This window comes from Myripristis murdjan, chromosome 13 (assembly GCF_902150065.1).
Source record: "Myripristis murdjan chromosome 13, fMyrMur1.1, whole genome shotgun sequence".
NCBI lineage: Eukaryota > Metazoa > Chordata > Actinopteri > Holocentriformes > Holocentridae > Myripristis > Myripristis murdjan.
Genome location: NC_043992.1, coordinates 14,712,903 through 14,778,859, shown reverse-complemented (window position 1 = coordinate 14,778,859; position 65,957 = coordinate 14,712,903). Strand labels below are relative to the sequence as shown.

At 42.2% G+C, this 65,957-nt stretch overlaps 5 protein-coding genes across 6 annotated transcripts; 2 read left to right on the top strand and 3 right to left on the bottom strand.

Moving 5' to 3' along the window:
* Positions 1–6,295: 6,295 nt before the first annotated feature.
* Positions 6,296–11,827, bottom strand: itm2ca (integral membrane protein 2Ca). The gene is made up of 6 exons (XM_030066840.1): positions 10,998–11,827; positions 9,091–9,234; positions 8,722–8,910; positions 8,055–8,165; positions 7,735–7,885; positions 6,296–7,493 (listed from the first exon to the last, which is right to left on the bottom strand). Exons 1-6 carry the CDS (start codon positions 11,088–11,090, stop codon positions 7,402–7,404), a joined length of 780 nt encoding a protein of 259 aa, XP_029922700.1. The 5' UTR covers positions 11,091–11,827; the 3' UTR covers positions 6,296–7,401.
* A 464-nt stretch (positions 11,828–12,291) lies between these two features.
* Positions 12,292–22,677, bottom strand: cab39 (calcium binding protein 39). The gene is made up of 9 exons (XM_030066839.1): positions 22,476–22,677; positions 19,214–19,369; positions 18,753–18,917; positions 17,754–17,872; positions 17,159–17,327; positions 16,160–16,219; positions 15,181–15,246; positions 14,682–14,825; positions 12,292–14,588 (listed from the first exon to the last, which is right to left on the bottom strand). The coding sequence occupies exons 2-9, from the start codon at positions 19,325–19,327 to the stop codon at positions 14,400–14,402; spliced, it is 1,026 nt and encodes a 341-aa protein (XP_029922699.1). The 5' UTR covers positions 19,328–19,369; positions 22,476–22,677; the 3' UTR covers positions 12,292–14,399.
* Positions 22,678–27,167: 4,490 nt separating this feature from the next.
* Positions 27,168–28,741, top strand: her8.2 (hairy-related 8.2). The gene is made up of 4 exons (XM_030066843.1): positions 27,168–27,313; positions 27,433–27,528; positions 27,643–27,721; positions 28,368–28,741. Exons 1-4 carry the CDS (start codon positions 27,251–27,253, stop codon positions 28,739–28,741), a joined length of 612 nt encoding a protein of 203 aa, XP_029922703.1. The 5' UTR covers positions 27,168–27,250.
* A 3,168-nt stretch (positions 28,742–31,909) lies between these two features.
* Positions 31,910–34,869, top strand: her13 (hairy-related 13). Its single transcript, XM_030066841.1, has 4 exons — positions 31,910–32,183; positions 32,624–32,710; positions 32,797–32,878; positions 33,809–34,869. Exons 1-4 carry the CDS (start codon positions 32,097–32,099, stop codon positions 34,273–34,275), a joined length of 723 nt encoding a protein of 240 aa, XP_029922701.1. The 5' UTR covers positions 31,910–32,096; the 3' UTR covers positions 34,276–34,869.
* A 4,887-nt stretch (positions 34,870–39,756) lies between these two features.
* On the bottom strand, positions 39,757–65,131 carry LOC115370044 (period circadian protein homolog 2-like). 2 transcript variants are annotated; one of them, XM_030066837.1, is made up of 22 exons: positions 64,966–65,131; positions 60,458–61,026; positions 58,248–58,340; positions 56,608–56,762; positions 56,061–56,182; positions 55,389–55,590; positions 53,982–54,033; positions 52,739–52,881; positions 51,900–51,978; positions 51,390–51,496; positions 50,893–51,046; positions 50,604–50,712; positions 50,179–50,476; positions 49,293–49,449; positions 48,190–48,326; positions 47,350–47,556; positions 46,640–46,885; positions 45,242–46,392; positions 44,459–44,648; positions 43,889–44,126; positions 43,357–43,507; positions 39,757–43,070 (listed from the first exon to the last, which is right to left on the bottom strand). In XM_030066837.1, the coding sequence occupies exons 2-22, from the start codon at positions 60,955–60,957 to the stop codon at positions 42,912–42,914; spliced, it is 4,650 nt and encodes a 1,549-aa protein (XP_029922697.1). In that variant the 5' UTR covers positions 60,958–61,026; positions 64,966–65,131; the 3' UTR covers positions 39,757–42,911. The 2 variants fall into 2 exon arrangements, with proteins under 2 accessions (XP_029922697.1, XP_029922698.1); XM_030066838.1 differs by having other exon boundaries at positions 49,293–49,446.
* Between the last annotated feature and the right edge of the window lie 826 nt (positions 65,132–65,957).

Below are 65,957 nucleotides of genomic sequence, written 5' to 3'. Positions count from 1 at the left end.
AATTCCACTAATTAACCCTGATAAGGCACACCTGTGAAGTGAAAACCATTTCAGGTGACTACCTCTTGAAGCTCATCGAGAGAATGCCAAGAGTGTGCAAAGCAGTAATCAGAGCAAAGGGTGGCTATTTTGAAGAAACTAGAATATAAAACATGTTTTCAGTTATTTCACCTTTTTTTGTTAAGTACATAACTCCACATGTGTTCATTCATAGTTTTGATTCCTTCAGTGAGAATCTACAATGTAAATAGTTATGAAAATAAAGAAAACGCATTGAATGAGAAGGTGTGTCCAAACTTTTGGCCTGTACTGTATATATATCTATATATCTATATATAGATATATATATATATATAGATATATAGATATATATACATATATATGTATGTATATAAATGCTGTTTTTGTGTGGAATATGAACGTACTGTATGTCTGGGGAAAATTACATGGAGGGAAGCAAATATGGGTGGCACAACCCCTCCAGTCGTTTCACCTGCACCTGCAACAGCAAGAAAAAAATTACAACAACCGCACCGGCACCGTACGAGTCCAAAAGGCAAAGAAACTTTCCAGTAGTGATGGGTCGTTCGCGAACGAGTCAATTCTTTTGAATGGCTCTTTGAAGTGAACGAGTGAACCGGCTCTTTGAAATGAACGAGCTAGTTCCCAATTTCTTTGTTTTTTGCTTTCATTCACTCTGTAAAAAAGTAAATTAAAAAAAGTGGTATGCTTTTGGAGATAAAACTTTATACTCAAGGCCAGCTCAAGGCTATGTCACATAAGGAAATGAGACTAACAAGATCTCTTGAGTCCACAGTAAAGGTGTGTTTGTGCTGTGCGAGCCGAGCACAAAGGCAGATTTATAAATTATATCTCTATGTGGCTTCAAAATGCAATATTAGGCTACTGTATGTACTTCATTGAACGACCGCAGACCATTACAGAAGAGTGACTGACCATCCAGGGGGTGAAGATAGTAAATCCCGTCTTGCCCTGAACTGCAGTGCAGTGAATGTGCGATGCGATCCAGTTACACGCACAGTCATTTCAAGAAGAGAATAAAAAAAAAAAAAAAAAAAAGACACAAAATGAGCCAGTCTTTTGAACGGCTCTTTGAAAGGAACGGATCCTCAAGATCCGGCTCCCTTCAAAGAGCCATAAATCCCATCTCTACTTTCCAGGCTACAGCAGCGCACTGACATACACTACTCACAAAAAGTTAGGGATATTTGGCTTTTGGATGAAATTTATGGAAAATGTAAAATGTTCATGCTACAGTGATATTATATCATGAAAGTAGGGCATTTAAGTAGAAGCATGCACTGGTGATTTCCTCATCTCAAACAATTTCTTGAAACAAAAGCCAACAACAGTGGTGGATATACCACAACAAAAAATGTCAGTGTCAATAACTTGTCATGTGCCCTTGACAGAGGCGGTCCTGGCTAGTTTTGCGCCCTGGGCGAACCAATGTGAACTTGCACTTGTTGTGTTGCAAACACAAACTAGCCTATGGGTGAAATTAATTCCATGACACGATGCCTAAAATTCTAATAGTTGCTAGTTCAGCAAAACTAAAAACCAAAAAAAAAAAAAAAAAAAAAAAAACTTCTGTGGCTAAGTGGCAACATATTAGCAAGAGGCTAATAAATAGGGTATAGGCTACTGTTTCATTACATGCACAATTAACGTCACGCATAGAGACTTGCATACCTTTATCTTTTGAACGTTTCTCCTCTTCTTCTCTCCTTCTCTTTCTGAACTGGGCACCTGATGTTTTTTTTGGCCTTTTGTCCATGATACTCCATTGACTTTTTGTTGTTGTTGTTGTTTTTGTTGTTTGGCATTTTCACATAACCCAATAAATTACATGTAGCTATAAGGGGTCTATATTAATTTTATGAATGAAATACAATTTATTTGGAAGCAGCAGTTTGTGTTGTTTGGCCTGGGATCTTTCATATCAGAGGTTAGTCTATCCCCCGCCCCCCTCCCCTTTGCTTTTCCTGAGACTCACAACCTGCGCACAGCCTCTGCAGTCGCAAGTTGATCCCCCCCCCCCCTGCCTTTTCTTCTGACACACACGACCTGTATACATGACTCTCAGCAGCAAGTTGACGTGATAGTAGGGGCGCCTTAGCGTCTACTGCACCAACATGACATGGAAATGAGCGATATTAGTCTAGAAACGATTTTTTTTTTTTTTTTTTTTTTTGGACGGCGCTTGTGCGCCCCCAAGTAGATTGCGCCCTGGGCGGTTGCCCACATTGCCCATAGCAAAAACCGTCCCTGGCCCTTGAGCATCAATTACAGCTTGACAACGACGTCTCATGCTGTTCACAAGTCGACTTATTGTCTGCTGAGGCATGGCATCCCACTCTTCTTGAAGGCCGGTCCTCAGGACATTGAGGTTCTGGGGTACAGAGCTCCGAGCCTCTACACGGCGACTCAGCTGATTCCATAGGTTTTGTATGGGATTCAGGTCTGGAGAAAGTGCAGGCCACTCCATTTGAGGTACCCCAGTCTCCAGCAGCCGTTCCCTAATGATACGACCTCGATGAGCTGGAACATCAAACACCTGATGTGAATATTGCCGTTAAACTCCTTGTTAGAGAACAGCAACATGTGCAAAAAGTACTGAAACATTGAACAGTTGGACATGTGCATTCAAAAGTTTACAGAAGGTCACATTAAGTTCACCTGTAAAGGTTATAATGCATTTTAGGTTCATCCTGAAATTTCACCCGAAAGCCCAATATCCCTAACTTTTTGTGAGTAGTGTAGATTGTGTAACAAAGCGAAGAGCTGCCACTCCGCTCTATTTTCACTTGCTAACAGCAGCTCACTGGCTTAGCTTGTCTATTCAGAGAAGCGGTATCACTTTTTTTTTTTTTTTTACTTATCTATGTTATCACATGCATACTACTGCTTATTCATTGGTAGTTGAATAGTTAGGTCTGTTTGATAAGTAATTTACATTTTTAAAACAAATAATAATTGAACATATTGTTAAATTATTTGAGTCATGCTTACTGGTAAACATCTACTCCTTCAAGATAATTTATTATGTTCTACAACTCATAAGCATACACTAGCACAACATAACAAGTGTTTGAGCAACATATCTCCTCTGGGCTACAAAAGGTGGTCCTAGCCATTTTTACCAGTCTTACAGCCATTTTAATTATCAATACCTATATTAATTTGTTGTCAAATGACACAATATAATACAAGTGTTAATGTGTTGCATAACTAGACAGGCATGTAATTCAGTAACAGCTCAAAATGCTTTTTAATAAAACTAACCAAATCAATATCGGATCGAATCGTGATAATCGATTCTGAATCTTGTGAATCGGAATCGAATCGATTCTTGAAATTTGAATCGATACCCAGCACTAATACATACATATATATATATATATACCTGCTGACCTTCCAGAGTCCATGGAAAAAAGAGTGCAAACAGGACCTGATGATGTGATGTGATCAATTTAAGTTAAAATTAAAAGACCCCCTTTTCACAACAGTAAAACTTGGATTTTATATATTATATATTATATGAAACTGAGATGAAGTTATTGTTGCCACGGGGCAGTACCAGGCATTAAAGTATTTCTTTTAAATTTAAACTAATTATGGGATGTGCTCAGCTTGATTTTTATGTCACCATTAATGATACTTTTCATGCCTCATTCAACTTGGTAGAAAATTCTTAGGAAAATTAGATAACTAAGCAAATAAAATTAGAATCTCCTTACATGGCTTGATGAATGATGTCTATTTTTTCCTTCTGTAATTTATTTTTCTTTTTTTGTAATTTATTCTGTAATTTATTTATTTATCTAATCTGTTCATTCAAATTTAAAAGCAAAACAACAACAAAAAATTCATAATAAAAATAAATGCAATTTGAGTATAATGAGTGCCTGCTTATTTTTAGAGCATAGCAACTAAATAAATAAATACATAAATAAAAAAAGAAAATCAAAGCGGGGGGAAATTAAAATATAGCAAGTTAATTTCACCTTGCTGCTTTAGAGAGAAAAGAAATTACTTATCTTAACCTTATCTCAACCTTATCTTAATCTAAAAGTTTTTAACTGGGCGACAGCCCTACATCATACGTATGTAAGTTACAAACTGATTTGAGGTAAACAATGTGCAATTTGGCAGAGATATATATATTTTTTATGTTATGCTCTCCTTGGGGTTATATAAAAATCTATTTAAATCAGATGGGTTGATGATTCAGACGTCTGGCTGCAAAAGCAACGTTCTTCCCAATCTGTCTCCTATCAACTGCTGATAGAGGATCTGTGTGCCGAGTTTGTGTTATCTTTAAGGTTTAAACTGTGCAGCAAAGGCTTATAAAACTTGCACAACAAAGTTTTATAAAATGGTAATGTATTTTTCTATTTATCTTTTTTTTCTTTTTTTTTTTTGTCTTTATTGCAATCAGCATTATGTTTATTACACAGCCGGCGAGTTGAAGTCTTGCTATAACTCTTCTGCTTTTTCAGTGTGTGCTGTTTTCAAGCAAAACGGGAAGTGTGATTTCTTGGTAGTTAAGAATCATGGTAGATAAAGTTTTGGGTGACAGCAGGCACGCTGTTCCCATCATCAATGCTTGCTCATCTTTAGCTCATCTCAGCTGCAAATGTCTCTTTGATGTCATACCTTTTGTTGGAATAAATCCTGTGAGATGACCAAGGTCGAAGAGACTCATTACATTCTGTCCTATTTCTGTAATGAAGCAGCCTTTGTTTGACTTTTTGCTGTTTTTTTAAAGTCAGTCTTTGGACTTTAAATATGCTTTTGCAAAAGTATTGTTAAATGTATTGTATTGTCATATGTGGAACAAATTAGTGCCTACTCCAACCCAACTGCAACCAAATGGATTTTGTGCACACAGTATCACATATGGCATAAAACCTCTGCTGCACTGCCCTCCAAAGACTGCAATTAAAGAGCAACTAACCCACAAACCCAAATGTGTGTGAAACCTGACCTCTAATGGTGAAAAGAAATGAGCCTGGTTTTTAGTGGCTGGTAATGCCACCATAAATGAAGTATAGCAGGTGATGCACTCTTTAAAAGGTGACATCATTGACCACCAAAGATGTACAACTGTGGCAAAATTGCATTTAGACTCACCTGATAAGAATGTGGAAAAAGCATGAAATTCAATGAGTCTACATGGTTGTCATCATTGGTTGGAGTGACTGATACATTATTTTATTTTATTTATTTATTTTTTTTTTCATGATTTTTTGGTCAGTTGAGTCTTAACAGTCCCTAGAATAAACCTTCATTTTTGGTGCACTTTTAAGTATATTTTTACACCAATACTTTTACATCCATTCGAGTAAGATAACAGCAAAGTAACAGCACTTATACTTGAGTAGCACATTGTAATATTCCCTCAGCCACTGGATATGACTAAGGCTATTATGCTATTTGTGAGTGTCTCGATTCTTGAGCGAGCAGCCAGCGAGTCCTAAGCCTTGCCAGATGGAAGAGCGTCTATAAGCCCATGACAGACTGTTAGGATCTAGATTACTTCAGCCTCAGATCTGAAACAATCCCAAAGCAATTTTTATAGGCAATGGGAATTTGCAATTTAGTATACTGTACACCATCTCTTCCTGACCTCATTAACCAAAGGTCATACAGTACCTCCACCCTTTAGTGTCAAATGAGGCCACTGGTGGAACATGAGAAACCATGTCAACCTCTGTATTTGATAAGAAGCTGTGAATATCAAGAATAAGACTCTGAAGTTACACTCTTATTCTCTGCACTATGGAAAATGGTGTGATGCAAGAGCTAGATAAAGATGATGACACATGGAAACAGGTCGAAAATTGATGGCCACACAGCATGAAAATTAGCTGACTGGAAACTATTACAGAATGCATCTACGGGTCATAGTCACACCAGTGAAGATAAACTGGATAACATATGTATTTCTAATCACAAATGGAAAAAAAAGATACTGCATTTCCTATGATGCTGAAATGAATGTTTCCTTAGTACTAAAAGAGCTTTCAGGAGCTTTATGAAAATTCACAGCTGTAAAGATTCATAGTTCATGCTCATATTTGCATTGAAAAGTCCTACTTTCTTTAATGAACTGTAATAACAACAGACATCTGTAGGAAATGATGTTCCCCTGCAGTAAACTGCAGTGAAGCTTCCCTCTTGATATCTGTTGCTGTGGTGATAGCATTGATGAAATATGAAAGCACAAGCCACTGTGCTGTTAAACATTAATGAGCCATCTCAGCAAATACCCAGTTATTTTAACTACTTTAATCACAGACAGATTTCATCAGCAGACAAAATATACAGATAAAAGTTTGTTTTCATTTAACTAACATATCATATAATATGCTCCCTTATAGTAGTGATGACTTTAGTCCAGTTGCGGGCTCTGGACTAAGGCTTTAAACGTTGTTTTACAAAACATTCTAACAGTGCTGTTCTTATAGATAAACACATGCAAGGGTAAACAAAGACAATAGTTTAAAATGATTCACAAATGCATTGATAAACAGTGTGCAAACAAAATGACAATATGCACCCCCTGAAAGGAGGAACTCAAATGAAAAATGTGAAGTAACAAAACTAAATTGGGGTCTCCGCCTGTTACAAGATGATGTGGTATTATACAAATAGAGTGAATGATATCTAATGCCCAGTAATTTCAGATTCATTATTGAGACACTGGCACAGAAGTAACCAATGCAATGTTCTCTTCCACCAACCCTGTGACAAAGCTATTTAGGAGGAAAAAGCAAAGCAGAGTCAAGGACATGGGGAAAACATGGAGGCAAGCAAGGGGGAGTGCATAAGGTGCAGCAGTGATAGACTAATAGAGGAGACAAAAAGAAAGGGAACAGAGGATATCTATGGAGATTCTTGCACAGAAAAGCAGGGTTTCATGCCTTGCACAGCTGGCTGTGCCACTAGGACTAAGAGACACAAAGTAATCTCCAGGGCAAGGAGGGGAAACATAAGTACAATCACTTGACAACACGTGGAGACAGTTGTCCCCCTTAACGACAGTAACCATCAAAGCAATCCCCAAAGAGAAGAAGTCTGTAAAACATAATTCATTATTGGCTGAAGGACTTTGCTACATTGAAAATCCAGTGATAGAACCAGTAGAATAGTATTGCAACACACTTGAGGATGAAAATTACTTCTGAAAAAATAAAAAAAAAATCAAGCAAGTATTCAAATAAAAAAGACATCTTTTACAAAGGACACCAAAATCACCAGTAAAGTGCAACTGAGATGTGACTAAAAGTAAATCCACAGGAGGGTGCTACAGTGGCTGGAGAAGTGACTGGAGATGTGCCTTTGGGTGGGTGGGATGTTATGGATAACTGTCGTTTATGCTTCATCGCAGATAATTGTCTCAACCACGAATGTATTCTCCAAGTGACAGATGTAGTGGCAGTTCTTTGCCTCGCGCTTGTTGATGCCTGTGAGATAAAGAGAGGGGAGATAAGCCCTGTAACTCTGTTTTGATCTGTTGTGACCTTCAAATCTGACCAGAGCAGTGTGCAACTCTAATGCTCCCCATATCCGAGACTTGAAGAGGCCAACCATGTAGCCGTGTTCAGATCAGAAGAGCCATCTTTGTTTTTTCTGATCTTGTCCGGGCTCTAACCCCACCCCGACCAAATCCCCTCATCTCCAAACCCTCAAGCCCACCCAACTCACGTCTGCGGGTGGCACGGCGCTTCAAACGGTAAGTGTCCTTGCCGTTGCACAGGCGGTAGATGAAGGGTCCCAGCTGACGCATGTTGTGCACTTTGCCAGTCACCACCATCTCCTCGTGGATGATGTAGGTCTGAGGCAGGTATGTTCCCTTCTGCAAGAGAATAGGCAAATGTAAATTTCATCGACAGTTTGCAAAGCTTGGCAGTTAACTTAAGTTTTTTGTAATATTTTCTTCAGAAGAATTTAAATCTGACGTAATGATAAGACAGAGTCAAAGATCAGATTCTCAGACAGACAACGAGGCACTAGAGTTGCTTTACCTTGACGTTGATGAGCAGCTCCCACAGGTTGCGTGGAGGCATGACGATGGTGGTGTTGAGCTCAATGACGTAGCACTTGTCAAGAGCAATGTCATGGTAGGCGGTGAGTCCCTGGAAAACAAGAGCAGCTGAGGCCCAATTCAGACTGGGTTTGGACAGTCTCAGGTGATCCAGTCACAAGTGGAGAGCCGAGCGGACAGCCATGAGATTGCCGTGATTACCTGATTAGTGATCAACCTCAAATCTGTCAGAATTCTTTCTTTCTTTTAATTTGACTCCAATTCTGCTGTTTGTTCTTCCTCCTCACTTCTATTATCCATGCTGTCCACATCTTCCCAGTATTCCCCGTCCTTTCTATTCCCCATCTCAGGCCCATTCACAAAGCAGCTGTACCCAACCTGTGATTGGCCTCTGTATTTTAACAGTCTTGTGGGTAACACAAAAGTACTCTTATTAATACAGAGTAACTTTGTAACAAAAATTAAATACTTTGAATAGGACTTTCCCCTTTCCCCAGACATCTTATCTAACTGGCATAGTCTGCTTGCACCTGCTTATCTCTTAGAGTTAGCCTGGTTCTCCAGGGAGTAGGTCAGTGTATGCTGATGCGTGCATCTGTGTGCCCTGTATATATTACATATTTGTGTGCATGTATTTGTCCTTTTACCCTGTGGAAGTCGTGGATTATGTCAGCAGGGTCACTGCCTCCAAAGTGAGGCACAGGCACAGTGATTTGCTCGTAGTTGTCGTCCAGGTAGATGCCGACATTTTCCTCCAGCTCCTGGCGCCCGCGCAGGGGGGCGTACACAGGGTCTTCGTACAGGACCCTGCAGTGGAACAGGTTCTCCTCTGGGATCTGGGTATTACACAGACAATTCGAAGTGGATCATCGCAACAAACAAAACATAAAACATCATTTTATGTTATTACACACTGAAATCTATCCATAATTTATGAAGTAAGTGTAATGTTATGAAACAAAGACCAATCTGGGACATGTTGGCATACTGCGGTCGAATTAGGTGGTCTATCTTACATGAGGTATGAAGTAGTAGCGGTAGACATAGATTGAGGCCAGGACCAGACCGGACATGAAGACGACCAGGCCAAAAGTCAAGCAGCACAGGCCGTTGAGGGGAGATTTCCTGGGCCGTAGCGGCAAAACCAGCTCCTCCTCATCCTGGAAAACACACACACACACACGTTACTACTTTCAATAGTAGAGACAGAGCTGCTCTATAGGCTACTCTCAGTTTACTTGTTTTCACCAAAAAAACGCGGCTGAAAATGATCCAAATTAACACCTGCAAAAATAGCCTGCTTTAAATGTGCCACTGCACTTGAATGGCAATGGCACATTTAAAGCAGGAATTACAGGCACAGAGTCTAGCCAGAGGAAGCAATGACAGAGCACTTGGTAATGTTAGCTTGAGTGAGATGGTGAGTAATCTTCCCAGCCGCCTCCAGTCTCGCAGTCCATCTGCCAAGGCCGTGTGCCCAACCTGTGTTGGCAGGGTGGCACTACACACACAAGATAGTAGCCGCTCAGCACGCGCTACCATTTACAAAAATAATTACAAACTGAAAAGTGGCCCAGTGCTTACTGTAATTGTACTGGCAAGCAGTTGTAGCAGGTAAAATTATCTTATAACGAGAAACAAGGGCAACAAGGGCTGCTATTCTTAGCTGGGAAGGGGAAAAAAATAGAGCCTGATGCCATGATTGCGTGCATAGAGAAATGGCTCTTCAATGAAACTTCAAAGAAAAAGGATGACAGTCCTGAGTGAGCATGTTAAATCTTTACAAAAAAAAAACAAAAAAAAAAAAACAACAACAACACAGACCTCAAAGCAGTGCGTCTACAGTATCTCCTTGTATTTTGGTGCCAGATATTAAGACAATTTTTGCCCTGCATACTGTAGATGCAGCTTTTCATGTTGTAACAGCAATTGTTAAGTATACGCCTACGACTGTAAGACAATCCTTTGCTGGGAAAATAGCATGAGGAAGGAGAGGATGCATGAGGACAAGCAGACAAGTGTGTCTGCATGTGTTAACACTCCCTTCTGTGAAACACAGTTCCTTGTGTTCTCCCACCCCCACTGAGATAGAGGCTCTTTCACACTGACAGAGAGCGTGCCACACAATGAGCCCTGCCAGTGTCCAGCTCAATACATTTTGGATCTGTCCACAAAGCAGAGTTCAAAGTCACAAAGGCCAGCTCTATAGTTCTGCAGCTTTCATCTTGCAGGCTATACATGCCTAATGTGCAGTCCAGATGCCCACCATGGTTCATTGTCTTTGGGTCTGAGCCATGTTATCTGGTGAGTGGGGATGCTGCTACAGGAAAGTTGAGGATCCTGCTGCTCTGCCTCCTCAGAGCTTGTGAAAAATGATCTTGCACACGCTGCAAGCAACGGCAACCCATCTGCCATTTTGTCAGCCTGAGCTGGAGCCCTTTTTTTTGGCACTATATACTTATTAAAGCTAAGGGGGTTATTTAAATCTGCACTGATGGGGAAAATCCTTAATGCCAATGCCACTGAGACATAGCAAATCCAATAAATTGCCCTTATATAATTTAAATGCATGCCTCTTTATTTATTTATTTATTTATTATTATTGCTGTTGTCTATTCAGTGTTTAGAGCACAATTCCACAATGTGAGAACTTGCATCTAAAGCTTACAATAGGCACACTGGCGCACAAATGATCACAATCAAAGCATCGTTTTGTTCCCAGCCAAATGGCGATAGACGCTGTCAGGGAAAAGGGGGAAAAATCCCATGGCTGTGCAGGTGCAGGCTGCTCTTCAGAGAGCAGGCAGCCAGGGGAGGACTGGGGAACACGCTAGACTGCACATTATATAAGGAGCGTCGAAAGACGGCAGGAAGAAAATGATTTCAAACAATGAAAATGCGAACAGGCGACGTGCATACTCACCGTCGGATGAGGGATGAGGATTTCGGTCTTGTCGCCATCATTCTCCTTTTCCACTTTCTGTCCCGCGACAGACTGGAAAGTGATTTTCACCATGGCTTGTTATCAGTGGTGACAGCTAGCGATGGCTTTGCTCTTCGCCTGAGTATGAGGGCACCTTTCCTCGAAACAAATATCCTTCACCTCGTCGACGCGCCGCTCTGTTGTCACCGCCGGGTTGTTTCTGTAGCTACAATGTATCTGTTTTGTCTTTATCTACCGGGGGTTTGCTGTTTTGTTTTTTTTTTTTTTTAATGTGCTCTTAAAGGACCAGCCCACTGCCGTCTCGCTGGTCCCGGCTGCCATTCAGAAATGTGTCAGTTTAATGCTGCCTTGCATATCGGCACATGTAGTACCTGACGTTTTGTTTCGTCTGCGTCCAGTGCACCAGGCTGGATGAAGCCTGTTTGAATAATATTTCAGCTTTACGAATAGCTTCGTCTGTTATTTCCAAATAAATTTCCCTCCACCAGAAAACAGTATGAAGTACGCTGCATCAGTGGTCTGAAGCAAAGTAAGTTCTTGGTTTGCTAATAAAGAGAGCTTGTGGATAACTAACTTAGATGCCGAAGTTAGGATAAAATTGCAAATATTCCCGTCAGGTATTAAGTTGTGTCCCACGGCGTGAGTTGAACTTGGCAATAGTCTAGAAAACATCAAATTCCCACATTTTTCAATGGAGTTTGGTGTGTTTATCTCAAGGTATCATGGCTACAAAATCACGGGAGACAGTGTCCTGAGGGCGGAGTGAAATGTTAGGTTAGAAATCAATAAAGCTTACGGTGTGATGTTTTTGAAGAACTGGTGGTAGGCCTACTGACACAGCAGCGTTAGCTAACCCCCTGGACTCGTTGCGTCCAGTGAAATGATCCCAAAATCCATCAGTGGATTGTGTAAATTTGGTGTCAAGTTCCTGCCTCGACCATCATCCACCACTAAATCATACCAACCCACTTCAAGTGAATGGTTTCCTGTGCAGCAGTGACTGATGAATAGCAACGTATTTGTTTGTCACCATACTACTGTATCTTGCACATATATACTTACAAGACATATGACTTTAATGCTGTTCTTACCTTTGCTTTGCTTAATGAGAGAAAAGCCCAGACTGACATTAAGGTGTAAGAAGCACCTTACCTTGAGATACAAAACTGATGCTCTTGTTGAAGTCCAAGGCCAAGGCAGTATATATGACATTTCCAAATATCATAAGACAATACACACAGGCCTATTTTATTCCAAATGTTTTTTTTTTTTCTTTATTTCGGTTGTTTCGATTGTAGGGCCCAGGCCTTTTTGACACTTCTGAAAGCACCCACACACTCTATGCTGAAACTGGAGTCAAAGTCAGCGCACAACCATATAGCTAGGAGTTCAATTTAACATTTCAATGTTGTTAAATATTTGGAAAAAAAAAATAAAGAAAATTCCAGTACAACATCTTAAGTACAGCATCATGCACAGCCAATGGAGGAACATGCAAGTCCAATGTGCATGGAGGAATACTGGGCTTGTTTGAGTAGTGCCGCTTATTGTTTGCACCGGGATGGTTGGAAAAACTGCCTGTCTGCATGTATGAATATGCCTCAAATGTACGTACCATTACATGGACAATGTAATTTCACTGCAAAGTAACAATTCAGTGGATGCATCCGTTTTGCTCAGTCCCATGTAGACAATCCAACATGCCCAAAGTACTGTGCTACCCACAATGCTTTACACCCATAATTGTACTGGAATTATAAACCCTCTGAAGAAAAAGGCTCAAAGTTGAGGAAAAGGGGAAAAAGTAAGAATGATGTGCTGAGTTGCCAACATCCCTTTAGGTTCACCCCAGAAGCACGCCTCAGCTTGGGGCCACAACGCTCCCAGGCCACCAATGAGGCGGCAAGAATGAAATTATTTTAGTTACTTAATGAAATAGGGGGTAGGGAGGTGGCATTCACACCATCCTTGACTCCAGTTAGGTGGTGTTGGTCGCTCAGCACCTCACAAAGTGCACAAACACACAGGCTTTAATTTTCAGTTAGCGCTCTCCCAATCCCCGTCTGCTCTGCTCACACTGCCCTCCCATCCACCCCGGCACGCTTTTAGCAGTCTGTGAGAGATACTCAAAATGTAGATGGAGAATAAAAAGAGGATTAACAGATCCAGAGCTAATACCATGACATTCCTCCGCTGTACAAACTATTAATGTCCTTTAGGTTAGCTAAACGTGAGCTGGCCCTTTAAGTTATGTACAAAGAAACCCACCAGCAACCATTTCAGCAGTAAAATGAAATGCAAAAAAAAAAAAAAAAAACAATGTCAATGAACTTTTTTGTTTCATTTTACGGTTTAAAAAGTAATTTGATTACAATTAACCAAAAACATGATGTTTAAGGTAATATATATATAATATATATTCATATGTCAAGGTTAAACAAAAATCTACAAAGCAAGAAAAAAAAGGCATATGTACATGTTCACCCTGTCCCAGAAAACAATAAAGAGACCCAACTCTCGGGCTGTACCAAATTCATACCTTGCATCCCTCCCTCCTTCCCTCATGTGCTTTAAGTGCCGTGTCATTACAAAGCACGCAGGAAGTAAATGGTTCTATGTGATGGCGTCTGACAGCTGGTCTCAAATCACAAATCAGTAAAATGAATCACTGTCACTATACTGGATGAAGGCATAGATATGAATTGTAGCCGTTACTGCGATGCACGTGCGCTTCCCAAGTCTGTGGCACTGAACATGGGAGCCAGACTTGGCAGGCCGTCACAGAGCCGACACCGGGTACAGCCATGGATCTGTCACATTTCAAGGCATGCAACAAACACCCCAATGTTCAACTTGCTAGTACCTTTTCCATCACAAGGTTTTAGCTGATATTCTTGCAGTATGTGTGTATGCATGTCTGCACGTATGTATACTTGTATCTACGTTTGATGTTTGTTGCTTTGTGTGTGTGTGGGTGTATGTGCGTGTGTGTGCGCGTCTATCAGGAAGTCTGCATTACATATATGCACTGAAGTTTTCTGTAACCTTTTGTTTGAATGACTGTTATGTCTTAATGGTATACCTTACATGTCTCAATGTGCAAGAAAGCAGCAGCATCTATTATTTTCTTGTTTTTTTTTTCTTTTTAAAGGAAAAAGACTGAGAAAAAAGTCAAATGTCTATTGGGGAGCAGAGGAGCTCGTGACTTCCTGATGAGTTGATATGGGTACATTTGTATTTCGTTGGTTTTCATTTGTTTCCTCTATTTCTGTTCAGAAACCAGAACAGCAGCTGCTGATGGGTCCGTTAAGCAGACGTTGTCTGGAGGTCGTCCAGACATGGTCCTGGTGGCTCCTCCCCCCTCCACCCCTGTACCACCCCTCAGGCCTCCTGGGGGGCAGGCCTCTTCAGGTCCCTGATCTGTTTGACCAGGTACGTCTTTTCATCGTTGAACTGTTCATCCTCCGTCCTGTCATTCTGGAACTTGCTGAGGAACTCGATGAGTTTGGTCTGGTTCTTCAGCAGAATGTCCAGGATGGGCTGAGTCTTGTTGGGGTTGGCAACAAACACCTGAGAGTGGATCAAAAGGATTTTTAGTTAGTTGCATGCCGATACTGAGTGATGGGTCCAGTGTTAAAACTGTAACTGTGCTTTAACTTCTACCTTGAAAACGTGGAAAGCCTCAAACTGGATGTTGCGGCTCTTGTCCCGTAGAAGGTTCATCATTAGTTTGAGATTCTCTGGCTTGCTGATGTATTTCGTCATGATGGTGAAATTGTGCCGGTCGAGAAGCAACTCCCCCAGTAACTAGATCATTTCAGAGTGAGAAACAGCATCAATATTAATATGAATTACAAATTCCGTGCAGTGACAGAACTGTGATTCATGTTAGCAGCTTTTGTTACAAAATAAATTATCACTATTCAAAATTAATAAGATGAGAGTAGGTGCATAAGTATTAAAAGAAAGACAAAACTAATTTTCTACATCAGTGCTTACAATTTTGCTGCCTCCACAAGATGACGCTCCCAACATTTAGACCAAGGTGATATTTTAAGAAACCCAACACTCTAAGAGACCCCCCATCTTTAAATAGCCCACTAAAAGGAGTTGTGCCACTACGTGAGAGCTGTTTACGATGGCGCAACCCCCGGCCCCTTACCTTGAGGGACTGCCTTTTAGTCACGTAGTTCTCTGAGTGGAGTAACTTCTCATATTCACTAAAGAACTACAAAGAGCGAGAGAGAGGAGAAGAAGTCATCTAAGTATGTCAAGCAGTGGTTTTCAGAACTGCATCTGTGTCTTGTTTCAAAACACAGTGACAAGAAAATTGGTGATCTTCCCACACAGACTGACAGCCGCTTTGTTTTCACAGACTGCAAATGATGTTCCAAATGCCTGGTTTGATGTTGTTAGGAAAGAGACTTCAACTGCCATCACGCCAAGCATCCAAGCTGCCACTGGCTCTAATTTACATGCACTTGGTGGAACATAAAGGAATGGTTTATTCCCAATAATGGGTCTAACCTTCAGACAATTGGTAGACTATATTGCAGCAAAGTACCCAAACAAAAATGAATGATGGTGTCTCTTCTTCCATTACTTTCTAATTCTGGACTCGACCACAGTGATTACACTGTTCAACATTAATGTGGAATAGTGTTATCAAAAGATACTGGCTGTGTGAAAGGTTAAAGCCTTCATTTTTAATTGCTTTTAAATAAAGCTGTTTAGGTTGTTACATATTCACTTAGCTGGCCATAAAGGTTAGCAGCAAAGATATACAACTTCTGCTTTTAGTGATGTCAGGCCATGGCTAATGTACCCCTGTAAAAAGGTGCACTATGCAAAATTATGGCCTGATTCAAATAAGATGTCTTTAGATTCAACTGACAAAAAACATAGAATGAACATGTAATTTATTAGTGATGCCAGCCCATGATGGGAACCATGTAGACTCAACTATCAAATTTCAAACTCATCCATGTTTTTGGTCAGCCGAGTCTAAATCGTCCTCACCTCAATGCAGTTTCATATTGTTTACATATAAAAAGGCGCCTACTGGACCAAGAAATTTGTTTCCAATAAAAACACATCACAACATCACACGCTTGTCATCTTTCAGGTCAGCCTGGACTTACTCTGTCATAATGCTGCTCAAGAAACTCTGCGCTCAGTAGCTTGTGTCTTGTGAGTAGGTCCTGGAAATAGAAAACACAGGCTATGAGCAACAAACTCAGACCTGCAGGAATGCTGTATCTTTGTCATTCCTGGCCGCTTTTTAATCACCACTGGTAGATTAAACTTGGGCTGGCTGTGAATAATATAACAGCACGCACCTCAGATGATAAATTATTAATTGTTTCCCCTCCATCTTAATGGTTTTATAGTTATATAGAGGTTATATGCTCGGATATGTTAGAAGACAACAGAAACTGAGCTACAGGGAGATTAGCGATTTTAATGGACAGCATCGTTTCCAAATAAAGAGGTTAGTTTGTCTCATGCAAATAAAGTAGCAAACTTATCATTTTTCCAATTGGGCTATATATATATATATATATATAAAAAAAAATGTCTATCTCCAAAAAGAAATCAGCCAATTGCCTCCACTGTCTATCAACACCAGTAATATGGACTAGGAGGGTGGCACTTTGGTCCTGCTTCACCCAGTTGTCCCTTAAATTATATTAACCTCTCTGAGGAGAATGCTTCATCTTGCCCATCAGAATTTATTAACACCTTAAAAAACATATGGACATGTGACTGACTTCCACAATGAACCTGCAGTTGAACTGCTGCTGTATTGTTGTCATTTTTTTTTTCCATCAAACTACTCCTTGTGACTCACAGTTGTCAATAACAGCCACACTGCAGGATCTGTCAAGACATGTCAAACTAATTTTGATGCAATAACGCAATACAGAGAGAGAGCAAGAGTTAGAGAGAGAGAGAAAGAGAGAGATAGAGTGAGAGAGAAAGAGAATCCTCTGAATTTTATGGTGAATGTCTCAATGACTGTGTCAATACACCCTAAGGGATATAAAATGCCAAGTATGTGTATAGTAACAGATGTTTCAAGCCACTGATCAAACTAAAAAGTCCTGAGGTTAAACAGCTGTCTCACTGAACCAACTCACTTTAAAAGTGGCAAATGCATCTGAGGCAATGTCGAACGTAGACATCTCCACGTATCTGAAGAAGTCATAGAACTGCTCTGACCACAATGTGATTTTGGCCAGTGGTTCATGTCTGATGCACTCCCTCAGCATGATGCCGCAGTTCAGAGCAATCTCTGGAGACTCATACCTGGACAGAACAGCAACACAGAGGATGAGCTTATTATTCTGTAAAGGCTTATAAGACACACATGAATCCACTGATTGTGTGCCTGAGTTTTTGTTAAAGTGAACTAAAACAATTAAAAGTAATAGTTAATGTTGGTGAGGGTATTTCTATGGCATCGTACTTGTCTAGCTATGGAACATGGGTCTAGTTTACATCAGCACTGTATCTTAATTAATTCAAGGGTTGTAGAAAGCTAGTACAATATGCAGCAAGGTGCACCAAAATCAAACAAGATGATAATCTCAGGAGGAACCTGTGGTGTAAATATACAGTTAATGTCATTATTTTTGAGTTACTACATATAAATGAGGACAGGAATTAATGTACACATTATTAGCACTATGTGGGCATGCATGTGTGTGTGTGTGTAAGGCTGAGCCTGCTCACCCTTTAAGCAGCATGAAAAGGATATTCTGCTGGGTGCAGAGGTACTCCACTGTGGGCGTCCGAGTACCAATCTGACGCCTCAGGATGTTGTTGAAGATCTGAGCCACATCCTTCTTACCCTGTAGCAACAGATACAGGATACAGTATTTAAATGGCTGATAAATCACCAGACTTTCAGTTTCAACCTTATGTTGCAAGGCAGACAAAGTAATGGGTGGCAATCTACATGTGGGTTTATGCAAAGATGTGATTATGAAATTAACTCAAACTGCATTTTCAAATGTAACAGATATGAGTCAAACTAGTCAATTAGCAACACTGGGAAATAAATACATTTGCAGTTTCTATGCTGCAGGCATGAAAGCTGCTTTTAACTTTGGTGCTTCAGTAACAAGGAGAGGATAGACAGATGTCCTCTCCAGATAATGACATGGACACTGACAGACAGCTACAAAACAGCAGAAGACAAAACGATCACGAAAACCAGAACTGGCTGAACAACAAATTTCGTATAAATTTGGAAAATTTTGCTAAATGGTTTTCATTTTTTGGATTGCACTCCTGTAATGAGTGAGTCCTCACCAGTTTTTTTTTTTTTTTTTTTTCATTTCAGTACATGGAGGATAAGAGAGGGTGAAAGAGGAAGAGAGAGATCACACAACACAGTGACTCATCCCATGATGGGGTGACTCAGGTAGGCCCGCAGCGGCAGCTAGCACACAGCACCAGCCCGACATATTGCAGGGAGAGACATGCACACGTACCACAAAGTGCATATTGGTCACGAAGATCCTTGCATCACCCCTACCTGTGTGTACATTTCCACGGATATGCATCTGGTCTCTCATTGATCAGAATCAGTATACCAGTGGTGTGTATACCACAGACAAACTTAGAATGCCTCAGTGTATGCCTTGTTGACTCTCAGGCCGCTTGTCACTCTGTCTTCCCTTCAGTCTGGTTCTCCCTCCCTCTTACCAAACACATGCTTGGTCTCACCTCAAAGTCGATGAGCTGCAGGTCCGCTATGAGGGTGCTGAGTAGGCCGCTGTTGTAGAGCTCCTGGGCCAGCTGGGCCACCGCCTCTGTTTGTGGCTCCTTCTCATTGGTACCGTACAGGATCTCCTTCATGGCCACTAGGCTTTTGGACACCTCCTCTGTGGCCTGGATAGATACATAGACATGTACACACAGGCTTACAGACACCATTACTTGAACCAGAAACCGCAACAGCTGCACAAAAAAAAACAAACCAAAAAAAAAAAAAAACACACACACCAGCTATTGTTGGCCATCTGAGAATTCCCTCGAGGAAATCTTTCACAAAAAGAAATTAAAGGTCAGACTGTCTGAACGCCAAACACTCTCTCAGGAAAAGCTCACTTTTTTGGCCCCACAGACATGACACAGGTGACCTATTCCACTTTGGACATAGTGGTGTGGAATGAGCTACTCCGTACCTTCTCTGCTTTCTTGTCGGAAATGTCGTGCTTCTCCAGCACCGTCATGCTGTCCTTAAGGTTCTTGACTATGTCCGCTGGCGACTTGTGGGACTTGCCAAAGGGGAAAGGCATGGTGGAGAGTTACCACGAGTGACCAGGCAGCGCACTGTCCACCTGGGGAATGAGATTAAAAAATGATTATTTAAAAAAAGGTAGAGAATGGGTGATTTTTAAGAGAGTGGCAATAAGTGGCACTAATATAACTGTAAGAGGCACAGATGGAGCAGAGGTAATCTTCACTGTATAAAATAGATTGCTGACAAACAGATGGCCCAATCCTTGCAGATAATTTCTATAGAATAATGTGGCTCTGATTTAACAATTTCCTCTTATGATGATAGGACAAAGTACAGAACTTAACAGGTGATAAAGAAAATGTAGGCTATGACTCACACATGATTCAGAAGTTGTACTCATACTGTGATAACAATGACAATGTACATGTCTGTACAGCAGCTGACAAAACAGATATTAAAAATTATAAAAGTGAATACAGGCCTAGTCATAAGCACAACCTTACTAGATTATCAATTCATATTAAATGTATACAACTTAAATTATATGTAGCAGTTTATGTGAAAGACTTAGGTCTTCAGTTTTATTTCCAGTGTCAGTGAGGTTGATAAATTTAACACCTATAGCGTACTTTCATAGCCTTTATAGATGTGAAGTTGACAATCGTTTGACCGAGTCACAGTACAAACCAGTAAAGATGACTGGTCATTGTCTGTGAATGATTAACCACACAATGTTTCGTACCACATAGGGCTATCTAAGCCCTGAAATAACTGACGCCCTTTGTATGACCCTCTCTAGGTATACTGACCAACCTATCCAAGTAAACACAGACCTACACACATACTTACTCAATGAACTTATGTATAGGTCAATAAACACATCCTGTGAGTCCCCTCAGGCTTCACACAAACCTCTGACCCAAGATAAAACTCAGTGTACTGAATCATGCTATAAAGACCATCGCAAATCCATGGACAATGTAACCACAAGATGTGACCACTACCTCTCACTGCCACTGTGGCTTTTTACTGGGTTACTTCACAGGGGCCGTTATCAGGACCATTCCGTGACCCACCCATCCACCTTACATACATTATGGGGCAAAAGCCGGACTTTCCTGTGGTGCGCTTAGAGAGCCTGCCCTAGGTGGGGCCATCCTATCACCACTATCAGCAGTAATCAGAGTGTCATCTGGAGCACAGCAGCCTAAATTTATCACTTTTGCTCAGAGGGAGGTAATGTGGGATGACTACACTAACTATTCTAAGAAGCCAAAACACAAGGAAACAAAGTTCAAGTCCAACCTAAAGCTATAATCAGCTCTAAAAATTAATATTCATAATGCAGGCAACCCTCCAGAACCTCTGTGGCCAGTAACAATGGCTGATACTGGGGCTGGCCAGACAATATCAACATTAACACACTTATAATTGTGGAAACACCCATCAAAAGTACACCTAAGAAGAGACTAGATATATAGCAGCAAAGAAATCACCCGTCCAAACAGTGCGACACCAACCTGTCTCCTACTGGGATCCTCTGACCTCTGAACCCAAACGCTGATGCAGTCAAAACCTTCCCTCTTATGTCTTGGCAGGGAGTCCACATTTAGAAAGCTCAGCTCGCGCCAGGAATATAAAACCAAGCAGCACTAAAGTGGGAGTGACTTGTCAACCATTCATATCTGATGTGTCATGTGTGACCAGGTTGAAATACAAAACTCATCGTCCCTATTTCAACAGTGATCTAAGCAGCTGAGTGTCCCTTGCTAATTCTTTATTAATCTAAGCACACCTCTCAACTTCGCCAGGTGGCCAAATCCGCCTTTCACACAGCCTAATGCTCGTTAATGTAGCCAGCAGGCAGCAAAACCACCTCTCCGCTCCTGGGCCGCTTCAGTGACGCAAACAGGAAGGCACCACATATGGCAGGTTAAAAAACAGCTGGCTGCCGCTAAACCACTGACTTTGACATTAATCAGGTGTTGTATGCTGAAGATCTAGCTCGGGCAGGCCAAACGTTAGCGCTGCTACAGGCTTGACCTCCCCTCCCCAAAAAGCTTTTCAAAGCTCCTTTCGGCCTACTTGAAGAGAAATGATACCATGATCAGACTTCACCTACCCAAGGCGCCACTGGAGCTTAAACTATAGTCACCCCGCAGAAAGCAAACAAAAGTGTCAAAAAAGACAGCTCTTGCGTCACTCCCACCCTTCCGCCCTGACAGCAGCAGATGTTCCCCTGTCCATTTATAATTTTGTCCAACATTAAGGCTAGTTAGCTGTGCTGCAGCTAGCGACAGCGCTGGCGACCCTTGCAAGCAGCTAAGAGACGTGGGAGACTGGCGTTAACCCTAACTAACTTCACCAGCTAGTCAAGTTAGCTGGACTGCTCTCTACATCTCCCAAGTCCCCCGACAAGACGAACGAGACGATTTTCTAGTTGCATAAGTTACAAAACCCGAATGAGTTATGAACCAACGGCGTAGTAAGTTGGCCAACATGAAGTTGTCAGTGAGCACCGCCCCTGTGTGTTATCCATGCCTGGTTTGTGATGGTGTGAGACCAGCCAACTTTGCGCAATGCTAGCAGAGTGGATAACGTACTTTCCCACTGAGTTAAACTGTGTCCAGCGAAATGTTAGTCGCCATAAAAGTCACAACACGGTAAAAGACGTGATCCAAACAATGTTACTCATGCACTGACAGCCATTCATGCGCCTGTTGGCTAACGTGGCCTATTATATTTCAATCAGTGTCCACTAAACAACAGTGCTGCTGCTGGCTCGCTTGAGCAAGTGTGTGTGGTCGACAAACGGGAGGCCTGGGTGGGCCTAACATTAGGCTCACAAACCAACGCTAGCTACTTTAACTTCACCTAAATTAGCAAGTAGCATGGGGAATTATGTAAGCTAGTGCCAGCTGGTTATCTTCGGTGATATAGCTAACTCAGCGCAGCGAGTCTTAATGTTAGCTCCCGGCTGATACGAGCAGCTCCCTTCGTTAGCCACCACTGTAAAGCCCATGTCAGGTCCAGTGTTAGCAGACCGTCAGTAGCAGGCTAGGCTAAAACGTCTCTCCTCTCAGAGCTGTCCAACAAGCTAGCCAAATGTAGCTAGCTGGCGTGAGCTAACTTTGTGGCTACCGTTGTGCTAGCTGAAGTACAATGGTTGTAAATATTAGATAAAATAAAAAGCAATAGCAAACCTTGTAAACGATGTTTTCACAAGTCTCCTCCGATTTGTCAAGGTAGCAAAGGGCAATTTAGGGTGCTCCGCGGAACGAAAACTCCTTTGTTTTCCTTGTTCGTCGCCTCCCCTTGTTTGTAATGTGATTGTGTGGCCACTGTTTCCTAGTTCTTTCTCTGAGTGCGACTGGTGAGGTTAGCAATGTGGCTGTCATTGCAGCGAGGTCTACCGCCCCCTCTGGTCGCTCGGGGACACGGCATCAATATTGGACGCAGGCAGGGATAAGCGAACAGTGTCCACAGGAGGGCGCTCTCACCCCATGGCTAAGAAGATGCTCTAGGGTGGCCACCACAGCCTACCACCAATAGGGCCTAGGAGTTTTTTTAGTGTCAGTCACTGGGGAAAGAGGAAAGAGTACCACATTATCATACTGCAATTTTAGTTCTTGCAAAATTGCATGACGGAGTTGTCTTTTTTCAAGTTTCTTTCGGAAATGATCTCTTTTGGTTTACCCCCTTTAAATCAGTTGCCCCCAACCCAGTCCTCAAGACCCCCATCCTGCAGGTTTTTGTATCAGCTCTACTCTTTCTTAAGGGCTTCATGCTGATTGGTTGAACCAGATCTACCTGAACAGGGCATGCATGAAGGTGCACACGCCATAATTGGGTCATGTGTGCAAGAGTAACACTGAAACCAAAACCTGCAGGACAGTGGGATCTTGAGGACTGGGTTGGAGACCACTGCTTTAAATCAAAGCTAAAAACTCTCAGTCTTTATCATACTGTAACTGGACGGCCATGAACAATAACTTTATTTTGTTTGTTATTCATAAGGATTTCTCATGTAGCTGAAAATACTGCTAAAGCTGGAAGAGTCCAATTTAACTTCACAATGGGTGTGTTATTTCACATTATTAGTAATGAGAGCATAGAACAGTGTCTCTGTCCAAATACTGATTGCAGTGTATAAGTACAAAGATTGCCTTACACAGATTTCAAAATGCCACATACCAAGATTTATGCTTCTAAAATGAAGTTCCCATATTGGATGAGCTAAATTCAGTTTAGGGGTCCTTGTTTATTAGGATCTAGTAGTATCTTTAGTCCTGAGACAATCAATTAATTCTTACCCAGGGCAAAAATATCAATCTATGCTCTGTCTGGATTTATGATTATCTTTGCTCACAGCACATGGATGTTGTAGTGAGAGTGAGTTTGATGCTTCACCAATGCAAGCTCCATCTTTATAGCATGGTGTGGTATTCAGTATGACTCCTGATGGTAGTATTCAGTGAGTAACCTCTTAAAATGCTCACCTCAGCCGGTAAGATATTGCAAATGTGCCTCATTGTTGGCTTTAGACATTGGACGACATAAGGCTATAGTCTATGACTGGTCAAACAATTATCTCAGTCTTAATCCTGATATCAGGTCCAGCCCCTCCAGCTAAACTCGTTGATCCACTCTTCCTTCCCTCACCAGAGTTAGAAGTGAAACTACAAATTAGATTAATCTTGCCTTCAAGCAGCCATCACTAAAACCACATGGATTAGGAAATGCAAGTGAGCAGCTGCTTGGTGCTAGGGTAGCTATTATTTTAATGGCTGAAAACATATACTCACAAAAAGTTAGGGATATTTGGCTTTCGGGTGAAATTTCAGGATGAACCTAAAATGCATTATAACCTTTACAGGTGAACTTAATGTGGCCTTCTGTAAACTTTTGAATGCACATGTCCAACTGTTCAATGTTTCAGTACTTTTTGCACAAGTTGCTGTTCTCTAACAAGGAGTTTAACGGCAAAATTCACATCAGGAGTTTGATGCTCCAGCTCATCGAGGTCGTATCATTAGGGAATGGCTGCTGGAGACTGGGGTACCTCAAATGGAGTGGACTGCACTTTCTCAGACCTGAATCCCATAGAAAACCTATGGGATCAGCTGAGTCGCCGTGTAGAGGCTCGGAGCTCTGTACCCCAGAACCTCAATGTCCTGAGGGCCGCCCTTCAAGAAGAGTGGGATGCCATGCCTCAGCAGACAATAAGTCAACTTGTGAACAGCATGAGACGTCGTTGTCAAGCTGTAATTGATGCTCAAGGGCACATGACAAGTTATTGACACTGACATTTTTTGTTGTGGTATATCCACCACTGTTGTTGGCTTTTGTTTCAAGAAATTGTTTGAGATGAGGAAATCACCAGTGTATGCTTCTACTTAAATGCCCTACTTTCATAATATAATATCACTGTAGCGTGAACATTTTACATTTTCCATAAATTTCACCCAAAAGCCAAATATCCCTAACTTTTTGTGAGTAGTGTATGTATTCAGGAGGTTTAAAGGTCACAGAAATATCCTTATGTTATGTCATGCCTGTACTGTCAAAAATACATTATTTTACATGTTAGATAGAGACACTGTCACCACTGAAGTTTGGCTTGCACCTGATTCACATAATATTCGTGTGGCACGACATAGCCTAAGTTAATCCTTCTTCACTTGGAAAAGCTTTATGTAGGCTATGTATTTATTTATTTATTTATTTCGTTCTCTCTCTATATCTATCTATCTATCTATCTATCTATCTATCTATCTATCTATTTATGGGTTTTTTTGTTTGTTTGTTTTGTTTTGTCCAGAGCCTTTGTGTGTGGTCTTTTGATGAATATTTTCTTCAAGAAGCAGCGTGTCTGGCCGCATGCTGGTCGCGTGTAGATGTCTCATGCCCCCTCCCCGCCGCTCCAACACACACACACACACACACACACACACACACACACACACACACACACACACACACACACACACACACACAAACCGAGCTCCAGGAATGCTGTTTATTGGACCCCGACAGCCTATAGTGTTCTGTACACTGGTGTACACAGCATGACAGCATGAGGGGGTGTGTGTGTGTGTGTGTGTGTGTGTGTGTGTGTGTGTTAGAGTGTATTATACTGGGGGTGCTCAAGACTTAATCAAGCTTTTATGCAGCAGCCTGTGAAGGTCTGCTCTCCAAAGCCTTGTAGTGAAAAATTCACTCTGTGTCCTAAGCAACAAGTGGTGCAGCCCTGCGCGGCACCTGTTGCAAACCTTATTGTTACTCCCTTAGAAACTCATTCATGCAGCGCCTGTTTAGGCTGTCAGAAATCTGCAGGCCACAGCACACAGCTACACCAGAAGTTGGAGACATGATTATTTGTGGAAGAATTTGCATAAATTAAGATAAAAGAACATTACTTTTCGTTTATTTTGTTCGCCTCACGATAATAATACATTATAGGTTCCAACTTTCTATCTATGTCTGTCCGTCTTAGGATTTTTCTGAAGAGATTTGAATCATAGTTGAATATCAACTCAATCATCAATTGACCAAAATCAATTAACCAACAAACAACAACAACAATAAGAAGAATTTTGTCGTCTTATGATGCTCCCCCCATCTTTTTGTTTACCCCTGTATCACTGGTTACACCTGCAGCCTGGTCAGCTACTGGTCACTGGTCTGCTACTGGTCACCTGCCAATGGCTGCTGGCCGAGCTCCTCCCCGGCCGGCCGGACTGTCCAGTCCTTCTGGAGGTTATTACTCTCGTCATGGTGATTAGGTTTGGCTGAATAGCGGCCTTTGTTCGGCTCCGGTTCCCACGACCCGGCATTCGCCTGGCAGTCGCGTGGCAAACAGGGCCCCCACTTTAGGGGCCCAAAGGTGGGGGACATCTGGTCAGTCTGACATCTGCTCACTAACAGTTGACGGCAGATGTTTGACATTTGCGAATGCATCAAAGCTGGCTAAATTATACTGCAAGATTTGAGCGCAGTGGACATTACCTGCTGTGAAAGTGGGCAACACCAACCTCTTTGTGATCGGCAGCTTCTCAAAAACAGGGAATGTAGTGGCTCCATTTTTAGTGCTTGCGTAAGGTGCCATCATGCAAACACAGTTAGAAGGTTACTCTGGGGAGAGAAAGCGGGGTGCGACTGGTCAGTTTATATAAAGTATGATCCTGTCCAGCCTGTAGGCCTAACACCATATGAATGCCAATGCAGACCATAAAGTTGTAAAAGTACTTTATTATGCACGAGTTCAGTCACGATTATGTGAGTTGTGCGGGGGCGCTTTTTTATTTTTATGATAAATAATGGGGTAAGAGTAAAACTGTTGGATATTACGCACACACCTGCTGGCTTTAATATTTCAGTGCGCACTTATCGTTACATGGCGTAAATTAATTTAGAGGAGCATCGGATTTGAATGTTGAAGCAGGTGACATATAGGCATGCCTATACATGTTCAGATGCCCTGTCCAACGGGTAGGCTATTGTGTGTATATTTCTGTGAACCTTGAGAGAATAGGTTTCGCCTGTTTGCAGGTAGTGTAATGTTGCTCCTGTTCTTTGAAAAGAATGGGCGAGGGGCTCCCCGGAGTAAAGCACGGTAACTGCACACTCTTGTTCGTGCCTGGGAGAAGAGGAAACGAAAGTTTTTGTGGGCTGCAGGGTGGAGGGGGTGGTGTGGGAGTGCATGGTTTCAGGCTGGACATCTGTCGCTTGTGAGTTTTTTTTTTTTCCTCTTCTTTTCCAGGCCGGGTATCTCGGCCATTGAATGGAGCCAGTGACCTGTCAGTCTTGACTGATGGGACCCCGTGTGTGGGAAAATCCCACAGCCAAAGAGTTGGACCATTCACATGCTAATTGCGCCCTATAAATAAGAGGGCCGCGCCGCGCCGAGGGCCCTTAGAGACGCGCTGAGATTTAGCCAAGGCAAGACACAAGTACACAGGCTCCCAAGAAAAAAAATATGACCGCTTCATCTATGGCGCACAACGTGGCGAAACACCCGAGTGCTAAGGAGGAGAGAAAGGTATTTTCCTTTTGGATATAGATCAGGTTTCTCAATTAGGATATAATATAGACCAACGCACTTTGTCCTCTCCGCTCCAGTATGGTGCCACTAACCGAGTTAATATTTTATCCTTATAGCTGAGGAAGCCGCTTATTGAGAGAAAAAGACGGGAGAGGATAAACAATTGTTTGGATCAACTGAAAGAGACTGTGATCGGAGCTTTCAGACTTGATGTGAGTAGGCTGTTGTGTTTCTCGTATCTCTTCTACAAGTTGGTAAACAGTGGATGCAATTCGGGAATCTACAGAGTGAAGTTTATTATAACCTGCCTGTTCATCTCTCAACAGCAATCCAAACTCGAAAAAGCCGATATACTAGAGATGACAGTGAAACATCTGCAAAACATCCAGAGTAATAAACTCATTGGTAAGTGACGTGGTTCCCGTTTTCATTTCCAGAAGGTCTCTAAGAATATGACGATTGGTTCAGTCTATGGAGAGCTTGTTTCATTGTCATTTCATCAACTTGGGCTTTGTATACTGAGAAAATTTATAGGGATGCATGTTTCTGTTATAATTTAGTAAATAAAGTAAATAAAGTTCGCATCATTACCAATCCGCCAAGGCTAAAATAATGATAATGATAATGATGCAATTCAAAGTTTTATCATATCTATTAAAATGTTGTCAGTAGGAATCCACACAACAAAGTAGTGATAAAGTTTTGGATCCACTGACGACTAACAGGCAGCAGAGGGCAGCATCAACACATTGAAATGTCAGTTCAGCTACCATAAAATTGTTGTTAGAAGTATGAAAACTAAAAAAAGAGGCGTTGTGGTCTGAATATTCCCCTATGTTTTCCCAGTAATGCAAAACTGTTCACTTGTATTTTTCAGCTATGATTGTGGTTGTAGTGGACAGCCCTCAAACGTGACTGTTTAACTGTAAGAATGACCAGGCAGGCTGAAGTGCAGCTGCTGAATTGGTCTATGGACTGTAGGAAGTATTGCCACCACCAGGGGGTGCTCTGACACCTGTTGCCTCATGTCTCCTCCCTTTGCCCCCAGCAGACCCCGCATTAGGCCTTGAGGCTCAGCAGAAATACAGCACAGGCTACATCCAGTGCATGCACGAGGTCCACAACATGCTCCTTACCTGCGAGTGGATGGACAAAACACTGGGCTCCCGCCTGCTCAACCACCTGCTCAAGTCCCTGCCAAGGTCCACGGATGAGGCGCCCCTCCAGCCCCCCCCAAGGCAGGACGTCCCACCTCTGCCAAGCCATGGTGCCAGGCTCCCCTGCACACCAGTCAGAGGTGACCCACAGCCTGGCAGGCAAGTCCAGAGAGAGGCTGCCCCCCACCACCATGCTGCTGGATATCAGGAGAGGCCCCCACTCCACAGCCCCCACCTGGGCATGCTGGAGATGTGGAGGCCCTGGTGAACTGGCGGACTTGACTTGTGATCTTGATTCTCCATTTTGTTAGAAGTTCCTCTATTATGTATCTTATAGATATGTTACTCAGAAGACAAACATGTGGGGCACTTTTGTTCCAGTGATAATTGTTGTAGGTGTGCTATATTGATCCTATACAGACCTTTTCAGTACTTCCCATCAGAAGTCAACCTCCTGTAGCCTGCTTTATAGAAGGCTCTTATTAATCTTTCTTATATTTATTGTATTAACAGCTTTATTTATTTGATATGATAAAGTATGTCTTTGCTTCTTAGACCTTGCTTGGCACTGTATAGAGTTCGCATTTCTTCCACCTTTTTTGTATAATTAACCCAAACTATAATAAAAAGAAAAGATTGTGCACTTATGTTCTTTAAGTAATTTTTATGGACCGTCCTGCTCACATTAGAGAAATGTTCTTGCAGATTATTTGGACATTTCTGCTTTTTTGGATAGCATGCCATATAGTATAAAGTGACAGGAGAGAAGACAGAGAGTGGATGACATGCAACAAACTGGGATGTTATAATCCTTGGGCCAGCGGATGACATTTAGAGTGGGACTCTCACCACAAAGCATCTATCTGTCTTAGCACAGCATTACGTCATCCTTCTAATGGATCACCCTAAGTCTAGGAGCTTCTGAAAGCAGCCCACTTCGCCCCAAAGATGAGATGGATTCAAACCCACAACAGTCTGGAATTATCACGCTGGTCCCAGGATTTAATGTTTGAGTAATGCATTTATTTACATTAGAATATAACAAAATAACTTCCGTGGTGCACCACAAACCAGTTGCAACTCACTTAAATACTTATTAATACTTGATATAACAGTTATAAGCAGCCAGGCCGAGTTTTCTCTTAAAAAGACACTGAATTAGATGCAAACCAGACACAGCAGTTTCCTGTCTGACACACTTGTGGGTATTACATGAGCAGACCAACTGGTTTTTAACACTGTGGGACCGTCTTGCATTCATTTTCAGTATTACACAAAAATAACGCACTGAAAGGGCTGATAACCTATTCATACGGTGGTTAGATATAACAACGTGGGGAAATTATTGTTAACACGCACCTTCATGTTAGTGTTGCTAAGAACTGGTATGTACTACTGTGTTTGTATTTACTAAGCTTATTAATTTCATATAACTTCTGATAACAAAAGTAATTTTCGGTTACAGTGGAGCCGGAAAATCCGAATAAAGCACCTAGTAGTGTGATCCTTAAAATATTATATTGTCTTATCGTTTCTTTACAGAACCAGAAAGACTTTTATGTGGATTCGTTTGAGCATAGAAAATCCTTCTAGAAAGGTTCCTCATGTCACCAAAAAGATGACCCTGCCATGGCAGAAGTCTATGGGACATTTTCAATTTTCTGGTACATTTATGTTTCAGAAAAGCCGTAACGCACTATTGGTTTTGAAAATTAGAATTGTGCACAAGGCCCTTTTTTCCCTCTGCTATTACTGCCATTATGACAGGCCACCACAGAGCTAATGGAGCTGTGTGGCGGTGCTGAAGAGAGGGAGAGAGGGGGACGCCCGGTCCCTCGGCGAGTTCATCAACAAAAGCGAGCCGAGACAGCTGCTCTCTCCACAGTCCAGACCATTAAAGATCTGGAGCGGAGCTTTGGGGGTGGCGAGGTGCCAAAAAACCTCACTTCAAAGGTTCGAGACTCTCCCTTCAAATCTGGGGTACTACAATTTACTGGCGCCTTTGCGGAAACGCTGCGCAATTGCGGAAAAGCCGTGCGTAAAAGTGCGCCCTAAACCTATCATCTTATTTACTGTACCTGGAAGATGGCACAGACAGCCGGTGGATTGAGCAGACAGAGCTGCTCTATTATGAGCGTAATTTGCATGATAATGCGCTGTACAAAACACGTAAAAACGAGGGCAGAGGGTTGAGCACTCTTACTAGACATAAACAAATAGTCATTATGCGTAAAGGAGCACACCAAAACGAACACACCAAAACGCATAAACTGTCATATGGATATGAGGGGTATTAGGACTATTCACAACCATACGACAATAATCATCAAATAAGCCAGCATAGTAAGATATTGTGCATTTCTGGCACGCACACCATGCTACAACTATGATGCCTTGTGTTTCCCGTGGTAAAAGTCGCCACTAAAATAAGCCAAACTAGAGATTAGAAACTTTCTCAGAACAACAGCTACGTGAGAGTGCAGTTGCACACAAATCAGAAGTCACTAAACAACGGGGAGAACAAACGAGTCGCAGGCCAACACCTGTCGCTTTCTTTGGAGAAGGGCCCTTAATTCCCCCGGCTGATTCAGTTTGGGCCGAGGGGCCGCCAGCAGCAGCTGCCAACTGAAGGCATCGCGTTACATCCGCCAAACAGCCGGGTAAATCTGCTGAACCTCGGACACAAAGCTACCAGGGAGAAGAATGGGTAGGGCAGAAAACACACTGACAGCAACACGTTGAGCCTCTCAGAGCCATGTCCGTTACAAAGTTGCACAACCAGGTTTATAATCTACAACTAACAAAACAAACACTATTTTTTATTTGTTGGTTGATTGGAGTTCGGGGAGAATGACACATTAATTCACACAATATATAAGGTAGGCTATAATTCTGCTGCAATTAAGGACATTTTCACTCAATAAATAGTGATTGAAATTTTATATTCATATTGATTTGCACTGTGAATCTATACCACAAGTCTTTTCCTTCTATGTGTGTTTTGGAATTCATTCGTTTGTGTAAATATTTCAATATAGCGGTTGAGACTATTGAGATTATTGAAGTAATCCCAAAATCACTGTGTTTAATCAGCATGCTGTAAATGAAAGCATCACTCAGATTACATCAGGCTACTTTTCAAAGGTTGCCTTCAAACTCCAGCTGATTATAACTCCATACGACTAACATGACCTTTGTACTTGAGTGAATGATCCATGGGACTGGACAGCAAGTAACAAACAGTGGAAAAACAGAGTCGCCGATCCCTCAACCCAAAAAGCTGATTTATTATAGCCCGTCCAGCTCCTCGGGGCGCAGACCAGGGCTGACCGGAGACAAAGGGAGTGAACGCTCATTGGCTCCGGCCGTGTGCGCTCCGTTGTCCCCCAGCGAGAGCAGCTCTGCCCCTATTCACATGTTAATAAGCCCCTATAAATACTAACAACAGCCACTCAGCGCCAGCAGCACGTCTCACTAGGATTGCACAATAAACACAGGGTGCTTCGCCTGCGAGTTTATAGATTTTTTCTCTAACCGGTTCCGTTTGCCAGCTGCCCCTCATTGACGGATCGGGAGGAGAATCAGCATTGGGAAATTGCAACAGAAACGGCGATCCAAACAACATGGCCCCCTCGGCTCGGCCCAGCAAGAACGGACTTGGCATGGATGAGGATGAGTCCTACTACGGGATTCAGAAAGGGGACAGAAAGGTAAAGCCAGATGTCTGAGGGAATAACAGGTTTACGCATTTTCTAGACCCGTCTTGGCAATGGCGCACTTGTCACGCCGGTTTTGCACCGTGATATCATTTAATTAACCCGGAATTTATTTGTGTCGATGTGCATCTTAATACCAAGGGTCTTGAGTTCTAGCTCAGAAGTACTGAGATCAAACCAGTCAGGCGAATATCGCTTCTAATGATTACATCAATTACAGCATGCATGTTTGTTGCAACATCGATTCACTGACGACATGTTTTCATTAATAAAACTTTAGAGAGAAAAAGAGATTAATAAATAATTGTTTTAGTTAACGCACCCATTTACCACCCAGTAGAATAAATTTAGCTCTTGCAAAGCAGTGATGCAGCGGCAACGCATCTGGAATCTCATCTCATGAAATGTGGTGTTTCTTCACTTTGCTCTTGCAGACTAGAAAGCCTCTGGTGGAAAAGAAGAGGCGTGCTCGCATCAACGAGAGTTTGCAGGAGCTGCGGACTCTGCTCGCGGACACAGACGTGAGTACGGCGCACGCACACTGCACCTTAACGGTGTACACAGCGCATATTTGATTCTGACCGAGGTCACCTCCTTGTTTCCACAGTTTCACTCCAAGATGGAGAACGCAGAGGTGCTGGAGATGACAGTGAAAAAAGTGGAGGACATCCTGAGGAACCGAACCCAAGGTCTGCATGGCGAGTCATGTTGGACTTTTCTGTCAATTGCAAAACATGTTGTGTTACCCATTAAGAATCAGTGCAATTAGTTCACACATTACTCCGCCAACACTGCTTGTCTTATTACTTGTTATTTGCACCAACAAGACTGGTGGTTGCATCCTGCCTTATCCTCTCACAGAGATGACAAAAACATTGATGTCTGATGTTTTTGTCATCTTTGTGCATTATAAAATCAAAGCAGTGGAAATATGCACACCCAGGGAATGGGGCATAGAAGCTAAGGCATATAAGTCACAAAGAGTAAGAGTGAGTCAGAATATATCAAGTGGTGTCAATATTACCAATACTAAAAATACTCATATTGGTATGGATTTGGCACCTAAGTACTGACTTCTGTGACACCCCTTCTCTAAAGTGATGCACATTATCATGTATCCTATATGTAAGTGATTCACTGCTTAAAAAACAGAAAAAAATGTGCTATCGGCTTGTTTCAGATCTGATTTGTGCCACATTCATATGTGGAACTCATCTGTTTCTGTCCCATTCTCTGTCCCAGAGAAAGTCATCTCAGCCAAGCCATCTTCTCCTCCAAGCCTTCTTATGAGAGGACAGCTGTACACATGGTTTGATTGGAATGTGTAGTTTTTAGTTTGTCCTTTAAAGGAAGATGGAAATAAGTAACAAGGCATTTGAAAGTATTTTCTTCAACTGATTACTCTTAACATGATTACTCTATGTACTCATATATAACATGCAATAGTTGCTGATTTGTGTGACCGTTCCTTACTGAGACAAGCAGTAGCATTACTGTAAAATACACTGAGTAGTCCCAACCACCCAACACTGACAGTGACTTAGTTCAGACCAACTGCTTTGAGTATAAATGCCGTAACGTTTATGTATCTCTAATAATCTTTCTCTCTCCTGCCACAGAAACTGATGCACTGAACCGAGAAGCAAGTGAAAGATTTGCAGCAGGCTACATCCAGTGCATGCACGAGGTCCATATGTTTGTGTCCAACTGTCCCGGGATAGATGCGACAGTGGCGGCAGAGCTCCTTAACCATCTGCTGGAGTGTATGCCCCTGAATGAGGATCACTTTCAAGACGTGCTGATGGATCTAATCATGGACACTTCCAGCAACAATGGCAGCACTTGGCACGGAGGCGGTGAGGCGCTCTGCAACACTCTGGCCTCACCTGGAGGAAGGAGTCTATCTAGCGGATCATCCTCGGCTCTTTCTCCAGCCCCGTCCACCACGTCCAGTGAGGACCTGTGCTCAGACCTGGATGAGACCGACAGTGAGCACAACCAAAGCTCCACTGAGGGTTTGGAAAACCGCGAAGTCCAGAGTGTGCCCACTATCACCTACCCACAGTCCATGTGGAGGCCCTGGTAGGGGCTTGGAGTTTGGCTGGGATCTAACAGGGAGCAGGGTGCCGCTAGAAATGGTGGGAACCCTGAAGAGATGTCACACTGGGTCTCCTATTTAAAGGGAAAGCTCACCCTAAAACACTTTTACACTGTTAAATCTGCTATTGGTGATGTGCTTTACATTCCTGGGACCATTTTGTTGTTCACCGTTGTATTTGTCTTGCTCCCTGCCAACCATGGATGATGTGTCAGTCATGTTGAAATATTTCCAGTGGAGCCACATTTGATAGGAGAAATTGTTTTAGTAATCTTAAACGTCGCTGGTTTTGGTGTCAGTCCCTCATAATCAAAGAGTAAAGATTTCCTGCTAGATACACCATTTAGCACTGATGTTCAGCAATCAGCCAGATAGAGATTAACTGTAGAACTTCTCAGTTTAAAAACAGCCACTCTGTCATCACAATTACCATTGGTTTCACTATCACCCTCTCAACCTACATTTATAACTTACAACTGAACAAGTTTATTGTCATTTGATGGGGGTTGTTGAAAGGCATTTTGGGAAACGTAGGAAATCACTAACTAAAGTAGAAGAAGACGAGGCAGGTTGAGCGTAAGTGGGCACTGGAATGCACTGAACATCACAAATTAAATTTCTAACAGTGTAAGAGTATGTGAGGGGGTATTTTTTCCTTTAATGTAGTACAGTCACACCCCTCGTCCCTGAAGGGCCCATCCAGCCTGGGTCCTCCCCCTTTTCCTCCCAGTAGTAGGCCCCTGGTTTGAAGTCTGGCAAAATCCAAGGTTGTGACTTTTTCTTAACACCTGGAGAAAGTGAGAACTTTGGCTCTCAACATTCACTTATATATCAATGAAGGACAGAGAGGATTGGATTCAGGACATTCACATTTTTTTTTCTTTCTTTGTAAATAATGGTGTGTGTATAAATGATTTGTATGTGGACAAAGCTCTTTTAGAAACCAAGAAGTCTGGCAATGCTTCTGATTAATATAAATATTTCTATTGTATTTCTGTATAAGGCCGTGAAGGTCTGTAGTTTTATTTGCCCTGTAGCCTCCTCCAGGACGACCACTTGATGTTGTAATAATGTTTAGAAATGTTTTTGCTATTAAAATATCTGAATTTGCTAAATAAAATAATTAAATAAAATGTTACTGTCTTACGCCCCTCGATACCTCTGAGTTTAAGAAAGAAAACGCTGAATAGGATAAAAAAAAAAAAATCTAAAGGGACAGTGAATCAAAATATTTGACTCAGTTGACTGAGGCTCTAATTTATATTACCTTAAAATAAAGGACGTTGGGCTGATTTAAATAATGTATAGCAAGTCATAGGCTATTTGCAGCCCTGGGATTAAAGTTTTACTCTATGGCCCATTCAATTAACAGGCAAGTAATTCAAGTAATTAACACTGGCTTCTGCAGCCTTCAGTGTAAAACCAACAGATAACAGCTAGTCTATGTATTGCATGTTAGAATTCAAGTTGGCCAGACAGAGAGAAATGCCTGGAAAGTTCAAACAACACTTCTGCTTGCCGTCATACAATATTTGCAGGTTTGGGTGCATCTACTGGCTGCTGTTAACATCTTGGTTTATCTCATGATTTCTATGGTTTACGGAAAACACCCAGCCCGTCTTCCCAGTGGTAACCTCTTGAGATGATCGATTTTAAAACTTAAAAAAAAGCATATCACTCTGTAAGCCTTATTCAGACGCTTTACCTCTGCTCCTGTTTCACCATCACCCCCCAGCTAAAAGCCACTCTGTATCCTTTCACACCACGAGGACGCGCGGTGCGTGTGCGCACATGAAAGAGTCGCACCTCTGGCTTTGCCCACAAAAGTGTCTTCCCTCACACCTTCAGACACAATGAGCATATTAACAAAAGACTGTTAGATCCTGTCCGTCTGGACTGTCTAGACCTTGAAAACCACCAACCACCAAGCTCAAAGAGCCGACAAAACCACAGCGGGTCCGTCTGTGGCGCCGGACTCCTCACCCGTTACTCCTGTCCTGAGGAACATCATGTCTCTCCCCAGTAGAGCCTGGGAGGTCCATTGTTTCTCCTGCACCAACATGCACTCTGTGAAGTCAATTCTGTCCTTGCAAGCGTCAGGGAAACCAGACTCTACTGACGTGCAATGATCTTACTGTGTGCTGTATAAAATCACAGCAGGAATACTTATTTTCACCAAAGAAAGACACTTTTTTCACATTTTCTCCTCAAGCAACTTGGGACCATAACTACAAGAAATAGTCTTGTTAGCTCCCGATTCTTTTGTTGAAAGCCCAAGTACAGACCGGAGTCAGTCTTCAATTTTCTGATGCAATATTTATTATGGTCACATATAAAGCAAAGCAGCGCTGGTCTCAGTGTGACAGAGCTCCCACAGGATCTCAGTCAGAAAGCGCCCCGATATCAGGAAATGATACACATTTATGTTCTTGGGCTTGGGCCTGCCCCGTACATAGGTTGGACTTAAACGCAACCGAGAATAATTGGCCAGTTACCCGGACATGGACAGGCCAACCACTGTCCATGCCTTGTTTCTGGAATGTGTGATGCTATGTGTGTGAATGTTGACTGGGCGTGTATCTAATGCAACAGACCTAAATAACAAGATAGAGAAAGTACATCTGGCTCCTGCTGTGTCTGTCCTCTGCTTAGCAGCCAAGCTGCCCTGAACTATGTAATACATTGGATAATGCAAGAAACATTGAACTATACGGCCAATTGTAACAGTCTGTGGGCTGGATATATTTCTTCATGTATTTTTCACTGTATCTCTGAGCTGATGTGATCCAACAAATATCGCAAATATGCCTCCTGAATGCTCCCTAAGGTGTTTTTCTCCTAAATTTAAACTTGGTCTTTGTTCTCCATCATAAAAACAACAATTGTACGATTATCTGGACTTATTTATGCCACAGAATGACCAGCTGCCATATTTTGCTCTAACAGGCCTACCTACTAATGACTGAAGGCCAATCTCGGATTGCTGTGACCGGGAGCAATATGTCTAATAGCTAAATCCTGATTAAGGTCGAGCAAATAGGCGATCATTTCTTAATTTTCCTTAATTTCTCGATAAGAACCACGTTGTTGGCAGACTGTTGTCACCCTGAGTGGACGGAATAGTTAACAAGCCGATGGGGGAGAGGATGGAGGAGGGAAGCGGTGGGGGTGGGGAGGGTTTACCTGGCTGTTCACATGTGGATCTCACACTGGACGCGGGTGTGAATGTCGGAGGAAACTCATTGAAATGGGAGCGGACGAGACGGTGATCAAAGCTGCGGGTCTGCGGGCGACCATTTGACAGTGGAGCGTCAAAGACCACGGCGCTGAAAGGACACAGAGGACGCCAGCGCTCTGAGCTGATTCAAAGAGACAAGCAGCAATAGCCTGCACTGGCTCACTTTATCGTCGTGACACCTAAAAACAAATTAGAGGATGTAAAGGGCAAGAAAACATGTGTGAGGCTACTGTAAATTATAGCCTATGTGCGGGGGTGTGAGAATTTCACATAGGCTTTTACTATCCTATGCAGTCTACAATATTTAAAAAAAGGCCTATCTTAAAAATAGAAACAAGCAAGCCAGTAAACAAGAATATACGGGAAACTTTTTTTTTTTTTTTAATTCGACATAGAAGAAAATGGTTGAATTGTGAAGCCTTATTTTGTGGCCTGTATTAACAATGACTGATCCTACACAAATCAGGTACAGAGGCTACCGGCTGCCTCCTGCTTTCCAGGCTGTAACAGAGCTGCATGTATGAAATTAGCCTATGTGAAACACACAGGGTGACCAGACATGCCCGTTTTTAGAGGACAGTCCCCCGATTTGATGCGTAGTCCTCGGAAATGTCCCCGGATCCCCCCTTCTTGTGATTTCCAATTTTTATATCAAGACCACAATAATTATGTCCTGCTTGTAAATTACAGTGTATGGCCTTAAGAGCATATGTTATCGGAAGTGTAAAGCTTTCCTTTTTGTTCATAACTAGTTACACAAAGGCTGTCCTGAGTCTAAATCAGACAAATTTACGTGATTTTGTTCAAAATCTTGGCAAAAAAAAAAAAAAAGATTAGCAAAAAAGAAAAAAAGAAAAAAAAAGTAAAAAGAAAACAATTACAAGAAATGGAACGGAAAAATTATAAAGCAAAGTCACGAAAAAAATACACATTTACAAGAAAACTATATTGATAATCATTCAAATGATATATTTAAAAGTAGGGCCAGTGCTACTGACCTTGTGTTTACATGCTAAAGGCTTTCACAAGCATTTAAAAGGGCGTATTGTCTCTTCTTGGTGCTTGCACTGCCTCATTACGCCGGCAGATGTCGCCGTCGGACGCTGTGGTCAAAATTTGCCCTTAGTGTAGGATTCTCTATTTGCTGTTAGTTCAGGCTCTCACAAGTGTCTCTCTGCTTGTTTCAAGCATTATTCAAATGGTTTCATATCACAGAAGAGTTTCCTGTTACTTTGCAGTGCCTGGGGTCAATTTTCAGCAGAGGTAGCCTACAGAATTTTGGATGTGAATGACAAAGATAAAGCAAATGACCTTCAGCTTTAGATGCTGGATTAACATTTTCCAGTGTTGTTCTAAGAGTGAATCAGGCTGTATACATTTGTCTTGCAAGTAGTCAAAAAATTCATATCAAAGCACTGTTTTAGATTTAAAAAGCAGGTGAACGCCAGAAGAAATATTTATTTGGATATGGGAGTTGTCCAAGGCCAAAACAGATTGCTGGTTGGAAGAAGGAAAGTGTGTTGGATGAGTCCACAAAACACAAATGTTGAATAAAAATTCAAAGTTTTTGATAAGGTATTTAAGAACGTTAGCCGGGGGGAAGTCCACCTCAATGGCAGGAGCATTCAGTCAGTATCCAGCACAAAGTCACATTGAGATGAAGATAACACTGTCCTACATAAGAGGTTACAACACTTAAAATAACTCTTTTTGTTCATTTCCCCATCACAACAGTGTCACTAAGAACCACTGACTAGAAACGCCAGATGACAGGGTGGCCACATTAGCAGACTCCAGTTAACTGCACCAAAAAGAAAAAGAAAAAAAGGAGGTGTACAGGGATTGTATGGTTTTTGCATCCAAATGCATCAGCTGTGGCCGTGGGTTTGTGTCTGTGCATATGAATTCTGGGGTCAAAGGTCAGTGAGATGCAGCAGTTGGTGCCAGAGGGATTCAACCGTGGAGAGCATATGGCGCTGCAACACATCCCTTGGGATGCCCGCCATCCACGGGTGCTTCTCAACTGTCTTTGACTGTGAAAGAACAATCAGCACCGGTGGGAAACCAGCAAAAAGCTCGTATGTGCTGCAGCGTAGACACAGTCCACTTTGGCCAAATTTTTGTTTGCTCTCTCTGAAGAAAATAAGTCACCTCATGAGTACAAACCTACTTTCTGGAAGCTAAGCTGGGTCCCCTGTTGTCAAACAGAAATGTCACATCAACAAGGTTTCTTTTAGTTTTTGTAGTTTTATTACAACATCATTTTGACATCCCAAACAACACATCTTTTTACCTACAAAAATGCAGAAAAACTGTGCTAGTTGAACATACCACAGGCTCAAACAGTGGCAATGAGACAAACTGACATGACCATACACAACATGAGGTGCTGGTACCGTGTGGATGCATTTATAGAGTAGGAGGCTTCCGGCGGCTCGGCTGTGTATAATCCATTCAAAGCGGCTTCCCTCTGTGTGAGGCCTTATAGGTATGGTAAGGCTTAAAACACAAGTGCAACAGCATTCTTTGACCCCCTTTTGGCGTCCATGACAGCTGATGTCCTAATACCAGTTTGAAATGAAAAACCAACTATTTTCACGCATTCCTGATGATTTACACACAGGTGAGCTAGGGAAACCCCTGGAATACATTTTGCACAGAAATGAGACAAAGGACAAAAAACAGATTGCAATTGCTATTAGTGGTGAGGAGAGCCAGTCCCATCTGTCCATTCATTCATTCATTCATTCATAAAGATAGCAGACAGGAGTCCCCACACACTTTGGAGTCCGAAGCAGAAACTTATCAGAGCCTCTGTACACACCAACCACTCAGTGGAATTACTTAAGTATCTTCGTCCATTGCGCTTTGCCCACATACATATACATCCAACGTTGGTTATTCACTGCTTACAGTAACATGACCTGGGATTTTATCAGAGGTAGGTTCCCAATGACACTCAATAAACTCTTAACCTTCTTCAACACATGAAACAAAACACACAAGAGAAGAATAGAAAAATAAAACAATGAAGAACTAGCTCTGACATGTGAACAAGACTAAATGCAAAACAGAAAATGAAAATCATGAAAACAAACTAAGCCAGTGAGATGCTCTTGGTCCAGACTGTGTTCCTGTGCATTCACCACTTTAACCCAACACAGTTTCTGCCCCAGCACCGCAATTGTTCCCAGTTCTCATAGTTTACAATTCATGTAACGGAACTAATGTGGATCCCAGTTTCCATAATACTTGTATATGTGACATGGAGCTGGCATGGTTGCCAGTTAACAACACATGCATATCACCGTTTCCTGTGTAACCGTTATCTAAATTTACATGACCAGCGGTTAGGTTACTGAGGCAACATGGTCCCCATATTTTCTACATACAGTTGTCATGCGGTGTTCCCATAGTGCCTTTCAGTGCGGACTCAATGCTCAGTATTGACTTCTCCCGTTGAGAACACAGTGTAAAACATCTCTTGGCCAAAAGCTTTCACAGTATTCAGTGTCATAGAAATGATTCTAGTCCAGGATCCATGCTGCCAAACACGTGCCAAAAGAGGCTTTCAAGGGTTTTGAGCTTCCTAAGTCCTTTTAGTGGCACCTGAAACATGCCACGACTGCAACAAAATTATCATGGGGTAATAAATATTCAGGCTGTCAGAATCTCTCTCGTCACTCCAAACTCAATGTTAAGTCAAAACTTGAACAACCTTTCAGAAATGTACCTAAAAAACAATAAAATAAGAACATGACAAAAGTAATTTGTTTGAAATGGGGCAAGAGGAGATTTTTGTACTCTGTATTATGCAACATTGTGATTGCAATATTTGTAATATTTGTGTATAAAATATTTGAGTAAATAATTTAACTTTTTGCACTTAAAAATGAAGATTTTGAGTGAAAATGAAATGCTAATCCTAGGAATCTAGTCAGTTTGAGGGTGATTTCTGTAGCACCTCTTCTCTCTGAAATTTGCAACTATATAGTGATGTTGTCTGTGACAGGCAAACTCCAGTTTTTAGATGTGATCATCACGTGTTCAAGTTTCCATGCATGGAAACCCAATTAAGCTGTGGTGTCCAGATAAATCTGGAGCTACTTTATTGTACCTATTTCATCTATCTGAATGCATTTGGCATTGGCATATAAAATCTATCTAGATATATAATCTGGTAGAAAATAAATAAGGTATTGTGATAAAACGGCCATCCTATGGTATATAGTTGATTGTCATTGTTGTAAAAAGTGAAAACCAACCCACAAATCTGCCTGTACATCTGGTCATTTTGTTGGTTGTTGAATCAGGCTCTACCACTGTTTTGTGCCTATACATATATTGCAGCAGTTTTCCAAGGAGAATCATCAGAGAAAGTGAGATAAAAACACATCTTTGATACAAAAGTGGGAGTCTCTGACCTTTGACCCCACCCACATTATTCAATGAGCATCACATCTGTTATAAATGGTTTCTGATGAGAAAGCAGAGGGCATCCTAGGATTTGAGTGAATGAGACAACAAAATATCATTTGACTTGGCACCACAAGCCACGAAGAGAATGTCTGACATCAGGGCGTTTTCATAACAGCTTTCAAGAGTGGCTTGATGGAAAAAAAAAGCCTTTTAGAAACAGTTAAAACAAACTGAAGTGATTTGTCCAAATATTAAAATTATTATTTATTTTTTATCATTAAATATAACAATATCTATTGACCACTTGTGTTGACTTTTTCCTTGAAGGATGGGTAACTGTACAGGTTCCTGTGAGGACCGTCTCTGTACCAAACAGAATGGTAGGAAACACTTAAAAAAAAAAAAAAATTAAAAGTCATCTTAGAGGCCAAAGGTTACCAACCACACATGTTGGGCTCAGATTGTTTCACAGGTTATGTGTGTATGTGTGTGTGTGTGAGTGTGTGTGTGCGCGCGCGCGCGGTGAGTAGGCAGCAGTGTGTGGCTCATGCATACAGACTACAAGCCTGTAACAGCCTCTTGCCTGTATAGCACTACTGCCCCCTGGCAGGATGGGTTCAGAACTACAGCTCAGCAGTCCTGCCATCAGTCCTGCCCCATCATGCACACGCACACGAATGAACACACACACACACACACACACACCCCAAACCACCGGGCACATACAGCAACACACAGCCTCACGACCATCACCATGGCAACAGAGAGTTCTACTTGACTTAATGTCTTTTAGTTTGTGTGCGTGTGTAATCAAGTTCTTTTCAGGCACACAGCTGTGTCTCTCATATCCACACCATGTGTGTGTGTGTGTATGTGTGTGTGTATGAGTGTGTGTGTAGTATGTAAGTGTCTGTTGTGCATCATGGAGGTCCAAGGTTAGTCTTCTGGACGGTGTGTGAGCGTGTGTTCATGAACCGGAGTCGGGCTGAGGCTGCGACTCCTTAGCCAGGTTCTGGCAGCTCTGCTCCTCTCGGCTCGCCTCCTCTCCCAGGTCGCCCAGTTCCATGTCTGGCAGGTCATCGTCAATGGGAGCCGCTGCTGCCGCATCCTCACAGTACACACACTCCTGGTGACAACACACACAGAAACGGAATGAGTAAGTGGCACAGTTTGAAGAGGTTTGTTTTGGTTTAGAGAAGGCCATCTTACCTTCCAAAGATTTAATGAATTTAGTTTTAACAGAGCGCTGAGATGGGCTCCAGCACCCCCGCAACCTTTACGAGGATAAGTCGTTTGGAAAATGAATGACAAAATGATGAATCATTTTGTGCTATTGAAATCTTAAAAGTCTCCAACCTCCACTGCTGTAAACCCGCATCTGTTAAGTGTGTGTGTGTGGTTGTGGTCCTGACCTTCACATTGATAGCAGAAGGGAGGCCCCCTCTCCTCATCCAGGGGTGCTCCTCCACCAGCTCTCGGCGCTGGTCTGACGAGAAGTGAGGCTGGCTCTTCTGCATCTGCCGCAGCCTCTCCTTGTCCTCCCGAAGAACCTTCTGCATGTCCCTGCAGGTCAGGAAACAGACATGTTTATCATCACAGAATCGCTGGTGGCTTTGGTATTAAGAATGTACGTGATCAACACAGCAAGAAGCTGGAAGCAAAAAAAAAAAAAAAAAAAAAAGACAAAAAGACAACTGTAACATTCCTACAGGAATGAAGGAAGGAAATGTGTAAAACAAACAAACAAACAAACAAATAAACAAAATAACTCAATAATTTCATTTTGATTCTGAATCACAGAATGCTGTTATTCAACTGGCCTACAGTGAAAGAGCACTGAAAGAAATTTAATACATAAAGCAAGAACTGCACTTTCTTATTTCACTTTCTATATCAAACTCTTGTTTCTATCATAAGCCTCGGTTTAGAAGGTCAGTCACTCACCTGGATGGCATCTGGTAGGTCATCATGACCTTGTCGTCGGTGTTGGCCATCAGAAGCCAGAGGGGCTCCTGCAAGATGTACTTGATGAGATGGTCTCCCTCCCCATGACCTGAGCCCTGGCTCTGTGACTGGCCGCCCTCAGAGCCGCCCTCAGCCCTCATCTTGGTTTTGGCCTTGGCCTTGGTCTCATGCTCCAGGGAGTCAACGCTGCCAAAATACTTGCTGGTGTTGCTGCTCCCTGTTGGGGGTTTCAGAGAGAGAGATAGTGAAAAGGTGTGTAAGGGTGTGGCTTTGTGTATGTACTTTCAGTCAGTTTGATGCTGTGCATATTTGACCAGATTTAAAGATTAATGAAAAGACTTGTCAGAAATAGAACCCTTTCCCTTTTTTTGCTTATAAATGTGAATTAATGTTGACCTATTATATCAGCAAATCAAAATCTGGCATCATGAAGCAGTATCTGTGGTCCAGGATTACTCAATGGGTAGAAACCCTCTCTTGGAATGGAACTGTTATAAAGCTTCAAAAACATTCAAATAACCACTCAAAACATCGACTTTTGCTACTGACCCATTCTGCTGCCAGAGGCTCCGCTAGCTGATGTGCCACAGCCGTTGGATCCTGATCCTGAGCCCATGGACCCAGAGGTGGCTGAGCCAGTTCCAGAGTGAGAGTCCTCCTGCTCTTGCATCAGGATGTCCAGCAGGTCGCTGGAGGAGGAGTTACCATCACTGTGGGCTCTGTCCTCTGGGGACTCCACCTGCAAAACAAGGCAGCAATCATCAGAGATACACCCACAAACTTTGCTGACTTGCAGCCACAGACTTTATGGAGACACGTAAGTGTTCATGTAATTGTTACTGTATGAATAGATAATTTACATACAGTATTCTTCAGAGACAAAACTAACTTGACAGCTAACCGTCCACAAAAAATACAGCATGCAAAAGCATCTGCATGCACAAGAGTAAACTAAGCAAATACTGAACATAAAAGTTGATACTTGGTTTAAACATTAGTCTCAGGTAATACGATCAAAAATGTGTAACTGAGATTCACATCTACATTCACATCTGGCATTGCCCCTCTAGTCACCACTTGTGATTGTATCACCACTGATCAGATGATCACCCAGATATAAAAACTATGTCTGAACGGGGTCAAAGATGGTCACCTTGTTTGAGTTTTGTCATATAACAGGTAAGATATGCTCCTTGGTAAAAGGTTGGTCTATTCACTTAAGGTATGTGTGGCAAGGTTTGTGTGCTAAGTGAAGAAAACTGTTCACTGAGACCACATTCAAGTCAAGTCAAAGATTTTACCGGGTCTCACTCAGTTCTCTGTGTCTCTCACCTGTTGGTGGGTTTCTGGCTTCACTGTGGCTCCATTCTTCTCCCCTGCTGCTCCAGCTGTGTTGCTGCCCTGGGCTCCAGCTGAGGGGGCTGTGCTGTCTTGACGCTCCACTGAGCGCTGCCCCTCCTCCATGCTCAACAGGTTCAGCTGCAGGGGCGAGCTGCACCGTGACTCAAACAGTGGGGGCGATGTGGCGGGCTCCCTGCCCCCTGAGGCTGGGGTGGACGAGCGAGATGCGGCCCCCTCTCGCGGTTCCATGGCTGGAGGTTTGGGAGGCTCAGTGGCCAGGCCGTAGGTGAAAGGCTGGGCTGGGTAAGAAGCTTGGGCCACAAACTGTGTCTGGACTGGGAAAGAGGGCTGGGCCGTGAAGGGCTGCTGGGTTGTGTAGGCGGTTTGGGGGGCTTGGAAATGCTGCTGGGTGGTGTATGCAGGCTGCGTTTGAAAGGGCTGCTGGGTAGTATAGGCAGACTGTGTCTGAAAGGACTGCTGCGTAGAGTAGGCCGTTTGAGGGGCTTGGAATGACTGCTGGGGGTTAAAGGCAGGCTGTGCAGAGAAGGGCTGCTGGCCAGTGTAGGGTGGCTGTGTCTGGATGGAGTAGGCAGGCTGGGCGGGTTGGAAGGGCTGCTGGGCAGTATAGGTGGGTTGCGTTTGGGTCTGCTCGGGGAAGAAAGTGGGTCTAGGAGTGGCACCCATCTGGGGCATTTGGCTTAACTGGCCTATTTGGGGGAAGAGGTAATTAGGCAGCACCAAAGCCACCACAGGTGTAACGATTGGGGCGGGGAACGGAGTGCCAGTAGGTGGGGCTGCCTGGCTGCTCTGGCCCTCCCCAAAACCTGTGGAGAGTGAGGGGTCAGGGCGGGGGGCCTGGGCTGGAGCAGCAGGGGCAGTGGGGTAGACAGAAAGTGGGTAGGCTTGTACCATTGCCGGGTAAGAGACATTGAAAGCTGACTGGGAGGCTTCAGACGGGGACCAGGAAGTCTGGTTGAGACCCTGAAGCGGAGGGCGGGGTTTCCGATTAGAAACGGCACTGTCTGACGAATCGGGGCGCTTCATGCGGGGCTTCTTGGACTTCCTGTTGCGGCCGCCCTTCCTGGTGGTAGGCTCGGGCCTGGGGACACCTGGTTTGGAAGCACCTCGCAGTCCAGATGATTCTGAGGGGAGACAAAATGAAGTACAAGTCAGAGGGCTGTTTTGAGTATTATAGAGAGTTGAAAGAAATGCTTAGAGGCAATTGTGTGTGTGCATGGTAACCAATGACTCCAAAATCAAATTTCTGCCTCATCTGCCAAGGACTGGTAAACTAAAAGGTTACCTGCATAAAAAATTATCATCCAAATATCTGCCAAAGACAAAGTTTCAGAGTTTGTGGTACTTGGCAAGTGCTATTAAGCCTCAAACCTTGAGCACTGGTTGGACCTCTCTGCTTGTGCAGATACGTTGAACAATCCCTCTGAAATGTCCTGGCATTACGGAGCTCTCTGCATCGGTTGAGGAAGGCTTGCTCCTCCTTCTGGGTGTGGGCAGCCAGCACCTGCTTGGTGAGGCCAAGCCTCTTATAGGCCTCCTTCTCCTGGCTGGGTGGAGACACCACACTGACAGGCAATGTCGGAGGTGCCGGGCTCTCTGCTACGTCCTCAATAATCTCTGTCAATGGCAGACATAAGGCACAGAAACACAATCAGAAAGCAGTCTGTGAAGGTACAAGCTGTAACTGGCCACATCAGTTATCCTGTCTCTGAGTGTGTTGATCAATCAACACACACAAACATCAGCAATAATAATGAACAGAAATTGACCGAGTATGGCCAATTTGAGTATAAACTGGTATGTCTATAGCTGTGAACTGTGATGTATCAAATTAGAAAATCTGAAAGAAAATTAACACTTGAGGCTGTTTTGTCATTATCAATATTTTTTAAAATTAAGCATTTAATAGTGACATGGATCCTGTTGTCAGACAAAAAAATGTACCACAAAGACCATTTTTGTTGTGGATGTCTTCCAGATTTTAATGGCTAGATGTAAGCATACCTTATGCCATACTACATGTGTTTCTGTCTATAAGTATTTAAAGTAATTTCTAGATGAGGATGGACATTGGAACTCACCAGACTCTGGCTGAGGCTTCTTGTCTCCTACATGGACTATGGTGCTGCTGTAACTGCACTGTGAGGTGATGGATACAACGCTCTCAGCCTTGCTGGGCAGGGTGAGTGGAGCCAGGGGGCCTCCCACTACAGGAGCAGCTCCAGATGGAGGCTTCTTAGGGGCTTTAATGTTTGACAGGCCTGGCTGGTTGTCCAGCATCAAAGGGTCTGGATGGAGAGAGAAATGTTCTCTTTTATTTCAACCCACAGAGCAACAGCTAATCCCTGACTCATTCCTGACAGTATAAGTCAAGAGTAAAACAAAGTGACCCTGAAATACCCTAATAGGGCAAATCTAAGTGAAATGTATGATTGCGGAAGGTAGCAGTATACAAAAACAAAGTCAAATTTGTCCAAAACAGAAAACAATGGTACATGGCACTACATACACATTTTGTATAGATGCTGCAGCTTCATATTTTCCATTAATTTACACTGTACACCACTGGAAGGACATGAAATTAACAAGATCCCTGACACCTAGGGAAATCACGGCAGCAGTGACAAAATTCAGAGAACATTACCAACAACAACTGCAGCGAAAACTGCAATAATGATTAAACTGAAAAAAATTGCTGTTTGATGTGTTATAAAAAGTCACTCAAAACTCCAAACCATTCATTTTGACCATGAGACATTAACATGGTAAGGAAAAATGGGGATTTTTAATTCCCTGGACACCTGAAGTATAAATTTTGTACAGGTCGAGTAAGAGCAACTGAATATTAGGTAAATAGAGATAGTATCTTTGTCTACCTGTGTCTACAGTGCCTATGTGTGTGTGTACATGTGTGTGCATACCTGTGCTGGCGTCTTGAGTGCCTTGCATGCTGTTCTCTAAGTCCTTCTTGCCCTCGTCTGAGTTGGAGGACGTGGTGTTGGAGGAGAACTGGTACTTCCTCTTCACCGTGATGGGAATATTACAACTCTCCAGGTACCTGACAAAGAGAAGTGGTGGGAGTCAGACAGCAAACATGTTAGGCAAAGCAAAAAAAAATACTTTGGGTTTCGGTTCCTTGTCATTTAAGGGCATGAATAGGTAGGGAATTTATTTTATTTTATTTTTTATTTTATTTAGCATTTTAAGGATGGGTAGGGGGGATTTATTTTATTTTATTTCTTCATGGGAAGGATGGGTAGGTAGGGATTTTATTTTATTTTATTCTTTTTTTTAATTTTCGGAAGTGATGCATGGGTTGCTTTTTTAAAGATAATCAATTCAATATTTGCATAAGTTACCACCTTTTTAACGGACGGAGCAGTGTTATTACTAGCAGAGGGAGGTGTCTCTGGCTCGCATCGCAGCGCTAGATACCTGAAGTCGAATACACCCATCACGCCCACCGCCACAGAGCTGAGCTCCACGGTGGGGGCAGCAGGCAGACATGACGGATCCCCCGTCATGTTTGCCTGCGGCACTTGCAAATTTACAATGGCACTGTTTCACCTCTTTCACTACTTCTGCAAAGGTTTTCTCTTGTAGTCGGATTATTTTCACTGGTGGTTTGCGAGGACAAATCACACACACACACACGTGAGGAAGTCCATTCTTTCCAGCCAGTGCTGTCGGTGGTGCGTGATTCCATGAAGATATTTTCCGAAGTTACGTGAGAACATCACAAATAAGGCGAGTGCAACATAGATCAAAATAAAGACCTTGTTGGCATTGTTGACCAATGCCAACAAGGTCACACTCGGTCGCATAGTGCCTTTATTTTATTTTTTTATTTTATTTTTACACAGAGGCCAATAAAATAACCTGACTCGGGGGTTAAATGGGACACTCGGTTGGGAACCGGAACCCAGAATTTTTTTTTGTCTGGCCTTATACATATTCATGTCAACAAATTTATGCGCACTCACACACATACACACATGCAGGCATACACACACACACAACTCACCTGATGACACTGTCGAGGCAGCTGATCTGCTGGTAAGAGTGCACAGTCTGGTCTTTACAGGTTAGGTCCTCCATGCTGCCTGTAGTACTGTCCTTGGCCTGCAGGGCGGACGTTGAGTCCTTCAGACGCACCACTGGACTCCTGAGTGATACTGCTGCTGGAGACAGAGCAATGTCATCAGGACAGGCACACACACACACACACAGGAAGGCAAACACACAGAGCCGGACAGAGAGGCACTAGAACTTTTACAGCCAAGCCACAGTGAAAGCTTTTTAGAAGTGTTTTTAACATCTGTGATTCGTGTCTCATGGAACAAATCCACCCCTATTATATTAAATCTACAAATGCCTCACAACGACCCCCCATGTTTTGTTACACATTGAGACTATTTTTGTCACATTTAGTGAAGCATAATCTGAACAGCCAGCTGTTTAAATCACATATATATTCTGCTGTGTATGTGTTTAGAACTGATTAACTCTATCTACATTGACTGATCAAGACTTCTAGTCTGTCTGTGATCTTTCACACACACACTTTCTGGCTTTTCTCCAAGTGGGAATGGGAAGTAAAAAAAGTGAAAGAATACATAAAAAAATGGGGATTCCCAGTTAAATAGTCGATTCTCACTTCAGCTTTCATCATACTTCACTGCCAAATAAATTTGGCAATCTATTATCATTGCAGGCATTCTGGCTTCCCTCCCAGCTATAATTATTGCCAACAGCATTAAAGTACATTACAATATGTCAGTTGGCAGATTCTTTCTTCTAAAGCAATAAAATAATGTATCAGTCTTCATCAGCTAAGCATTACTGAGCAAAGCATCACCTGTGATAAATATGTATGCATGCTATGATAAGTTACATTAAGGTAAACTCACTATCAGCACTCTTCTTTTGCTCCGGTTTGGACGGAGAGGGTGAGGGTGAGGGTGAAGGTGAAGGTGAAGGCGAGGGGGAGCGCAGGTAGGTCTGGGAGTCCTGGTTCTTTAGCATGTGGACTCCTTTACAAATCTCCTGGAAGGTCCTGGTGGGCTTGGCCTTGCTCGTCTCCTCTGCTCCATTCCCGGCGGCGACGTTTCCGTTGCTCTCGCTGGAGGAGCCGACACTCACCAGCTGCTCGTGTGAGCCGTTACTGCCATGGCTACCATAACCACTGGAGCCCATGTTGTGGACCGGCTAGTGACAGACAAAGTTGTTACAGAAACTGATGGCTGTGTGTGTGAAATGTGTATGTGTGCCAAGTGTGCAATGACTTTACTTGCTGTGTGTGTGTGTGTTTGTATACGTGAGTGTGTGCACATACCTGTAGTAGCAACCGGTGGATCTGCTCACTGATTTCCTGGATGTCTGAATCCATGATCTTCCCCCCATGGAAAGCTGGGGCTGCAAAAACATCTTCATTCACAGGACCCCTGAAGTAAAAAAACACACATGCATAAACAAACACACACTCACCAGCATCATCGGACATGTTCTATCACTTTGTCATGACTGATGACCACAGTCACCGTCAATGAAAACAGTGATGCTCAGCTGACATTACAGCCCCAGCCTGGCTGTGAAGGCGTATGTGTGTCAGTGTGTATACTCACATGCGGACTTTGTGTCTGCCGATGACGAAGGAGACCTTGCGGCTCCACGGGTTGACAAAGCTGGACCAGCTGGTGTCTATGGTGATGTACTCGCCATTCCTCGCACAGAAACGGATTGACGAGTGGTCAAACGGTTGGCCGACATACTGCAGAACTGTAGTAGTAACAGTAAAAAAATGTATAAATACATATTTTTCTAACTGCTGATGTCTGTTTGTTCCGTCTACAAATTTTCAATACATTGCACTTGTAGAGTTGATTGATATTGTAGGGACCCTCCACTTAGAACCACTTTACTTTTTGCAGGTGGTATATGTTTTAAAGTTTTTTTTTTTGTACTAATGAATCACTATGTTTTGAAAATTTTGGAGCATAGGCACCAGCCAAATTTTAGTCCATTTATTTTCTATGACTCCAGTTGCAGTTGCAGAGAGATGAACAGCCAGGCTCAGTTTCCAGCCAGTCCACAGATATGATGGAGAGAAAAAGGCTCTTACTCTTGCGATGGACGGCCAGCATTAAGGGACGGTCACTTGGGTGCAGGTTAAGCAGCACGGGTGTACCGATGAGGTCCTGGGGGAGGTAGCCCAACAGAGGAACAGCCCTGATGGAGAAACAACATGTTCCACACATGTTATACAAAATCGTTCCAGTTGCCAATTCACAGGAGCAATTACTGTGCTAACAATGTGCTTTTGATTGGTTGAAAATATAGAAAAAAATTTAAATTAACCCTACTATCAACCCTTCTGTCTTTTCCGCAGCAAAGACTAACAGACATACTTTTACATGATGTTCTTCAATTGCTTATATTGCTATTCCATGACCAATATTTATGAGATTCTATGTTGAAATGTTTCATCATTTGGTTAAACTGATGATGTAAATGCAGCAAGTCTTGCTTATAAACAACATAACTTCTATGGACAAATTTTCTGTGACCATGGTAACCTTGTCTAAATATACAGTGTAGGAGCAGCACCACATTTTTAACTCGACCCTCTCACCTCTCGTCCACATCCTGGAACACACAGTTAGGTGTGTGTGTGGTGGTGAAGATCCGTTTGTCAGGAGGGATCCTGGGTGCTGTGGAGAGAGAAGAAAAAATGTACTCTGGCCAACATGACAATAAAACACCTCTGTACATATGAGCACACAGTGGCTTAAAGTGTTTGAATGTATGCAAGCTGTGTGAGAAGTGAATGTGTTTATGTATGTATTTGACCATTTTTGTTTTCACACCGATACTCTAATCTGAATGTGATAAATACCAGAAGTAGGATATGAACATTACATGTTCACAGAGTAATCTAACGTCTTTACACTGAAATTCAAAATGAAAGTTAAAAGCCACATTACAACTGAGTTTGTCCAGTGATGTTGAACATTATGCATCTTGAGTCCCTGACACGTTAAAATCTGAAAAAATGCCGTAAACTTATTATCGATGCGTCCAGGAGATGCACCGTATGTTTGCCCTAAAATACTACTGCAGTGCCTTTTCTCTCCTTCACTGAATGGGTCCAGCTAAGTTTGTCATAACGATGTGACACTGTTGTGTGAATCAAGTTTTCAGATTTGGGTTTTTATTTGTTTAATTTTCAGAAACATTTACAACACCGGTGGTGGAAAGAGTACTACAAACTGCTACTCAGGTAGAAGTACTGTCACTTTGCTGATATATTACTTAAGCAGAAATTCTGCTGTAACAATCTACGTTAGTAAAAGTAAACAGTGACTCATTGAAAATGTATTTGGAGTAAAAGCTAGTTACTTTTTCAAAACAGTAAATGTAAATGTCATACTTCAGACTATATGTGTGTGTTTGTGTGCCGCAAGGTCTCACCTTCATACCCGGAGTGCACCCTCTCAGCCAGCAGGAGGCAGCAGAACTGCTCCTCAGCCAGCTCAGCATCCTGCACCTTCATCAGGTAGGGAGTCATACGGAAAGGATAGTACTGGAGATCCCCCTCACGCTCCTTGCCCCCACTGCATCACACATACAACATAAAACATTTAAAGAACAATTCAGCTGAGTTCAGTATTTGTTTTGTGGTATTACTGTTTCATAACAATGGAGCATCACTTTAACAGGCATTCGACAGCAAATTTCATTTTAATTCACCAGTTTGTCAATAGCAATCACACTTTTTGCTTATAATTTTGTTCATAAATTCAATTAATATCCATCTTTGGCTTTAGGAGGGGCAGGTATAATAACAGCAGTATGTGGTGATACAAGCAAATGCTTCCTAACAAGCACTCTTTGCTTTTGTTATAATTCATTTTATTTGCACATTTAAAAAGAGAGCATAGAAAGAGTGCATGAAAAGACTTTGTGTCTGAATTTAGTCTATCAGTCCAGAATATTTCAGTGGAAAGTTATTAAATTAAGATTTAAATGAAAATCGTGAGGTATGTTGTTCTACAGTGAGATTACTGTGAAGTAGAAAATTAATGAATGTAATTAATTATGCTTAAGGCACAACAAATTAATATGCTTTCAAATTAAATATACCCTGTAGATGCCTTTTTCTTAACACAGGGGCTACATTTAGAAAGGGTCTTGCATGCAAGTATTAATGAAAAAAACATCTAAGATTTATCAAGCTCTTATTCTCACTCTTCAGCCCTGTGCAAAACATAGATGCTATCAAAAAAATACATGACCACAATATATCATCACTGACTACTCTAAATGCAACTGCACAAAGCACAATTTTCAAAATGAAAGCTGCAGTTGTAATACCAATTCTGACCAGTAGATGGCGATAAAGGCCAAAACTTAAAGCGGCTGACTTGCTCCCTTCTTTCATCTCTCTGCTCAGGTGTAAAAATTAGCCTCCAAACCTCCTGTCAAACATTTCAGGAATGATGAGCGATTAAGACTAGAGTTAGGGTGAGAGATGGGCATTCTGTCGGAAAACTTTGAGCACCCTCTGACAGAAAGCATGAGGGGCTGATTTTTATACATGAACCATCTCTCTCTCTCTCTTACTGTCCACCCTCACTCTGTACCCTTGCTGACTCAGAGCTTATTTGAGCAGGAAACTATGGATCAGAGACGCCGGCTCACCACTGTCACTCACCTGATGCGGCAGAAGAAGGATTTCTCCTGCATGCACTCCGTGGGAGAGGACTCTGAATAAGAGATGGGAAGGAGGGGACATGGGGAAAAAAAAAAAAGAAAAGACAATTTGAATACCGGTATATCACCTAATGAATTCAGCTGTTTCCTAAAGCCCCATCTGCTAGTCATTGATATTCAAGACATTTGTGACTGCAAAACTGGGAGGAAAAGGACACTTCTTTTCTCTATTATTCTGATAATTTGTTTACTTTATAGTATTAAAACAAATGATGATACACAAATGTACTTAACCTAAACATAACAGTAGCCTTGATCCTTTTAATGACAGTCTATTGATATTGTATGTCTCCAAACCATCTTCATCTCTTTAATGATTTTTTTTAAAATTCAAGAAATTTTTGGCCACCTGGCATCTAATATTAAACTAGCTGCCTGAAATCTGGGAAAAATCACTGACTATGCTCTGTGTCTTAAGAATCAAGTCCAGTGGTTCAGTGAATTATTCTTTTTGCCAAAACCACACAACCCTGGCTCTTCTTCAACTTGTTTTGAAAGCTGCAGCCAGGCGTTTGAGAAGAGACAATATTAGTCCAATTTTAGACACCTGGTACTGTATTCTAGTGACTTTTAGAAATGATTTTAAGTTTTTACGTCACTTTGACCTCTACAGCAGTCCCAGTCCGCAGTTTGAGATTCACTTGCGACTTAGATGCACCGCTTGCGGCTTACATGCACACCAACACACACCACACACATCACCTCTGTTGTCCCAACTTCCTCACTCCTCACTTCAACACTAGGCCTGGTGCCACTGACTCAACAGGAAGTAAGTAGTATGGTGCAGTTGGCATGCATGTATGTGTGTGTTCTGGGCAAATGAGAGGAAACAGAATATGTAGTGTGATAACAGCAAAATGTGTCAGGTGTGAGTGAGTAGGCATGTGTTCATTTATGTGTGACTGAGCATGTGAATGAAATATGTGCTATCTGTGTATGTACATACAATATTGTGTGTGTGTGTGTGTGTGTGTGTGTGTGGAGGGGGTGGGATAATGTGTAGGAAACTGATGCTTGTATAATTGCAGGTGGCACAGTTGATTTTATGTGTGGGTTTTCCACGTGACCTTTCTGGAAAAGATGGTGAATGGATGACTGACATGTGACATCCATAGTCATAAGATGAATCTCAAATGTTGGCCTAGATAAGGAAAATCTCATTTATAGTCTGATTTATTTCAATAAGAATTACATTTTTGAAAACTATACAGAAAACCCCAGTTTGGATTCTGACTGTAAAAGTACCTGTTCCACCTAGGACATAAGCGAGACTAAACTGGGATGATTTTTGTGTTGCTTTGCAAAGACAACCTTACAGACACAGCTGTTTCATGTTAATAGCTGGTACCTGCTCCAGTGCACATGCTCCATGAGGGCAGGCGGTAGGGCGTGGTGAAGCTGTAGAAAACACTGACATCTTGAGGCGTCAAGAACTCCACAAACTTAGCGTTGTTAAACACTTCCCGCTTGCAGTTCAAGATGGACGCTGCCTGGTCCGAGATGTAAACAATCTTCCCTGTGATAAGCGAGACGGCCACAGCGAATATATCCTATTGGGCAAGACAAACAACAGTTTACCAGCCAATATGAGACTTTGTTCAGCTTCAAAATGTCCAGAACACTGAAGACAGACTGTTTTGAGGTACTCAGGAGTGTATACCCAGTTAATCCTTACAGCAATATTGCCACAGCTACAGTCATCAAAAATAAATTTATTTGGAGGTGAAGTTTTGCACATTCTACACTATTGCTGTATCTAATGTCAACACTGTTTTCAGCACTTCAGATCATTTTCTGCAAATCATGTCTGCTCTTTATTTTATTGAACAGTATCCTATTAACACAAGGAAGCAACTTCAGTGTTATTGTGCAAAATTGAACTTTAATGATAAATCAATATTAACAACGTTAACACAACTCCACTATGGCTTCTTGTATTCAAAGAGAAATATGTGTTACCACCACCAAAGCTGCTTGGTCTTTTACTGGTACCTGTGAGGTGGTGATGTGAGGTACTCACGGTGTTTTTGAGGGTGTACTCTGACGTGATACTGTTAATCTCCTCTATGGTGTATGATGACACATCAAGACCCGGTGGCTGACTGTCATTTATCATCAGCATCTGGTAGTACTCCTCATTGGCTGCCAAACCAAAATAGACATGTATCAATATAATGTGTGTATAGGTACATATCAATACACATAATCTCACACACGTGGTCAGTAAGAACAATACTTTTCTGCGCAACATTCTTTTTTTAATGACCATGGCAGATTTCATTTGTCATCACAATTTTAGCATCATTTGTTCTCATGATTGTGCTGCTCAAAATTCTTAATCAATCACAGATCAGCACCAATGCATTATGCTCTAGATCATAGACTTGAACAAGATCAACAAAAATGTGATTGTGACTAAACAAGGAGAATTGTATTTAATTCTTAATATTCCTGAATGAAATCATCAGCAGAAATCATCTTGAATGAAGTCATCAACATCTATGATGCATGTTGACGATGTGAATCCATGTTCGAGCATAGTAAATGTCTCAGAAAGTGGCTCTTACCTTTCACCTGTTTCACACATCGCAGGGCATATTTGAGGGTGTTGAGCGTGCTGGCCTTGCCCTTGCTTCTCTTTTCCGACGGCAAGTGCATCTTTAGCTCCTTGAGAGTCTTGAAAAGCTCCTTCTGCGTCTTAGCTTTGGCCGACTGTTCGCTACTGCAAGGTGTGCATGAGACAGATACACGTGTGTCAAAATGACAAGCTCTCACCAATGATATCACACTCTGAGGATGGCATGGCGTTCAGCATGGAGAGAGAAAAAGGAGGGAGGGGGCGACTGGTGGGGCTGGCCACAAGGGGATTGGCTGGAACTGGGCTGCATTTTCTCTAAGTCTTAAATCAAGAACTTAGCTTTCTTGTGTTTGCTGTGAATAAAAGCTCCTACAACAAATACTCATGTTGCAACACTTCCTGGACTTAAGGGGATATTTGGAGACTTTGAGTTTTAGTTTGTTATTTATTTAGAGCTGCACTGATGGTATCAATTTATTTTCAGCACCAATCCAGCTCCCAGGTACTTGTACTCAGATTAGCACATAAAGCTGTCTAATTATAGATACATAAATGTTCATACCATTGTAAACATTTCGCAGCAAGAGCAAAAACGTTTCCTGAAAATGCTGAAATGCTGTCATTTGTAAAATGCATAAATACTGTTGAGGAAAAAAAATCTTGGCTATTCTACACATTTAAGGTTTTATTAGGTCTCATCTACCTCATGGCTGTCAATCACTTAACTTGTGAATGATTTTAACGCATTAAATTATTCCGAATAAGCCATTTTTAGGTGTTCAGGTATTCTGGATAAGATGGTCTTTCCATCTCTTTCAGTTTCTAAAAATAAATTTTTAGTTCCAGGTAAGTGCAACATGACTTTCATGTTGCATGTTCGCAGGGTTTCAGAGGGAAACTGACATCACTGGTGATATTTAGACTGACTGACATCTGATGTAAAATTATGGCTTTCCATATTTAAGGCGGAACACTTTCATACAAATTTGATTCCCTCCAATACAGTTAGGTTTGGTGTGAAAGAATTTATGCAGTGTAGAAAAACAGCTCAAAAATACCCAATACCATGTGATTAAAGGTATAAAATAAACTTTGTTCCAGTAAAGTAACCCAAACAGGAAAAATCAATTTCCCAAACAAATTGTTATATTCCCTCATTTCTGAAAACAAAAAACAACATTCTGTAAACTCCACAAGCAATGAAAACCCTCCAAGCAATTTCAGCAAAACAAAAAGACAGTTAAAAAGCAATTTCTTAAACTGTTAGGCTTTCACCAAATCTTCTTCAAACTTAAAGCCTTTGTTTGTCTTGGATCACTGATGATTGGTGAACACTGGCTGAGAGATCAACTGAGTCAACGCCTCTCACCTGTTTGCAACAGGTCAGTGACTTGATTAGTTAAAAGTCACATGAGCATATGCTCCACTTGTGTTTAGTTATATCGTGACACACTGCATTAATGACTGAACTGTATTTGATCTGATTGCTGATTGGTTGATTTCTTTGTTTTGTTTGTATATAAACAGGAGTCTTCTAAACCCCTGATGAAGGCCAAATGTGTCTATAATCCTTTGATTTTGAGAGCTTCACATGTTCAGTTGTGGTGGAGATAAAAGTTGAGTCCGTACCTGCAGCCGCTGGTTGAAGGGTTGTCCTGCTCAGAGCTCACCAGACTGAAGGCGTTGGAACTGCTTGGCGGCGAGGGGCTGTGAGAGTTTGAGCTGCAACCGTGAACAACATAGGATGTTATTGAAGGAGATGCACACTACACAAGGCCAACTAAGAGCATGATGAAAGAACAGCAGGAGCGTCACAGCAAAAGCTGAGACACAGCAGCACACTGAGTCAAGGATTTCTAACGAAGGGTGCACTCAGAGTAAGAAGAGACCAATGGAATATCCTTAAACACAGCCAGTAGTAAACATGCAACAAAGAGGCAGATCAAACAAAGACTTTTCTCAGTTTGAGCTGAGCATTGATTTTTTTCTCTCTGAATTTGAAATGGGAAACCAGGTAGTGAAGCTCTGGACCGGGACAAATGTACAGAAACAATTTTTATTCAGTATACCTATGGATAAATAGTCTTACCTATCAAATAACACTGCAATGGGCTGAACATTGCACAACAGCTAATATGTATCAGTGGGGTTTTCTACACAGATTGCATTAACCTTAATCAAAAAGGCCTATCACTGTAGTAGTAGCAGCTAAAATTGTGTATCAGTGCAATACCTGGTTAAAATGCTCATTAGCATAGCACAGCGGTGAAGGTCAAGGAACAAGTAGTATATCACAATGCCATTTGATAATGGTGACATCAAATTACGCTACTTTTGCAATGTCTGGTATTACAAAATTTTGCAATGTGTCACATTACATAATTTGTTACATTGCAAAATTTGGTGAAAGGATACCATTTGGCAAGATTAATACTTGCTTGGCCTACTAGAGATGATTTTGGGGCCAGTTCTAAGATCTTAGGGAAGAGTGGTACCTTATTAGTCTGCTACTATAGAGGCTTTGTAGCCAACTGAGATCAGTGGCCGTTGATTCCTTTTGACCCTTAAGTTGGGCAGCAGTTTCCCACTGAATAACAAGTTCCTCAGACGTGCGCTAATGTCCTGAACTCATTCTGTCAGGTCATCCCTATGCACACTATCATCACCCACTAGCTATCGACATTTCACAGCAAAGTCTGAAAAGGTGCGGCAAAATATACATAAATCAATAAATAAATCATTAAATTAAAACTCTATAATAATGAACTCAACAGCTCCCCAGAACTGTAGATAGAACTGTAGTTCTGTTCATCATGCATAAAGCAAAGAACAAATGAATGTGGGATTTCTAGAACTGTTAAAGGCTGTTTACATCCTGTTAAGTCCACTGAAAAGGCACTTTTTTTTTTTTTTTTTACAGTGACGTGAATTGCTGTTACAGGTGACATAAGGTGATGCTGTCATCAAGCTGATAAAATTACATAAATGTTAGCCGTTCCAACTCATGCATATGAACGCTCATGTAACCCTCTCCGGAGAATTTCCCTTGTAGATGCGGACTGATGAAGTTACGTCGACAGTGTCATCACCACTGTCAGAGATGTGGCATCTGGAAGCTCTGGCAGATGAGTCACAGTGCCGATTATGCAACAGTCGACCTTCTCCAGGTGTGGTGTGTTCACCAGGCCTGGACGAAAATGACTTTCTGAGATAGTTTTGACAGATGTAGGAACTGTGTGTCAGTGGAAATCTTGTATGATGTAAAGCAGATTCATCAATAAACTACCAAATCTGTGACGAGCTCACCAGTTGGCCATACATCAGGACGGGGAGTACAGCTAATCAACACTGATTACCCCTTAGCTAGATAGGAAAAAAATATTATGGCAAGCCAGAATCCATATTACAATCACGTTATTGACATCTCCCACTAGCTAATAGGGCATTACTGAGCATCTGACTTGATCTAACAAAACCTGCAGAAATTTCTGCAGATGACTGCCTACTTCATTGACAGTCCTGCATCCTATTCTGCTTTCTTTGCATACAGATGGCCTTCTAGTAGGAAATGGCAAGTGATCCCTCAATGCAGCCACGCCTACAGCTGCTGTCAGTCTGTCACTACTCTAAACTAGACAGCACCCTGAGGAGTACAGTGCCTGCAGTTGCTCTCAGTCTGAGCCAGTCTCTTCTGGACTGCAACAGTGACTCACACAGAAGAAAATGGCCAAGCTATTACCTCTAATGAACCCCACTTCCGTGACCTAGATGGTCCTCCCCCCGTGGCAGTGAGAAGAAACTTAATTAACCACAATTCACTGAAATGGAAGTGCTCTCACCTCTTATTGCTCCCTGACGATTCTAAGAGAGCAGAGTCCTTGCCATTGCCATTGGAGCTGCCTACAGATTCGTTGCCATGAGACTCATTGCCATGGGACTCATTGCCGTGGGATTCTGTCCCACTTCCGCTGGAGCCGCTGCAGCCCATCTCCACATCCTCATGTAGCGGTGGGCGTGGCCGCTTCCTGTCATCATGTGGGGAGCCCATCGAAGCGGGGTGCTCATGGCTACTGTCACTCCCCTCAGAGGCCAACCCCAGCTCGGGCTCCAGCTCTGCCCCGTCCTGCCCACGACATCCCTCGTTGTAACCGCTGGCCATGTGGTGCAGCTGACTTATGGAGCCACAAGGCGAGCCCTCCTCTTCGTCTGCCTGGAAGCCGGCCCTCTCCCGGTCCCTTTTGCACCCGTCCAGGGTGGAGTACAGGTAGCGCTTTGGATCGCTGTCTTCAGACATGGGACGGGCCAAAGGCAAAAGGCAGGAGATTAAGTTATCTTCCATATGGCGGTGCCATGGCACACATGGCAACGGGATGCAAGGGGTCCTGATGCCTCAGTAGGGGCGTTTACACTGCAGGAGGGACATAAAACACAGTTGAGTGATTCTAATGTTAGAAGCAATCGAAACAGGTCAAACAGAATCCATCATTCAAAAATACATTGCTTTGATCTTATTTACCTATAGTGTGCCTTTAGATGTGACCAGAATGTTTTCAAAGTCAATCATGAAGAAAAGGGCACAGCAACACAGGTAGAGCAAACATGTGTTTCATGCGCGCGCGCACACACACACACACACACACACACACGAAACATGTTTTCCTTCAAAAGGTTTGCCACAGCACATTGGACCTGCCCTGGCCTTTCCAGCTAGACTAAGCCTCACTGCAGCGTGATCCAGTTCAGAGCTTTTCAAAAGGGATTTTCAGAGAAATGGTGAGCCGATGGAGATAAAAACAACTACACTCTTTATTATCCTGCCTGATACTGACACTATCTGAAGACATTATTATATGCTTGCACGGATACCACATTGGCCTGATTTGGATGCAGGCCAAAAAAGTGACTAGGCAGTTTAGGGTATGGATGAGTATGGAAGCAGCATGGTAGAAATTATTACTCCAGTTGTTTAATTCCTCTGAAGTCCATGCAGTCCATCTTAGTTCTTCACAGATAAGCTAATAAACAGGTAGAAGCAAAATCTTAAATTACTGACAGCAAGCCTCTAGAGAGAAGAGAGCTCTCCTTTACAGACATAACAATATTCTGATTGATGCAAGAATACAGCTCCCACACACAGATTAGCAATCAATGTGTTGATGCCGTAACCCTGTCCACTTAAGCCCAAACACAAACATGATAAACAGATTTTCTGATGCACCGTCCAAGTTCACAGGACTATATCAAAGAAATAGTAACCTTATGTAATGTAATGTAATACTGACGGCACTGAAAAACCACAGAAACAACAAAGAAAAAGGTGTGACCATTTGCCGAAATAAACTTTTCCTTGTATCACAATACCTTATTAAGTGATGAGACAGATCATCACACAGGAAAACTTATGCAGTCAACTTAGCCAACCCTCTGGCAAAAATAAGTCACAGTATCTCCTTGTTGGAAAATGAAGTGCCAACATTCGTGAAGGCATGAGGAATTTGACCTGACTGTGGCATAACACAATTAGATTCAGCCCGATTCCAAAACATTCAGGAATGCTAATAAAAAAAAGCTTTATTAACCTCCAAAAGAAACCTGATAAAATCACAAGAGCAACAGTTTTCAACATTTCTGCTGTCTCCTCTTGCTCAAGCACACCCACCAAAGCAGACCAAGAGTCAACAGTGAAGCTATTTATATAAAGCCCTGCTTGAGTATACTGGCTATTAGCCATTTTAATCCAAATACAAATCATTTCCCCCCTTTGTTTAGTATCCAAGATCATGCTGTGGCTTTATGTAAGCATGTAAATGAAGCAACTTGTCTATTCTTTGCTCTTTACATAAGCATAAGCAAGTTTACTGAAGACCTATCATGTCAAACGATCTCAAAAAACTCCAGACTTTATCCACCCACACATCTGCTGCCACCTGGGGATATGACCCACTCAGGAGCAGTAGCCAAACACTTAGAGGAGAAGTTCTATTGGCTGCTGCAAATAACCAACCAGGAGGGAGTAAGAAGAGACCACAAGTCAAAATATTGTCAAAAAGGCAAAAACACCTGAGGAAAAATACAGACAGAAAGACTAATCTCTTTCTTAAGCATTTAGATAAGAGACCCCCCCCCCCCCCCCCCCCCCCCCCCACACACACACACACACACAAAACCCCCAGCCACCCACCCACCCACACCCCTTTCACATTTAAAAACACCAATGGCATTGACTCATGTTGCCATGACATTGATTATTAACACAAAACAAATTCAAAGCCTTAATAAGCCAGCCAAATAATGCTTGGAACTGTTTTAAAACTGTAAAATGCTGACAAGTGGTATCTTACATAAAGTTAGCAGCATGCTAATAACCTTTTCCAGTAAACACAACACTTAAAAGACAAGCATGCCTTGTGTTTAAAGTCATTTTTTTGCCAAAACCCTTCAAATCCCCTAGAGGTAAAGCAGGTAAACATGACATGAAACCCTTTAACACAACTGTGAGGTGAAATGTGAAACTGAGCTTCCCATCAGCTCCCAGCTCAGCCCCGTTTCAGCGAGAGCACTGATACACCCAACACACTAGCACAGATCTCAGGCATTATACAACGCAGCTCCAGTCACATGGATTGGGCTATAGTGCAGCACAAAGCAATAGCTGCCTTGTTTCATAAAACCACATGGATTCACTTGTATCCAACTAAATTTAGAAAGCTTACTTCCAATTAAACACAAGACAGAAATTACATGAGACAGTATGAGAATAGATAATAGGTCGTGGACTTTAACTGTTTTGCTATAAAAAGGAACACAGAATCAATTTCACAATTTATCTAGTTAAACATAGCACCAGAGCATTTGCTCAGTGTTATCTCTAAATAAGTTAGTGGCCACCCTATCCTGGGGTAGTTTGTGAGCTATTAATTTCCAAGATGCTGATCTTCAGGCCCATTCCAGTGCTTCATTAAGATGACATCATCTCACATTGTGTTACCCAGGTTCATCAAGAGATCAGCCACTGTGTCATGCAACTGTAGGCCTACTTTAAGTGTTTGTAAAATTTGGGTTTATTAATAAATAATAATAATAATAATAATAATAATAATAATAATAATGATAAAAACACTTAAATTATTAGGTGAAACACTGTCAGCTCTTTCTTATTCTTAACTTAAACTAAATATCTTGGCTGAATCATGACAAGTGGCACAGTTAATATATATACATATATATGTATATATATATATATATTAAGACAGCTAGGCTTTTATTGTGGTGTGACAGGAGTCAACCTGTAGCTGTAGTAGGTGATTCTTTATTTTACAGCAAATCCATTCATATGGGATAATTATGACAATTCACCAGCTAAATGTTTAGCCTTTCCAGGAATCCCTCAAACTGTCTGCCAAATAAAGGCCTAACATCAACATCATCTTCAGCTTGACAGCAATGTAAGGTGATTATCAAGTTGACCCAATATTCACAGGCGCATGTCAGTGCAACAGAGATACAACTAGTGTGTGTGTGTGTGTGTGTGTGTGTGTGTGTGTGTGTATGTGTATGTGTATGTGTATGTGTATGTGTGTGTGTATGTGTGTGTGTGTGTGTGTGTGTGTGTGTGTGTTGTGGCGTGAGGTGGTGTGCGATTGTGGTCAGCAAAGGGCCTTGAAACAGCAGCAGACCCACTGCCAACACAAGGATTTCAGTGTATTCCAACTAGACTCACACAGATTCACATCATTACATAAATATGACATAAATTTGCCTTGTATACTGAACAAAGCTGCAGCCATGACATACTTGAGAAAGCCAAGCAGTGCAATGTAATCTATCTTTTCTTCCTCTGTGTCTTCCTGAAACTAATTGGCTAACCTTTTGTCTTTATTTCAAATGACAGTCATTGTGTTGCACTTGGCAGGACATGTATTCCTCCAACGACCTTACACGGGTTAAACGTGAAATTCATCAAAATAAAACAAGAATATTCTGAAATGGGAACAAACATCCCTTCCCCCATCTAACTCCCATTGACCTGCTATTCAAAATCCACACACACGTTGACCTGCAATCCACTGCACGGTACACTGACACAGTTATGTAAAAGTGGCAATATCGTTATAAACGCAAGTTAAAACGGCAGCTGGTTTGCTATGGAGCAACCGTTACATAAACACGAATGTTTTCGGTTATTTCCAAGTAAGAAGATAACCTGGAACCGGCGTTTTTTCTTATAAAAATACAATAAGTAGAGCAATCAGAATGTTGCGCGCATGCGCAAACCGAAGTTGGTTATGCAACTTATTTTTGCGCTCGTTTATTCATTTTTTCCTAAAATAAGAAGGTGGAAACAAACCTTTGCTGTCGACGAAGGGACAGTATTCAGGATTTCCTTGGCGTCAAGAAGAAGCAAAGTCGAGCGGTGGATAAAATCATTCACTTTTTAGTATCCAGTGCTGGTCAGTGGGAGACGGGATTCAGACGGGTTGACACAGTAGTGAAGCGGTTCCTCCCCGGCTCTCTCCGGCTCTGGCCTAGTAGCGAATCCTCGAGCTCGGTGTGCGACCTCAATTCAGACTCCTCCCCCTGCGCTTTCCCATTGGCTGGAAGCTAGGGGTTTCCATGGAAAACATAATGAAATCACAGAAGCGGGAGCTCATTGGTCCGAAGCGCTGTCCGTCGCTTTATATAAAAGTGTCATCCTCTGCACGTGGATTCCCATGTTGTGTGTATCATGCAGAGTGACTGTGTTGTAACCTTAGTCTAAAACGCCGTATCGGAGCGGGTAATTACATAAATGCCAAAGTTTGCGGAGGTTTTTACTTGAAAACCGTCGACCGAGCTGAGTCCAAGACAAAGAAAAAGCGATGGTTTTATTTACATTAGGTTCTGATAAAAGCAGCGCAAAACATTGAGTTGCAGATAAAGTCGGCGAGTAAGGTGAAGAAGCCCTTTTCCAGGAAGGATCTTTTTGTTTTCAAAATATCCAGTTTAATAGCTGCTGTAAATGACAAAAAGACATTTGACAGCCTTGTCTCAAACAATCGATTTCTACTTTCTTCAAAGCGCACCGGGCGTCATTGGTTTCATAATCAGACTGCAACCAGAACCCACGCCTACGTCAACTGCGGAGGCTACCACGACGGATACCATGAAAAACATGAATTGTGTTGGTTTAGGATCCACTGCCTTCCTCCACTTCACAGACAAAGCCTACAAGCTCTATTTTAGAAAGCCGGATAAAAAATAACCTGCGTGATTGTTAAAACACGTTCCTTCTCTTCTTTGCGTTACATCTGACAGCTGATGTTGGCTTTATTTGTGTATCGCCATGGGTGGGTTTTTGAT

Bases quoted from the DNA above. Each gene is read 5' to 3' on its own strand.
- her8.2 (XM_030066843.1), top strand. From the start codon at position 27,251: ATGACCGCTTCATCTATGGCGCACAACGTGGCGAAACACCCGAGTGCT. The intron at 27,314-27,432 runs GTATTTTCCTTT...TTATCCTTATAG, and splicing joins GTGCTAAGGAGGAGAGAAAG to CTGAGGAAGCCGCTTATTGA. The intron at 27,722-28,367 runs GTAAGTGACGTG...TGCCCCCAGCAG, and splicing joins CCAGAGTAATAAACTCATTG to ACCCCGCATTAGGCCTTGAG.
- her13 (XM_030066841.1), top strand. From the start codon at position 32,097: ATGGCCCCCTCGGCTCGGCCCAGCAAGAACGGACTTGGCATGGATGAG. The intron at 32,711-32,796 runs GTGAGTACGGCG...TTGTTTCCACAG, and splicing joins CTCTGCTCGCGGACACAGAC to TTTCACTCCAAGATGGAGAA. The intron at 32,879-33,808 runs GTCTGCATGGCG...CTCCTGCCACAG, and splicing joins CCTGAGGAACCGAACCCAAG to AAACTGATGCACTGAACCGA.
- LOC115370044 (XM_030066837.1), bottom strand. From the start codon at position 60,957: ATGGAAGATAACTTAATCTCCTGCCTTTTGCCTTTGGCCCGTCCCATG. The intron at 58,341-60,457 runs GTGAGAGCACTT...TCACGGTTGCAG, and splicing joins TCGTCAGGGAGCAATAAGAG to CTCAAACTCTCACAGCCCCT. The intron at 47,557-48,189 runs GTATGCACACAC...CTCTCCATCCAG, and splicing joins CACTCAAGACGCCAGCACAG to ACCCTTTGATGCTGGACAAC.
- cab39 (XM_030066839.1), bottom strand. From the start codon at position 19,327: ATGCCTTTCCCCTTTGGCAAGTCCCACAAGTCGCCAGCGGACATAGTC. The intron at 17,328-17,753 runs GTGAGCAGGCTC...TGTTCTGTCCAG, and splicing joins CTTTTCATGCTGCTTAAAGG to GTATGAGTCTCCAGAGATTG. The intron at 16,220-17,158 runs GTGAGTTGGTTC...TTCTATTTCCAG, and splicing joins ATGCATTTGCCACTTTTAAA to GACCTACTCACAAGACACAA.
- itm2ca (XM_030066840.1), bottom strand. From the start codon at position 11,090: ATGGTGAAAATCACTTTCCAGTCTGTCGCGGGACAGAAAGTGGAAAAG. The intron at 8,166-8,721 runs GTAAAAGGACAA...CTTGTTTTCCAG, and splicing joins TAATCCACGACTTCCACAGG to GGACTCACCGCCTACCATGA. The intron at 7,886-8,054 runs GTAAAGCAACTC...ATTCTCTTGCAG, and splicing joins AGCTGCTCATCAACGTCAAG to AAGGGAACATACCTGCCTCA.